The sequence below is a fragment of the Lactuca serriola genome, chromosome 3 (assembly GCF_051521515.1).
Source record: "Lactuca serriola cultivar US96UC23 chromosome 3, Lser_US96UC23_V15, whole genome shotgun sequence".
Lineage (NCBI taxonomy): Eukaryota > Viridiplantae > Streptophyta > Magnoliopsida > Asterales > Asteraceae > Lactuca > Lactuca serriola.
Genome location: NC_136410.1, coordinates 286,608,364 through 286,680,452, shown reverse-complemented (window position 1 = coordinate 286,680,452; position 72,089 = coordinate 286,608,364). Strand labels below are relative to the sequence as shown.

At 38.1% G+C, this 72,089-nt stretch overlaps 1 protein-coding gene, 1 non-coding gene and 1 pseudogene across 2 annotated transcripts; 2 read left to right on the top strand and 1 right to left on the bottom strand.

The window, feature by feature from the left end:
* Positions 1-29,883: 29,883 nt before the first annotated feature.
* LOC145096281 (uncharacterized) lies at positions 29,884-53,710 on the top strand (annotated as a pseudogene).
* On the bottom strand, positions 52,601-52,707 carry LOC145096354 (small nucleolar RNA R71). Its single transcript, XR_013703763.1, has one exon. It is a non-coding gene; the product is annotated as a small nucleolar RNA R71 (small nucleolar RNA).
* Positions 53,711-53,824: 114 nt separating the features above from the next.
* LOC145096280 (uncharacterized) lies at positions 53,825-54,463 on the top strand. The gene has a single exon (XM_079034031.1). It carries the CDS (start codon positions 53,825-53,827, stop codon positions 54,461-54,463), a length of 639 nt encoding a protein of 212 aa, XP_078890157.1.
* The last annotated feature ends 17,626 nt before the right edge of the window (positions 54,464-72,089 follow it).

Genomic DNA, 72,089 nt, shown 5'->3' with positions numbered 1-72,089 from the left:
GAAGGATGTTTAAAGGAATGTACTTTGAATTTGAGACTTCATTTCCATGGAATTGCTTTCCATTGGAACACCTTGTAATGTTTGTTGCCAAGTCTTTGTGACTTGTGTGTATATTTATTACAAGAGAATCATTGCATATAAGTTTAGAATCTAACAAGATTATGGTAAATGACAATAATTTGGTGTTCTTACATTTCCAAAAGGGATTGGGATTGTGAAATTAGCATCAATGGAGTCATGTCCAATTGATCTATTTCACAAAAGAAAGGACCATAGGTAAACGTAGTGTGCATGCTTGGAGCATGGCATGACTATTGTTTCAATTCAAGTATTAAGTTGATTAATCAAAACATGAATAATGAGTAATCAATATGGTGCTTAGATAAAAGATGTTTTATTTACACTCAAAGTGTTAGGGCCATATAGGATTAGTATTATTTTGTGTTTCACTTTGCATGTTTTGACTTCCAGAATAACTAGGTCGTTCTTCCTAAATGACTAAGTTATTCAAACCATCCACAGTTAGTCATATGTTGGAAGTAGATATGAATCAAGACTGTCATGAATTTGGCTTGTATGATTTGTCTAATGTGCATTAGACATAGCAAGAGTTGCTACAACCTTCATGAGTGCTCATAAGTTCTGAGTATTGGATTCAGCCCATGCTCATTTGAATCACTTCATGGATTTTATCACGAGTGAATCATGAGACAATAATATCTTATATTCTTCAAAGATATGAGTTGTTAACTATGAGTTGGTTATACATTGATTGCACGTAAACGCATTGGTAACTCGATGTTATAAAATGTGCCTTTGTGTGTGATTCAAGAAGTAGTTAGTACAAGAATATGAGTCGAAGTTTATCCATTCCTTTTACCTTCGGGATAAAAGTGATATATGTGGGCCCCTCGATGATTTATTGATAACAAAACATAAGTGCTCGGCCGGGCCTGGACTGATTTGATTTTTTCAATTAGTCGGTTGTCATAAATCGGAAATCGGGAAACAACAAATGGACAGAGAGAATGATTATAATCCATTTCTCAGTCCATATGATATCTAGAATGGAGGAATATATGATCACTTATCTAATGGACGCGTCATTGAGTCGTTCAGAGTTCCATAGCGGCTTTTGAGAGCTACGATTGCTAGTCGGGTTATGAAGTCATACTTGCAATAATAGTTTTCGACTTGTCCAAGTGGGAGACTGTTGGATTAATGTCTAAGTCCATAACTATAATTGGTAAAACTTGACCCGACCCGGCATGGTCCATTTGGGTTGCATGGCATCATGCACTTGGATAGACTAAAATGAGAGAAATAACACTTAAGGTTTATTAATATATTATAAGTTCTAATATATTAATAGAGATTATTTAATTAGTATTGATCAAGAATTAATCTAGAATTAATTAAGTGATCAAAAGAAGACTAATTAAATATATGGGTTGATTGTGTAAATCATCCATAACTTATATAGTGGACTAATGCTCCATGGATTATCAAGTTGGGCTAAAACCCATAGGTTGCTCCATGGTGTATTTGAACCCATGGATCCAAGGAAATGGAAAGCCATGACAATTAGGGTTTACCCTAATTGTAACAACTATATAAGCATCTTATTGATGTGAGAAATCGGCCACTAGGTGTGTGTAGAGGGAAAACTGATTCATGAAGTGTTCTACTTTCTCTCATGGCTATTCCAAGTGCACTTGATGTTGTTGTTGGATTAGTGTCTAAGTCCATAACTATTTTGGTATGTACTTGACCCGATGCTGCATGGTCCTTTTGGGTTGCCATCACCAACGCAACTTGATAGGATGAATTATGGAGAGAAAGGATTAAATATGATTTATTAATATATTATGAGAATAATATATTAAGGGAGAAATCATATTGTTTAATTAATATTAGTCAAGAATTAATAAGAATTAAGTTTGTGACTAAAAGAGATTAATTAAACTTAAGGGACTGGAATTGTAATTATAAGATAATTGCAATTGGGCTATGGATTACCTTATAATATAAGTTTGGACGAATTCTATGGGGAAACCCATTAGAAATCGTCCAAGGCTAATTAAAAAGGGGTTCATGGGTTGCTTAGGGCCTAAGCATCCAAATTAGGGTTTCCTTGTTAGATAACCCTAATAGCCTCACTATTTAAAGAACCCTTATCCCCCAAAAACGTGGTGAACTTGTTCTCTAGGGTTTCCACACATTTTGGGCAGCCTCCTTCTCTTCTCTTCTTCATCCTCTTGCTCTTGGTGTTTGTAAACCATTAGAGCAGTGACATTTGTGACTCTAAGCTTTCTAAAGTCAATACAAGAAGGATTTGAGATTGTTATTGCTAAATAACAATCAAGGTAATATCTTAAACCCTAATTCATATGTTATATTGATTATCATATATTAGATCTAGGGTTTATAGTCTTGGATGAATTGCATGTACAATAGAGAAACCTAGATCCAAGCATTAGGGTTTATATGAGCACATAGGATGCTCTTATGGCTAAAACCCATCTGTGGTATCAGAGCCTTGATTGGTTTCTATTGTATTGATGCCTTATGTGTTTTTTCAAGTTGCAAAAACATTTTTTGAGCTCCCTGCCTGATGAACTCGGCGAGTACCATAGTGTACTCTGCGAGTAGGCCTCAACTCGGCAAGTACAGTGTGGTACTCGGCGAGTTCGAGCGTCAGATGGAGCTATTTTCAGGATTTCTTGATGTTTTACTCATGGATACTTGCCTTATCTGTTTTAGATCATTAAAATCCGATTTTATACATATTTATGAGTATATCCTTGATTAAACAAAAGATAATTACCAATGGATTAGATAAAAACTTCCTTATATGATAAAGTTTGATTATTTGTATTAATTGGATAACATACTTTGCAAGAAATTGAAATTAGGTCAAATATAGATAATGATGAAATTAATTGTTTAATTTATATTATTTGTTATCTGATCCTTGTGTTATGAAAAGTTTCAATTTTTCCGCTTTAGGTTTTATAGTTTAAATTTGAACTCAAAAGTTTTGTTTTCAAATTTCAATAGTTGAAACCCTAATGTTTTGAAATGTTTCAAAACATGCCCTCAAGTTTTGGAATTTAAAAGTGGATTAAAAGTTTAATTTAGGAATGTTAAATTCTAAAACCCTAGTATTGTTCTGAAAAGTTCAAATCACACCCTTATGATTTTATTAATTAATTAAGGTGTATAATTAAAAGAGATTTAGTAAATCCATAAAGTTTTGGTGTACAATTTAATTAAATTTTAAGTATAATTATTAAATTAGACCATCTAATATTTTAAAAGTGTAAAATACACCCTATACTATATATAACATTAAAAGTCTAACATTATATATGTGTATAAGTAAAAGTCAGTCTTACCGTTAGTAGGCCTTATTCATGAAGCTGGTCTTTAAGGGGTGTATATGGAAATTGCCTATAAAATGGAGATTGAATGGGTATCCACTCTTACCCACCGCACTCTTGACTAGTGGAGGGTCGTTAGCCGAACGGGTAGGATAGGACAGAAACCTTCCATTATAAGTATAATGAAGTACAAAAGTAACTAAATGCTTTTTCAAAATTCCCAATGTTAGTTACTTTAGGCAAAAGTGAATTGATGCAATTCCAAGAAATTACACTTTGTACCCTTGCGAAGATGTTAGTGGAGCATGTGTGGTTAACCAGCACACTAAATGGTTCTAAGCAAAAGTAGCAAAGGGTGACTCAATGTTTGTCATAGTTTGGTGGAGCGTGTGTGGTTTACCGGCACATCGAATAGGTGACTGTAACATGTGAGGGCACCATGTAGATTTGCATGGTTATTCACACCCGCTTTGTGATCCTCGGCATCCCAGTCACAAACTAGAGGGGCATATCGAGATTTAAACATGCCATTGAAAAGGTTCAATGAATATCAAAGGATTTAGGAGTTTTCAATACATTTAAGACTTAATCTGTTTTTCGTTTTTTTTTCATGGTGGAAAATTAGTGAATCGTCATTCACTTACCTTCAAATGTTCTACAATTCGGGTTACGGCATCCCTCTCCCGAGTTGCGGAATATTGTGTTGGGTCCTAGCCTTAATATCTCATTTGGGTGATTTATTAAGGTCTCAATCGATCAACTAACTTGAATTTAATTTTCTCCCGTTTTGTAGGTGTCAAAGTTCGACAACTTTGGTCTTCCCAAATCCCGTGGAACAAGCATTCCACATGAAGATGATATTCCATGATTCGATCGAGGAACAAGAAATCATGCTTCACTTCCTCCTCCTCCTCCCGTTGTTCACCCTAACCCACAAGATCGAAGAATTGAAAGCTTCAATGTCACTAAAGCCCTATTGGAAATGAAACATGAAGATGGTAAACCCGTGTGTGCCCACGTTCTAGGAATGAAATCACACATCGATAGGTTGATAATGTTGGGTATGTCATTCCTGGATAAGTTGGCTGTGAACTGGGTTCTGCAGTCACTTCCTAAATCATATAATGAGTTCAAAAGAAAGTATTATATGATGGATCATGACGAAAACCTCATTGACCTAACTTACATGCTCATTGTTGCTGAATCAGAAATGATTTGGCAAAGCAACGGAGCGTATTTGTTGGGAAAGTCAACCAACCATGCTTCTGAGGACGTTCTAGGAGAACCGACCTGCGTTTGCTGCCAAGAGAAAGGGCGTTGGATACAAGTCTGCCATAAGAGCCTGAAGAGTCCAAAAGATGGGAGAGTAAAAGAGTATGGCTGTACTTCAGGATCAGTGAAAAGAGAGGAAGCTTGAGGAAAAAGCAAGATGAGTCGAATCACGAAGAAATGGATCTCGATCGCATGGATTTGAAGATTAGATTTTGAGCTTAGAAAGTTATGATAGAGTTGTTAGGAATATTTAATTACATATTTTTTCAGTTGATTTTGCATTGTAAGGACAAATATTTTCCGCTGCTTATATGAATAAAATAAATTTTGATTTGACTCAATTATTTATTTATTTATTTCCTTGCAATAAAATCGTTATGAAAAATTGATTTTTGCATATTTCTACCACAAATGGATGTGATTCTTAATTATGTTATTTATGGAAATGTCAAGAATTTACCAAATAGGGAGAGTTTCTCATCGCCCAAGTTTCATTTGGACAGAAATTTGGAATCATGCAACTTGGTTGCACGATGAATGAGAAATTTCATATTTGGAAATTAGACTAATTCATTGACAAAGTGTCAAGTGAAGGACTAGGAAATCGAGTACACAAAGTTGTGTGTTGATCAAAGTCCACTGCAAGTGTAACAAAGATATTCGTCGTGATTTACTAAAGATTTAGTAAATATGATTATACTTATAAGATTAAGTGTAATTGTGAATTGATTGAAAGGTTTTAAATCAATAGCAGAACGAATAAGAAGAATCAAGTAGGCAGAAAGATAAAAGTTTCTCTATTCTAAGAAGAAGGGAGAGTACCTTTTATGATAGGTCTTAATGATTAAGAACCATATCTCAATTGATCCTCTAAGGAAATCTGAGTACAATTGTATGTCTAAGAAGAGGAATTAAGAATTTAAGAAATGGTTAAATCAAGAAGTCAATCATACTTCGTTCCAAAACAAGTCTTAGAGTTAAGATTGTGACATTGAGCAAACAGTCTTAAGAAGGTTTATAACATTCATCGAGTGTAGAATTTGGAAAAGGATTTTCTTATTTTTGTACATTTGAAATTGGAAAGTTGTGATGTCTTGGATATGACAAAGACCAACTAGGACCAATTTTATGAAATGTTCTGTCTTGATAAAAACTACACTAACTCTTGAATATTCGTTTGTCAAGCAATGTTCATTGAAAAAAGAATCTTATATGTCAAGGAGTCAGTGGGAGTCTTAATGGTCTTGAAAAGTTTCAATAACTAATCAAGAATAAACCTTATCAATCATCACTAGCACACGAGTTGAGGTTTACAACCTATCGTGTTGGCACTATCTTGTTTCTATGCCGTTCCAATTGAGTTAATTATGTATGTGAGTTCTATGAGTTGTCATTTGAACGCATAAAAGGCAAGCACCTTGATCAATGAAAATTACATTGATAGGAAAGGGTGAGCTGCTTGACTACTTGGAAGACATGGTGGCCAGCCGTGTCACGATAAGGCAAGAAATCAAGATTGAGAAAGTTCGGTCCATATGAGTTTGAATTTGTCGTAAACTTTGGTTTTGAAAAATTCACATGAATAGGAACACATACACCATTAAAATCTAAGTGTCATAAGATTCCCTCCTTCATGAAAATGACTGTGAGGAAATACTTTCACTAAAAGAGATTTTAAGAAGATAGTGATTGTGATAATTGGTTTCTCGAATTCGATTATGGTTCCGGTATCCCTTTCCATGATTCGAATTGTGAGATTTGGCAATTAGTCTTAATTGTTTAGACACACATATGAGCTATCTAAAGGAAAGGTGTATAAGCTTAGATAAAGGATTATCAAAGCATTAGGTATTAGAAACATGAACTGAAGAAATTCAATAAGTATTGTTTTCTGGAAGTTAAGCTCGTTTCTAAATACATGTCAAAGCTAGTGGGAGCATAAGTGTTATGTTTATAATAATCATCATGATAGTGGGAGCATAAATGTTATGATTGTATGATTATTAAGGCAAGTATTGCAAGTTAGCAATATTAATTATAGAAAACAAGAGTCATACTTTGCAAAGTAGTAAGGATGTAAAGTTGTTTTGCTATAATTAAGGGAGAGAATATTATGCTTCATTTCAAATCTAAAAGCTTAGGTTGTGGAATGTTAATAAATTTAGTCAAGGATACATAGTGTGTTCTTAAATTTCGATTATGATTACGGCATTCCTCTTCATATTTCGAATTATGAGAACGTAGCACGTAAAATATTATGGCAGAAGATTGATAAAGTTTCAAATCTTTATGTAAGACATTATGCATCGTGTCCCATACGCTTCGGGTATAGGATCGATTGCAAATGCTATAATATTTGACCATTCTAAAATTTTTCAAATGTCCAGCACATTTAGAGGGAAAAGGACAAGAATCGGTTTTAACTAAGATAATTAAACAACTATCAAAGGACAATCCAAAGTTCGCTGAGGATTGGTCGCTTGTGAGTAGTTGGAAGTATAGTATTGGATGGACCATATCGACATTATTATAAATAGATAAGATTCTATTAACAATGAGTTGTCATATGGTAAGTATGGAAAGGTTTCCATATTAGGAGTTGGATATTGAGAATCAATGTCTAGATTAGAAACTTTTATGCAAAAGGATGTTCAAAGGAATGTACTTTGATTGAAAGACATCACATCTATGGAATTGTCTTGTAACAATCCCCGATAGAGGACTTTGTAATTTCGTTGGCAATAGTCATTGTGACTTTTGTGCTATGACATTACAAAAGGATCATTGCATAAAATGTTAGAATCTAGCATATTCTATAAGTGGCAAGAATTTGATATTCTTTCACTTGTGGAAAGGATTAGAAGTTGTGAAATGAGTATGATTGGAAATGTGTTCATTTGATCTATTTCACAAAGCAAGAACCGTATGTAAACATTGTGTGCATGCTAAGAGCATGGGATAAGTGTGGCAAGTAATTCAAGTAAGAAGTTGATTACCCGAAACGACAAATAATGAGTAATCGATATGGTGATAAATAAAAGGTGTTTTATTTATACTCAAAGGTTGAGGCCATATGGGATTAGTATTATTCTTGTGTTTCACTTTGCATGTTTTGACTTCCTGAATAATTTAATTGGTTAAGAACAGTCAAATTATTCGGACGGGCCACAGTCGTTCATATGTTGGAAGTAGGTATGAATGAAGACTGTCGTGAATTGGTGTTTGGATTGTCTAAAGAGCATTAGACATAAGCAAATGTTTGCTGCAACGTTCATGAGTGCTTATGAATATGATTTGAGCATTGGATTAAACCCACGCTCACTTGGATCACTTCATGGATTTCATCACGAGTGATTAGTGAGACGATAACATCTTATATTCTTGAAACCGAGATGTGTGAGTTGTATCTTGCGAGCCGGTTGCACATTGATAATATGTAAATGCACCAGTAACTTGGTGTTAAAAAACATATTGTTTTGTGTGATTTTGTGAGTGAGTGCAAGCGAGCATTGAGTCAAAGTTTATACGTTCCTTTTATCCAAAGTAGGATAAAAGCGATATCTGTGGGCCCCTTGATGATTTAGTGATGGCACCTAAGCGCTTGGCCAAGCCGGGACTAAATTGATTTGTTCAATTGTAGTCTGTTGTCAGTCGTCATAAATCTGAATTCGGGAAACAACACATAGATAGAAAGAATGATTTAGATCCATGTCTCAGTCTATACGATATCTAGAATGGAGGAATATATGATCCCTTATCTGAAGGATACACGTATCTGATAAGATCAGAGTTGACAGCAGCTTTAGAAAGCTACAATTGCAGATCAGGATCTGAAGTCATACGCGCAATGGTTATTAGACTTATCCAAGTGGGAGACTGTTGGATTAGTGTCTAAGTCCATAACTATTTTGGTATGTACTTGACCCGATGGTGCATGGTCCTTTTGGGTTGCCTTCACCAAAGCAACTTGATAGGATGAATTATGGAGAGAAATGATTAAATATGATTTATTAATATATTATGAGAATAATATATTAAAGGAGAAATCATATTGTTTAATTAATATTAGTCAATAATTAATAAGAATTAAGTTTGTGACTAAAAGAGATTAATTAAACTTAAGGAACTAGAATTGTAATTATAAGATAATTGCAATTGGGCTATGGATTACCTTGTAATATAAGTTTGGACGAATTCTATGGGGAAACCCATTAGAAATCGTCCAAGGCTAATTAAAAAGGGGTTCATGGGTTGCATAGGGCCTAAGCATCCAAATTAGGGTTTCCTTGAGATTGTTATTGCTAAAGTCAATACAAGAAGGACTTGAGATTGTTATTGACATTTGTGACTCTAAGCTTTCTAAAGTCAATACAAGAAGGACTTGAGATTGTTATTGCTACATAACAATCAAGGTAATATCTTAAACCCTAATTCATATGTTATATTGATTATCATATATTAGATCTAGGGTTTATAGTCTTGGATGAATTGCATGTACAATAGAGAAACCTAGATCCAAGCATTAGGGTTTGTATGAGCACATAGGATGTTCTTATGGCTAAAACCCATCAGTTGTGTGAACCATTTGAGGTGTCACATTTAGGGCACTAGGCTCTCGAGCTACATGGAATCAAGCACCAACATGGAGGTATGTAATTCTACTAGATTTTATATTATATGTACTTTATATTATGCTAGTTAGAACAATACCTTGGAAATTGATATTTGCATGTATAATAAAGAGAACATAGATCCAAGTTATTTAGGGTTGCATGTACTAGTCGTTCCCTAATTTTTACAATCTTCTTGGTTGTCTCTCTTATGATTTTTGGGCCTCTGAGTGTTGTCGGGTATGTGTCCCTTAGCTAGTTGTGTGTCACCTACTTCAGTCCAACACAGTGGTGATCTGCACTTCCAGCCGTAGAGGGCTTCAAATGGACCAACTTTAATGCTGGAGTGATAGCTATTGTTGTACGCAAATTCATTTAGTGGTAAATGTGTATCCCATGCTTTACCAAAATCGATTACACAAGCTCTTAGCATATCTTCCAGGGTTTGTATGGTCCTCTCACTTTGACCGTCAGTTTGTGGATGGTATGCAGTACTCATGTCGAGCCTCGTTCCTAGAGATTTTTGTAACGATTGCCAGAATTGCGAGGTGAACCTACTATCTCTGTCGGAGATAATGGATATTGGTACACCGTGCAGTCGTATAATCTCTCGGATGTAAGTTCGAGTTAGCTTCTCCATCTTATCGGTTTCCTTAATGGGTAGGAAGTGTGCGGATTTTTTTAACCTATCGACAATTACCCAGATGGTGCCTAGACCCCCTGTTGTCTTGGGTAATTTGGTCATGAAATCCATGGTAATCCGTTCCCACTTCCACTCGGGTATTTCGGGTTGTTATAGTAATCCTGATGGTTTCTGGTATTCTGCCTTGACTTTGGCGCAAGTCAAAAACTTGCCCACATAGGTCGTGATCTCTGCTTTCATGTTCGGCCACCAATATAGTTTCTTGAGGTCCAGATACATCTTGTCCGAACCTAGATGTATGGAGTATCGAGTCTTATGCGCCTCGTTCATGAACACTTCTCTGAATCCACCATACTTCGGTGTCCAGATCCGATCCATGAAATAACGAACTCCGTCACCCTTGACTTCAAGATTTTTGTCCATTCCTCTTAGGGCTTCACCTGCCACATTCTCTGTTTTCAAGGCTTCCCTCTGAGCTTCCTTGATTTGTGTGGACAGATGTGAATGGATTGTCATGGTTAAGGATTTCACTCGGCGACATGAGTATTCTTTTCGACTAAGAGCATCAGCTACTACATTCGCTTTTCACGGGTGATAGCGAATCTCGCATTCGTAGTCGCTAAGCAGTTCAACCCATCGTCTCTGCCTCATGTTGAGTTCTTTTTGTTTGAGAATGTGCTAGAGGCTCTTATGATCGGTGAAGATCATGCATTTCGTGCCATACAGATAGTGTCTCTAGATCTTTAGCGCGAAAATGACTGCTCCTAGTTCAAGATCGTGTGTAGTGTAGTTGACTTCATGCGTCTTGAGTTGTCTTGAGGTGTAAGCGATGACCTTAACTCGTTGCATTAGTACGCATCCAAGACCTTGATTAGATGCATCACAGTAGACCACGAAGTCTTCTGTTCCTTTTGGCAAGGACAAAATAGGTGCGGTGCATAGAGCTTGCTTCAGTGTTTGGAATGCAACGTCTTGTTTTTCGTTCCAATCGAAAGTTACGCCCTTCTGGGTCAGGGTGGTAAGTGGTTTCGCAATCTTCGAGAAGTTCTATATGAACCTTCAGTAGTAGCCAGCAAGCCCCAAGAATTGTCGAATTTCTGTTGGGGTTCTTGGAGCTGACCAGTTCTTGATTGCTTTGATTTTGGAAGGGTCTATGTGTATTCCGTCTTTGCTAACCATGTGACCTAGGAAATCTACCTTCCGAATCCAAAATTCGCACTTGGAGAATTTTGCGTATAGCTTCTCTTTTCTTAGCGTTTCCAAGACTTGCCGGAGGTGTTGACCATGATCCTCTTTAGTCTTTGAATAAATGAGTATATCGTCGATGAATACGATCATAAACTTGTCTAAGAATGAACGACATACTCGGTTCATTAAGTCCATTAACACCGCCAGTGCGTTTGTTAATCCAAAGGGCATCACTACCAAGTCGTAGTGACCATAACAAGTTCGAAAAGCTGTTTTGGGGACATCTCCTTCCAAGACTCGTAGTCGGTGGTACCCGGATCTTAAGTCGATCTTTGAGAAATAACTCGCTCCTTTGAATTGGTTGAACAATTCGTCAATGCGTGGTAAGGGATATCGGTTCTTGATAGTGAGCTTGTTGAGTTCATGGTAATCGATGCACATGCGGAAAGATCCATCCTTCTTCTTTACGAATAAGACTGGTGCTCCCCAAGGTGAGAAGCTCGGCCTGATGAACCCTTTGTTGAGTAGTTCGTTTAGTTGGCTGGATAACTCCTGCATCTCTGTCGGTGCTAGACGGTATGGCGACTTGGCTACTGGTGTAGCTCAGGGAATTAAGTCGATTCTGAACTCGACTTGACGTTCTGGTGGAACTCCGGGAAGATCTTCAAGAAAGACATCGGGAAAATTGCGGACTCCTGGAATGTCTTTGATGCCTTTCGTTTCTTTTTCCTTATCTACCACGTGGGCTAAGAAGGCATGGTACTCTTTACGTAGGTATTTATGGGCTTTGACGCAAGATATGATTTGTAAATTGGTACTGGGTTTGTCACCATAAATAACAAGAGTTTCGCCGTTTGGCTGATTTAGGCGAACGACCCTTTCGTGACAAAGTATATCGGCATGGTGTAGGCTTAACCAATCCATACCGTTGATAACATCAAAACTCTTTATAGTGATCGGTATTAGATCGATTTGAAATGAGTGTTCGTCTAGAGTTAGTGTGCAGCCTATGTACATATTGTTTGTGCTTTCTGTTCTACCGTTTGCCATTTCTACTGTAAATATATTATTGAGTGTTTTAGGGTTCTGTTTTAGTACGTGCTTGAATTTATGACTCACGAAACTCCTCTCCGCACCACAACCAAAGAGTAAGCATGCATAAACATTATTGAGGAGAAACGTACTCGTAACCACCGTGGGATAAGCTATCGCTTTGTTCTGCCCTATTGCTAGCACTTGTCCCGTGCCGCCAGCATCCCTTGCCTTAGGACAGTCCCTCTTGTAGTGTCCAGCCTCACCGCAACCATAACACGTCTGGCCCACACCGACCCCAGGGACTTGGGTGATCGGTCGTGCCGGTGTCCTACAGAAACGGGCGGTGTGCCCCTTCTGGTTGCAGTTGTTGCAGCGCATCTCCCGACAATTTCCATTGTGGTGGAAATTGCACATGCTGCACTTCGGGAAGTTCCCAGCATATCACTTTACTGGTGTGGGGGCAACAGGAGCAGCAGTGGGGGCAGTAGCGGCATGGACTGCCATAATCTGTTGTTTCTTGGAAGGTTCTTGTGAAGGTTGACTCTTCCTTTTGCCCCAGAACCTCTTCTTGTTGTTGTTGTTGGTATTGTCGTTGTTGTTGTTGCTTCCTATGGGTTGTTCCGGTGCGGTGGTTGCGAAGTTTTGGCAGACCCCATGGTCCACGAGAGCTTGTGCCAACTGTTTGGCACTATCGAAGGTGATTGGTTTGGAAGCTAGAACACTTCCTCTAATTTGGGGTGACAGTCCCCAAATGTATCTTTCGATTTTCTTGCTCTCTAGAGCAACCATCCCTGGGCAAAGGATTGCCAAATCACTATACCTATTGGTATAGGTTGTGATGTCCGAGCCTACCATAGTAAGGCCCCAAAGTTCCTGTTCGAGCTTTTGTAATTTGCCCTGTGGACAGTATCTTGCAATAATATTTGTTTTAGATTCTCCCAGCCCATAGAGTTAGCCACTACTAGTGTTAGTGAATTAACATGGCCATTCCACCATGTTAGAGCTCTCTCAGAGAAAGTACAGGCAACGAACTTCACTTTGCTCCCTTCTGGACAAGAACAAATCTCAAAAACTGCTTCAGTTTTCTCTATCCACTGTGGTAGAGCCATTATCCCTCCAGTCCCATTAAAGGTAATGGGTTTGCTATTCATGAAATCCTTGTATATACAATCCCCCGAACGACCTTGACGTTGGCCATTCGTAGAACTATTTACTACCCCACCAGAACCATTGTTACTCCTTTGGGCCATTGTCGCTGTTACTGCAGCCGTTACAACAGCTATTAATGCGGCATTTTCCGTCATGGGAGGGGGTGGTGGTGGAGGTGGTGCATTGTTGACACGGCATGTAGATCTACGGGGCGGCATTGTGCTGATAAAGAAATAAAATAAATGATCATAAGTTTTGTTGGTTGAGAGTTGAATGACAATGAGTTAACTATCTTTAATAGTTCGAGAATTTGTTTTGACCAACACAGGGCTTTGAGTTTGATTTACCAATGGAGTTTGAAAAAAAAATAAACAAACTCATGAACTCGACTGACATGCACAGATTTAATACATGAAAGAGATATGCCCTATATATATTAAATATATGGTTGTGTTACATCCGAAGTTAGAAAATTTTTGACCTTTCTATAGGTCTCCGATTACAAGAAGTTAAAGAAAGTAAGACATTTAGCCGATGGTCCTATTCTATAACAAAATTTTGGGATTCAGCAAGCACTACTTGCGACATAGGTTGCGCTTGGAGCTTGACTCCGCGTCTAATTGCTTTGCCTCCATAAGACACCTATCGAAGGCGGCTTGATGTTCCCTTATCTCAGAGAGGGTTGCAATCACTTGTGCTTGGAACGCATCGGCGCAGAGTTGGGTCTCATCCTGCAACCTATCCAGTCGGCGGAGGTCGGAAGTGTGAACCTGTACTTCCACGTTGACTTCCCGAATCCGGCTAGCTTGAACCCCGGATTGATAGGATTGGTTGGCTAGTTTGCCCACCATGACTGGGAGTGCTCGATCGGCCGAACCTCCGCCGCGGACATTGTAGAAATCCTGACACATGCCATAGGGAGGACGTATACCTTGTTGCTGGCTCCAATGGTGGAGGTGACTTCCCCAAACGGGAGTCGGTCCCTGAAAGTTTCTCACAAAGACAGGAGGTTGTGCGGGTGGTGGGTTGATTACCTCTGGTTCTGAGTCTGTCCCAGAGCCATCCCCTTCATCCAACTCGTTGGGTTCTTCATCCTCTTCGGGATCTTCTTCGACCCATCCCCCGTTACCTTGGTTGAGATAGTAGGGGTCTCTGTGTGGAATGAATCCAGCCATTTGACTATACGAGAATAGGGTTATAGGAATTGAACAAAACTTGAAGCATGTAAAACTAAGCTTGTCGATTAAACTACTGCACGTATGAAATACTCCTATAGCATTTAAATTTGTATGTTTGATACTAATGTTTATTTTGGTAAGTTTTGACTTGTTCCTCACTACGACCATCCCTCGACACACATTAGTCCAGTCTCGGATAAATATAGTTGATCAAGCTATATTTGTCCAAAATCCGATTACATATGTCGAGTCCTAATCATAGTGTCCAACTTGTCTTAATACTTCTTGTATAGTTCTAACCATAAAAATATATTATTGCATGCATGTGTTTGTACTTTTACGACCCAAAACAATCTAATTTAAATGAAACAAAGTTCTAGGTGTAAAAATGTTTTGTTAGAGACTTTGAGTCCCTTTGCATTTATAGTTTGTATATCTTATGTGGTTTGATATACTTAGTTCACTATAAACAAAGCTGTGATACCAATCTGTCACACCCCCAAACCAGAACCATGGAATCGTTCGATGGCGGATGACATCATGTAGTATCGAAACAGTTGAATACATAGTAACGATTGAAAACGTCACATCATTTTTAGGTATTACATGTTCCAAAATATCAATTCCAATATGTTGTCAAAATGAAAATAAACTAACGCCGCAGCGTCCATTCTTCAAAAGCAGTAGTTTACCTGTATTACTGAATCCTTGAGAAATACAAGTAGTTTTTGAAAGAGTAGGTCAGCATTTAAGCTGGTGAGTTCATAAGAATTTAGTGACAATGTTTGAATAAAGTGAAATGAAATTTGTTTGTAGATGTTCGAAAAACTCCTAGAAAATCCAATATTTCCTACTAGTATAAAAGTAGTCTTCCTCAAAGACTCGACTGTTTTGAAGGTTTGCCTTTAGAAATCCAATGTCCATTCATAAGTGTGTGGTAGTTTAAATGTTCCAAAACTGAAATGCAATCGTGTTTTTCATGCCTAGAGTAGTAGATTTGTGTAAGTATAAAATCACTAAAGCATTTGATAACCCTGTAATCAATAAGTTCTTAATACTCCATGTGAGTTTTATAACCATACTAATGACCTAGACTGCCTGTAACAACGTTCTTCAGGCGTTGAAATGTTATGACGTTTGTCACCCCAAGCTTGTCGGCCTAGCTGTAGCTAACAGCTCAAGTGCGGGATTGTTAATCCCGTATAGATCTATACACAAGTATCACGCTCCCCTTACAAGGGATTATGGTATATAATACAGGACTTAAAATGCATACTCGAAAGTACGTGAAATGTCTCCCAAAACTTAGTATAAAACAGATTTACATATGAAAATGTCCATTTGTTCGTGTATATGAAAGTATTTCCTTGATATAGTATTCGTTAGTATATAAATGTTTATGATTTTCTCGTAAACTATACCTATTATAGTTTCTCAAAATGTGTGTTTCGTTTGTATAGTAAACCCTAGTGTAATGCTCACTTGTTATGAAAAGTATAACATTTAAAGTGACATAAATGATCACATATAGCTAAAGTATAAATAAAGTGTTTGATTTCATGTATACATATATAAACATGTTTTATTTCCAAAAGACAAGGTGTTATCGAGAACATATATTGCATACGAAAGTTCCTATGTAGTAGTTAGAAATCACATATGATTCACTTGATAAAAAGAGTATATAGTGAAACTTTATTTTACACATGATATTAACCATGTGTTTACCTGTATTCCCCCCCCCCCCCCCTTAAAAGTGTATAAAAATCATTGATAAAACATTTGAAAGTCTAGTTTATAGGGGTATAAACTCACTTGATTGATTGGAGAAAGCGAGATGAAAATCCAGCAGAACTTCGACTTGTGAAAGTCGATATTCTTGGGATTCTCGGGAATTTCGGGAGTCTCGGGAACATAGAATCCTTCCATCGGAACTTGAGTGTGAAAACCGGGGCTTCGGGAGCTTAACCGCAGAGTTTCAGCACGAGAGATGGAAGAATGGAGCACCTAAATCCGGCACCCCAAGAGTTCTATTTATAGGGGGATTTTTGAGTGCCACGTCGTAGCAAAGGGTGTGCCACGTTGTGGGGAGCAATTCTATCCTCTTCCATTGATTGGACGCCCTCAGTCACTTGTCGGGTCGCGGCAAAACTGTGCCATGTCGTGGCGAGCCTGACAGCCTTGGATTTTGGACCCCGAACTTGTAAAATCCATAACATTCGTGTACGAGCTCTGTTTTCGACATTCTTTATATGCACACGTAGCTAAAAATATGATCTACAACTCTCATTTAGACTTCATCGGCTAATTTTGAATTTATTTTTAATTATTTATTTTTAACGGGCCGGGACACGAAAAACCCGTTAAAAATCCATAACTTATTCATCTGATGTCCGTTTTTGTCAGACTTTTCGCCGTTGTGCTACTAATGTTGAGACTTCGATTCTCATTTAGGTTGTTTTGGTGAAAAGTCTCTCGAGATCTATTTCGAGTTTTTAGCTGTCTACTATTATACCCGAATCTTGGAAAAATCATAACTTCCTCATACGAAGTCAAATTTGGACGTTCTTTTTATGTACGCTCACGGTTTAATGTTATCTACAACTTTCATTTAGATACTTAAGGCTAAAAACTATTGTATTGAAACTTTACATTTTTCATTTAATCGGTGTTGTCGGTTTTGTCGGAAATCTTAGAATGGTCATAACTTCTTCGTTATAACTCGGATTTTAGTGTTCTTATTATTTCTATAAACCTTGAAACATTATCTAGCATAATAGACATCCCTATAGAGACTTTTGCACATTTTATTTTCGAAGTTAATTTCATTATTTCAAAAGTAGATACAATACTTGACTTTTTAGGTCATTACATAGAGTCGAAATATCGGGTTGTCACAGAAGACTTCAAAACAAACCTTAGCCATAACCCTTCCCCTGTCAATCCTATTAAGATCCCCGCGTGCTGAAAGTAGGGAGTTGGTTATTGGGGAGTAAACTCAAACGGTCAAAAGGTTAGGAGTTTACGACCGTAAACTCAAGAGTTTACGACCATAAACTCAAGAGTTTACGACCGTAAACTCAAGGGGTGTTGGTTATTGGGGAGTAAACTCATTTTAGGAGTGTTCCTTGAACCCCAAACACACTAGCCTTTCCCTACAACGCTTAGATGCACTCCTTAGCACTTATAACACTTATACAAAGTGTTTGTCATGTCCTAGAGTGTCTTGACTTGTTATTACTTGTTTAAATACTAAATGTTTATATACATATTTCCTCATATGTAATTAGGATCTTTGTGCGTGTCTAAGTCTTCACTTGACACCAAGCACTTATTCGACACTTCCTTCTAATCCACTCGCAACAGGTGAGTTTATACCCCTTAATCAACCTTTTAAATGTTTTTAAATACTTTATGGGGGGTATACAAGTATAATCATGCTACTTATTATATCAATCACATGTGATTAATAAGCAGCATTCAAATGATTGGCTACTCATTAGCCGTTTTACCAAACAGTTTCCTTCAAATGTTTTTCATAAACACTTTATATGTTAAAACTCCTTATTAAACTGTACATTTTACTCTGTATGTTTCATTTCAAACTCATTTACAATTGTGTTTCAAACAAATGTTTCTTTATACTTAAACTGTTTTATCAAACCCATGCTTTCAACCTGTTTTATAGATTGACATCAAGTCAATCTTTTCTTAGATAATAATTATGTTCAAAGGTTTTACAAAACTTATTTTATGCTTTTATGTTATAAATTGCATGCCTATATATGTATAGTTATATAAGAAATGTTTAAAAGACTTAGGAAGGCTATTCACCCTATTTCCTTTTCGCGCTTGAGATGTGGTCTGGTGGGATATCGGGTATCCGTCCGAAGGTCCTTTAAATATTAGTTATATATCATGTGTACATAGATAGTCATAAAGGTTCTTCCAGTTCAGTTCAATACGCTTTGGTAGCAAGGGTACATTCCCATGTTCATACGTACCAGGTAAATTACTAGTAAGCTACCATATGGGTAGTTTAGGAAGATACTAGAACTATTACTAGAACGAGATATCATACAATGAGTCAGTACTTATTACTATGAGAACATATACATTATATTACTATGAGAACATATACAACTATACTAGAAGAAGAACATATACAACTATACTAGAAGAAGAACATATACAACTATACTAGAAAGAAAACATATACAATTATACTAGAAAGAGAACATTTACAACTATACTAGAAAGAGAACATATACAACGATACTAGAATGATTAACATTACATTACTATACATGCTAGATAGAGAGAGAACACACATTACAGCTAGCACACGTAGAACATTACAGTACATTACTATACTATTACATAGATATGTTTACATGATTACGCTTACATGAGTACGGTTACATATACGATAATGGGACAGACATCACTAGGTGCTATAACATAGAACAAGTTCAGGATATAACTATACCGATAAATCACAATGCATTGTGATAGTTATATCGGGTATACATGATCATAGTAATGTGGATGTTCACGACTTGCATATACGCAGGGGTCGTGTAAATGTCCCAAAATCCCTTTGACAGGGGAGTGTCTAGCCTGGGATCTAGCCATCACATTATACCTTATCCCTCAAATAAGGCAATAGGAGTACAAAAGTAGTCCTTTATTACAAATACTACAGTACTTAGAAGAATTACCATAGACTTAAGGTAATTAGTACGGTTGTAGTTCGACACTACACCATAGTACTATTTCATTTTCCCATGACATTCACTTCGTGAGCATTCACACGACGCATGGTAATGTAGAAACTATATTTTTGGTTAATGATAGTCAGAATTGGGAAAATACACACTCTTACAAGAGCCACACACACAGACACTAGATGCCTTGGTAGAAGGATACGATTAGTAGGAAACATAGGGCTTCCTAGGATCATTCAAAACATTTTCATACTTACAGTTCATATACATTTTCATACTTACAGTTCATATACACTTTCAACACTTACAGTTCATATACATTTTCAATACTTACAACTCATATACATACAAATACTTACATACAAATTAAGACACTAAAATACTTATGATCTCAATAGCTTTAAAGCTGATACTCTATTTCAAAATAACTTGTATCCTCAGGTCAACCATAGATAGGTACCGATGCAAGGTTCAGCGAAGATGGTGCTCGTTCAAGACGCATCTTTCATTTTGATTTATGCTTTAGTGTTTATCAAAATTTGACAGAACTCACTTGTATTAAAATTATATTATTAATGCAATGGATGATGTTGTTGCTTGTTTACTACTTTTCATTATTGTGATACTATACATGACGTCCTCCGCCCCAGAACGTTTCCGCCATTCATGGTTTTGGGGTGTGACATTCGGGCAGCACCCACAACATCATCCAGCCCCACATCGTCACCGCCTTGAACCTCCCTCAAGAAGAAATTCCTTCCTTTCCAGTTATGGTGGGCAGCGGTGAGTTCCTCCACTGTCAAGGATTTTGCCCAGACGTTCCGATCCATCTCCAGAAAACGAGGTTTTCCATACCTTTTTTCGTTTTACCAGCTGAAGGTGCTGATGTCATATTAGGGGTAGCATGGCTGAGTACATTGGGGCCTCTAATCGCCGACTTTAGCATTCCACAAATCACTTTTAATGTTGGGCCTGCATCTATAACTCCTAAAGGGGAGCCCATTTCAAGTCCCGTCTCACCCACCAGTGTCCAATCCCTAATCCACAAAAACAATATCGCTTCTCTTCATGATCTATACTGTCACTTTGAACCTAATTCCACAGAAACTTCATCCCCCACTTCCCCCCACCCTAACCCCACCATCGCCAACCTACTCTAAACCTACAAGGGTATTTTTAACATTCCATCTTCACTCCCATCCCCATCGTCCCCAAGACCACCGTATTCCCACCCTTCCCAACTCACCTCCATTCAACATTAAACCATACTGTTACACCTACTATCAAAAGCAGATCATGACAACACTTATCACCAAAATGCTTAAAGACGGAATCATCCAAACTACCAACAGCCGATATTCATCCCCTGTTCTCTTAGTCTAAAAAAAGATGGTACCTGGAGGTTTTGTGTGGATTACAGAGGCCTAAACGCAGTTACAATCAAATACCGGTTTCCCATACCCATAGTAGACGAGCTGCTTGACGAGTTCCATGGAGCAACAATTTTCTTGAAGATCGATTTACGCGCGGGTTATCACAAAATCAAAGTAGCATCCGAAGACACTCACAAAACTGCTTTCCGAACCATAGACGGTCACTACGATTTCCTCGTCATGTCGTTTGGGTTGTCAAACGCACCTTCCACATTGCAATCTACCATGAACGAGCTATTCCGGGATGTTCTACGCCAATATGTCCTTGTCTTTTTTGACGACATTCTGATCTACAACCCCTCCATCGACTTACACTATCATCATCTCACAGAAGTCTTCACCAAACTATCCCATAATCAATTTCATGCCAAACATTCCAAATGCACCTTTGTTGTGGAAAAAATCAGTTACTTGGGATACATTATATCCTCAAATGGGGTTCAAGCCGAACCAGACAAAGTGTAGGCAATCCAACAGTGGCCAACCCCAACAAATTTTACTAACTTACGTGGGTTTTTGGGTCTTACAGGATATTACCGACGCTTCATTCCAAATTACGCCACAATAGCAGCCGGCATCACTGACCTCCTCCGTAAACCCACATTTTCCTGGACAGCCGGCGCCACTATCTCGTTCCCCAAGCTCAAAGAAGCCATGGCTTCACTAGTCACTCTAACACTTTCGGATTTCACCGACTCCTTCGAAGTCACCACAGATGCTTCCAACATAGCAATCGGCACAGTTCTATCACAAAAAGATCATCCGATAGCCTTCTTTAGCAAACGATTGTGTTCCCGTATGCAAGTTGCCTCCGCTTACATCCGTGAACTCTTCGCAATTATAGAGGCCGTGAAGAAATGGCGACAATACTTGATTGCTCGCCGATTTCAAATTTTTACTGACCAAAGAAGCTTGAAACATTTGTTGTCTCTGGTCGTACAAATGCTAGAACAGTACAAGTGGGCCACAAAGCTGTTAGGATACGATTTTGAGATCATCTATAAACCCGACAAAGAAAATATAGTTGCAGATGCACTTAGCCGAATCGATCAACCACACATACTCGCTCTCTCAGCTACAGACCCTAGTTGGATTAGTGATCTTCGTTCCTTCTACAACACCACAGATGGCAAGAACCTAGTACAGAAAATTCTGAACAAATCAACAGGTTCTGATACCTTTCATGTTCATAATGGTCTCCTGTACCATCACTAGCTACTCTTCATACCAGACCAAGTTGACATCAAAACATAACTTCTCCATGAGTATCACTCCGCTCCTCTCGGCAGGCATTCTGTTATTTTACCCACCATGAAAAGCATAGCAGCTACCTTCCTGTGGCCAAAGTTGAAAACAGATGTCACAACCTTCATTCAAAACTGTACCACTTGCCAACAAATAAAAGCCCCAACCCATAAACCTTATGGATTATTACAGCCACTCCCAATGCCATCATTCACCTGGCAAGATATATCGATGGATTTCATTACACACCTACCTGTCTCAGCAGGGAAAACCACTATCTGGGTCGTGGTCGACCGCTTTTCCAAATTCACACACTTCAACCTTCATTCGAAACTGTACCACTTGCCAACAAATAAAGCCCCAACCCATAAACCTTATGGATTATTACAGCCACTCCCAATGCCATCATTTGCCTGGAAAGATATATCGATGGATTTCATTACACACCTACCTGTCTCAGCAGGGAAAACCGCTATCTGGGTCGTGGTCGACCGCTTTTCCAAATTCACACACTTCATAGCCCTCCCGACCACCTTTGGTGCTGTCACCTTAGCCACACTATTTCTCACAAACATTTACCGGCTCCATGGTCTTCCCAAGAGTATTGTTTCATATCGTGACCCCATATTCCTCAACTCATTCTGGAAGGAAATCTTCAAACAAATGGGTACTCACCTCCGTTATTCCACCGCCCATCACCCGCAAACTGACAGCCAAACAGAAGTAGTTAATCGTTGTCTACAAAACTACCTTCGTGCATTCGCTAGTGATAAACCAAGAACCTGGACCAAATTCTTATATCTTGCTGAGTTTTGGTATAACTCATCGCACACAGCGCCATCAACATGTCACCTTTTCAGGCCTTCTATGGGATGCCAATTCTGGACCTCAACCGATATCAACCTGGTGCATCTCCTACAACATCTATTGATGCTACCCTCCGAGAACACCAACGACTACGTACAATCCTCAAAACCAACTTGCGTCGTGTGACAACCCGAAATTTCCATTTTGAACAAACCGTATCAAGCCAATAGAAGTAGAACAGTTACAGTGAAAACTCAGATTTCGAGTATAAGTTTGGCAGTTTTCAAGATTTTACACTTAAGGAGATATTAGGAGAGTGGATGCACTAGGGTTTTGTGCAACACTGTTATTCCAATACTCTAGGACATTAGAGTTTGTTCCAGGAATAAAAATATTTTCTGCCCAAAAATATCTCAGGACTATAAATAGAATTCTAAACCAAATTGGTTCATTTGTTGAATTCCATTTAGAGAAAAGTCCAAATTCTCTCTCATGGACCTTCAGGTTTTTGTCCCAAATTGTGAGTAACTCTTTCTAGTAGTGTTAGAAAGCCTTAAATGTGTTCATAACATAGATTACATAGCTAAATCATCCGATTTAGGAGTTTACTCCCCAAGGTGTTCTTGGGCGGTAAACTCCCGAAACCAAGCCTAGATTGTCCCCCATGGTGTACTACTACCTTGAACTTGTATAGGAGTTTATTAGGGACATGAAATCAACCTAGAATCACCCAAGTTTGAGAGTTCACGGCCCAAGAATATCTTAGGCCGTAAACTCCCTTGAACATGCCAAAATGATTTGAAACACCTCCTAAAGCTTAGACTTAAATTAGGACAAGTACCCTAAAGTGTTTAAAGCCTATAAAACATAAGGAATCACTAGTATTGAGGAGTTTATGGCCAAGACAAGTTCTTGGGCCATAAACACCTATAAAGGGGTCAAATGACACCCTAACTCCTTCCTTAAGCCAAGAGACCAATTTGGGCATGTACCTAAATGAGTTTTGGACTAGCTAACACACTTAGAACACCAAGAGTAAGGGAGTTTACGGCCCAAAAGGTTCTAGGGCCGTAAACTCCATAAAATGGTGCCAAATGGTGCCATAAACTCTTCTAAAGCCAAGTACAAAAGCCTAGTTTAGTCCCTAGTTAATTTAGAGACTTGAAAACACCATAACCACCCTCCCAAGGGAGTTTACGGCCGTAAACTCCAAGGGAATATGGCGCCTGGGCCGTAAACTCCTTAAAGGAGTTAATATGACACCCAAACACTTGTTTAAACCTTGGAACAATTTACCACTTGAGTTGTAACAACTTTAAACCTCAATTAATGACCAAATGTAGAGTTTACGGCCAGGAGTTTACTCCCCTAGGCCGTAAACTCCAAAGAATATGGTCATTAGACCTTAAACTCCCATTTGAGGTATTACACTCCTTTATTGCAACCTATTAGCCTCCTAGCACTTGACCAAAAGTGTTTTCCTCGCGTTTAAATGTTTATACTTGTATAATTAGTGTTTTAATCACTAATTATTTATATACATATGTCTTCATATGTAATTAGGATCATTGTGTGTGTCTAAAGTGTTCACTTGACACCAAGCACTTGTCTGATCCTTCCTTACGATAACAGTCCGTTCAATTCCAGTCACTTACTGCAGGTGAGTTCATACCCCTTAAATAATGTTTTAAACTATTTTTAGATGTTTTATGGGGGGGGGGGATACAAGTAGAATCATGCTAGTTATTATATCAATCACATGTGATTAATAAGTAGAATTTTTCTAGTTATTATATGAATCACATGTGATTAATATGCAACATTCAAATGATTTACTACACATTAGCCATTTTATCAAACAGTTTCCTTCAAATGATTTTTATAAACATTTTATATGTTTTAAACTCATTATTACTCTGTACATTTTACTCTGTATATCCCATTTCAAACTTATTTACAACTATGTTTGAAACAAATGTTTCCTTATACTTAAATTGTTTTATCAAATTTATGCCTTCAAACTATTTTATAGATCGACATCAAGTCGATCTTTTATGAAGATAATAATTATGTTCAAATGTTTTACAAAACTTATTTATGCTTTTATATTATAAATTGCATGCCTCTATATGTATAGCTATATAAGAAATGTTTAAAAGACTTAGGAAGGCTATCCACCCTATTTCCTTTTCGTGCTTGAGATGTGGTCTAGTGGGATATCAGGTATTCGTCCGAAAGTCGTTTAAATATTAGTTATATATCATGTGTACATATATAGTCATAAAAGGCCCTTCCAGTTCATCCCATGCCATTGAGTAGCAAGGGTATACATCCATGTTCATACGTACCAGTTAGATTACTAGTAAACTACCATATGGGTAGTTTAGGAAGATACTAAAACTATTACTAGAACGCGATATCATACTATGATTCAGTTCATTCATGAGTCAATACTTACTACTAGAAGAACATATACAACTATACTAGAATGATTACATTACTATACTTGCTAGGTAGAGAGCACGTACATTACAGCTAGAACAGTTCGTTACATTACACTTACATTAATAAGCTAATAAAATTATGATCCACTGTATGGGAGCATGCCTTAATTGTCATGACCCGAGTTGTAGCCAAAGTCTCTTGAAGGGAGAGCGTGAGTTTGCGTATAGATCTATACTGGATTGACTATCCTACACCTTTCTGCTAGCTACAGCAGGACCGGCAGGTCTACGGGTGCCAAACGTCATACCTTATTTTCGACTATACGTTGTCGTTCTTACCAGTCTATAGTATGGTGCAATTTATCACATGATGCCTTAATATAAATCCGGTTTAAGGTAGTTAGTACAGCAGTAGTTCTTATAGCGCTACGTTTTAGTACTGCATTAATTTTCCCTGTAAAATATATTTAGTGATCTTATCACCTAAGCTATAAATGTAAAAACTATATTTTGTTAATAATAGTTACACTTGGGAAAATTACACACTTTTACATGACACGAACATTGAGAACAGTTAGGTCTTGGTAGAAGACACCCTTATATAATAGTAGGAATCATAGGGATTCTAGAGTTTTTCAAACGTTTACAGTTGTTTTACAAAAATTTTCATACTTACAGTTCATTTACAAACATTTTCATACTCACAGTTCATTTACAAACATTCTCATACTTACAGTTCATTTACAAACAACTTCTTACTTACAAATTAAGACACTAAATACTTATGATCTCACCAGCTTTAAAGCTGATACTCGCTTTCAAAATTACTTGTATCCTCAGGTCATCATAGACAGGTACCGATGCAAGGAGAAAGGAAGATGGAGCTTGTTCAAGACTCATCTTTCATTTTGATATATGCTTTAGTGTTTATCAAAATTTGACAGAACACATTTGTATAATAATTATATTATTAATGCAATGGATGATGCTGTTGTTTGTTTACTACTTTACATTGTTGTGATATTATACATGACGTCCTCCGCCCCAGAACGTTTCCGCCGTTCTTGGTTTTGGGGTGTGACACGTCGTGCCCAACAACGCATGGCTGCATTGGCCAACTCGCATTGTCTTGACAAAGAATTCGAAGTGGGAAACTCAGTTTACCTCCGCCTGAGAGATTATCGCCAAAAATCTGTTCATTCAAGTGAGACAAAAAAGCTAAACAAACGATTCTTTGGTCCCTTTCAAATCATTGAGCGAATAGGCAAGGTGGCCTACCGCCTTAAGCTACCACCAGAATCCCACATCCATCCCGTCTTTCATGTATCACTTCTCCACCAAGCTCACGGTGATCCCAAACCGATTCCGTTACCATCCAACGAAGCATTAAACACAGCTGAAATCATCCCAAAAGCAATTCTCAAAACACATGTGCAAGCACAAATATCATAGGTTCTGGTGGAATAGGATAATTTGGAAGATTTTGCAAACACCTGGGAACCATTTCACGACTTTCGCATCCGTTTTCCTGAGTCCTGTGTCAATAACAACGTTGTGTCATCGCTCAAGGACGAGCTCGTTGCACAGGGGTAATTGATACAAGCCCAACATTTAGCAGCCCAACAAAAGAGGTTACCAGGCCTAAAAGAATGATACGTAAGCCTGCTAAATTTCGAGAGTAATCAGGGAACGGAAGGAGTCACAACTGAGAATTAGTCTTTTATTGAATTAGTCTTTTCCTAGCTTCATGGCTTGAGATTAGCTCACATGTTAAGCACACATGTAATAACTCACAAAAAATATATATATGTAATATATATAATCTGATTATATCAATCTAAAAGAAAGGGGATTAGTTCACAATTAATGGGTTAATTATATACAAATTATGAGGGTTAATGATCAAAACCGTCACCTTGATTAGGCTAGTTAAATACGAGCAAATGAAAGGGTTTCGCCGGTTATAGACTTAGGCATTATATATAGCATGAAAAATCAAGTGGAAACCCCACTAGAATTGTGAAAAACGACGAAGAATCAAGGGAGAAATCGGGTGTGGAGGTTGTTGAAGATTTTCAGAGTTTTCTAGGAATTAAGGTATGTATATTCGATTTAAGCGTGATTAAGTTGCTTGATTAGGTTTGTCTGATTCGATTATGTCTTTTGGTTCCATACCACGTTTTGTTTCAGGCCACTAGTGATGCAACTGATAAAAAAATTGAAATGTTAATTCTTGAAAATAAAAAATAAATATTGCTTACCTGTATGATTACTGAAAATTGCTTATGGGTATATTTTCGTATGATGTGGGGACGATTATAAGTGATTTTTACATATTTATTTGTCATTATATTGAGTTAAGTCAAAGCTTCAGTTTCCTTTAAAAATGGCAGCTGAGAAATAAGTTACGGGTAAAGAAGAGAATATGTCGGACTATTCGTTATTGAATGGTTGGACATAATACTTTATTTAAAAAAATAATATAATGCAAGTACAAAGGGTAACTAGTCAAAGTCTTGTGGCAAGTTCACCGTATGATTTACCTTTTTGAAACTACATTTTACATATTCGACCTCTTTGGTTTTTATGACTTGCCGGTTTCTTTTTATAAGATACGAATTTAACAACTTCTTTGGTTTTAGTCCATACAATTTTTACATTTTGCTATGGATCTTTTCATTATGAAACATACAGCCGTTTTTTTTAAACACCTTATAAATATTAGAGATACCATTGTAGGCTGAAATACATTATTTAATTGATTATTTCATTGATTTTCTTTTATTAATGCTAAAGGTGAAACTTTGTCATTTAATTATATTGGTATAATTAAAAAGGATAAATATATTTTTCAAAAGGTTACTATGAATGTCACGATTAACGTCATTAAGTATTAACCACTATGTTGGCCGAATGAAACACGAGGATATCGGAACCAAAATGACCGCATAGAGTGTTATGTAGAAGGGAGCCTTAGAAATATGCTGGTTAAATGTAGGGAGCGTGCAGCGTGACAAGCTTTGGTTAAGACCTAAAGCCAACAAGGTGAGTTTCGTGTGAATTTTGTGGTTGCTTGCATGAAAAGTTAATTCTAAATTATTTGCAATTATATGTTACTGTTGTTATTGCTATGAATATTTGTGTGAAATTTTGCGAATTATTTCATATAAAAGGGTGAAAATGGTGGGTGACATATAGGGAACAGGTGTATTTACACGGTCTTATTATTAGTCGTCGTACAGAGTGTTAGTACGCGGCGGAGAGCTTACGCTCTGTTTATCTAGCCGTAAGCATATTTGTTGTGCCCGGCGGAGGGACTCGTTCCCTGGAAGTGACAGTAGTTCCCTAATGTGTCACCAAGGGTGGAAAGAAATGAAAAGATTTATATTGATAAATTGTTGCATTATTTTATTTTATTGACGTCAATATGCATGAAACCCACGAACTCACTAGGCCCTAGGCTTACCCATTAGAATTTTTAAATGCACGCAACCCAGGAAATAACATAGCAAGTGGCAGCGGGAATGGAAAGGATAAAGTTCAGACTTGAAGAAGGCGACAAGTTTTGAGGAAGACGTAGCGCACCAAGTGTTTAATTAAATTTCTATTTGCTTCCGCTATTATTATTATTAATAATAATTACGTTAGTATTTAAATCTTGAATTTTGGAAGTTTTGGGACTATGTTAAGTTATTTTGGTATTTGAAATTTGGGGCGTTACAAGTTGGTATCAGAGCGTGGTTTAAGCAGATTAGTCGTTGTTTAAACGCCTAAGCTTAAACGGGAGGAGCGGTACATCGCCTAATCTGGAATGCGTCTCGTTTGTAGGTACGATGGATCATGGAAAGGCAATCGTCGATGGTGGGGTGTTAGTTGAGGGTACTAGTGGGTTACTTCCCCACGAGAAGTTGAAGGCCGAGTTAGAGCTCTCTGACTCGGAAGGCAATCTGGAACCAACGACCCCACTCAGCCTCTCTGAACGAGATGAAGAAGACGAGGATGTGGAATCCGAGGTGGAGCCCGAAGAAGATCCTGAGGAGGAGCCCGAAGAAGATCCTGAGGAGGAGCCCGAAGAAGACCCCGAGGATGAATCCGAGGGAAATCACGTAGAGTACCATGCGGAGCAAAGATACGAAACATTCCATATGCCTTATGTGGAGTACACGCCAACTAGTCCTGGTACCTACTGGGAGCGACTTTATAAAGATGAAATGCCACAGGCACAGCTCGAGATTCACAGTTTGAAAAGAAAGATTGAAGAGATAGATGAACATAGGTCAAGGCTCGTACAGGAGAACCAAATAAGGGTTGATGCTGCTATGAAAAGTAAACGCAAGATACGAAGGTTGGAACAGGAGGTGTCAGAGCTAAGGAAACCGACTATCACTAAGTTATGGGAAGGGTTTGTGGCTTGGGCAAAACAAGCCAAGGCCACGACTTACGGATTCCTAGATAAGGTGGTTAGAAGAGAACCACCTCAAGCCGAGGTGTTGGTCATTCAAAGTGGTCCCGGAGATCGAAAAGCTAAAAAGATAAGGAAGTACTTGAAGGAGGGAAAGAGAATATTGAAATATGATGACATCATTTTTAAAAATTAGAAAGTAGGAGTGCAATGATTTGTCTTTTTTTTTATTATTATTTCTCTTGGTTGTTGGCTTGAGTGACTTGATGTGAACAAGACATATGCCTATTTTTGAAGTTTTAATAATTTGGAATAAAATTTATGTTTGTTATACTTATTGTGTTATAAACATAAATATGTAGTTGATATGTCTTCACGAAGGTCTGGGAGGTTCACTAGGGTCACTCCGGAGGAAGAGCGCATCCCAATTGGAGCTTATGTTAGAGCACCAGGAGATGTTCCAGAAACCCCACTGAACCCGAACGCTAGTCGTGGACGGGGCCAAGGAAGAGGTAGGGGTAGAGGAAGAGGCCGAGGTGCTGTTACAGCACCGATACCTGTACAATCGGCCCATGGTAGCTCTGGATCCCACCGCGGTCGAGGTCGAGGTCGTGGAAGGGGTCGTGCGGCAAACACGATCACTAGAGAGGAGTTGGCTGATGAGATTGCTCGAGCAATTCGAGACACCTTACCAGATGTAATTGCTCAGGCACGAGAAGCAATAATGGGTGAGTATGAAGGTAACTTGGGTGGAGGTGAAGAGGACTACGATTACAGTACACCAAATATGAGTCGTGAACCAAGTATTGCACAACCCACAAGGCATCATGGCAACCACGATCGGCGGGGTTGTAGTTACAAGACGTTCATGAACTGCAAGCCACCCATTTTTAACGGAGAGATTGATCCCGTTTTGTCATCAACATGGATCATGGAGATTGAGGGAACATTCGATACTAGCAAGTGTGCGGATGAGGACAAGGTGATTTATGCTGCGACAATGCTAAAAGGGGAGGCAATACATTGGTGGGGCATGGTGAAGGAGGTTAGGGGGCGTGAGGCAGCCAAGAATATGTCATGGGATGAGTTCCTAAGAATTTTTAAAGAAAAGTTTTGCCCTCGTACAGCGGTTAAACAGTTGGAGGAAGAATTTTTAAGGTTGGAGCAGGGGAATATGACTGTGAGGGAGTACACCACAAAGTTCACGGAGAAGGCTAGGTTTGCCGAATTTTACGTATCTACGGAAGAAAGAAGGGTGGAACGCTATATTTGGGGATTGAGAACAGTTATCCGTGAATTTGTGCAAATTCAGAAACCGGGTACTTTCCAGTCTGCTGTTGATGCTGCAGAAGGTCGCGAACGTGAGAAGAATCGTCAAGGTGAAGACAGGGCTTTGGGGAAAAGAAAATGGGAGGGTACAAATAATGATTCGAAGAAAGGCAAGACTTCAGGGCAAGAACGTAAGGTTGATCAAAGCTCTGGAGTAAAGCAATGTCCGAAATGTAACCGTTATCATAAGGGGGAGTGTAACATGAATCAGAAAGTTTGCTACAAGTGTGGCAAGCCAGGGCACATAGCCACAGAATGTAAGACAGGAAGGGTATGTTACGGGTGTGGTTCCCCTAACCACATTAAGTCGGAATGTCCCCAGGGTAAAGGTAACAACAATCAAGGCAGGATAACAGACAATCGGTCGATGGATAAAAAGGCTGACACTGGTAGACCAAAAGCTAGAGCTTTTCGCATGACGGCTCAGGAGGCTCAGGAGACCCCGGATGTGGTGACAGGTACTTTCCTAGTAAACTCAATTCATGCTAGGGTGTTATTTGATTCTGGTGCAAATAGATCTTTTGTGTCTTCTACTTTTTGCAAAAACCTGGGTAGAAATGCAAAGACTCTATCAACATGCCTTAGAAATTGAAACTGCTGACGATCATTGGGTAGTAGTAAGAGAGGAATATGATGATTGCTCTATCGAAATCGAAGGTAGTGTGCTACCATTAAAACTATTACCTATAGCCCTAGGTGATTTTGATATTGTTATAGGGATGGATTGGTCGTCGAAAAACCAAGCGATTATAGATTGTGAAAATAGGATTGTTCAAGTTTGGGTGCCAGAAAAAGGAATGGTAAAAATTTACGGTGATCGGCGAATTAAGGACTCTATTTTGATATCAGTGACTAAGGCAACTCGTTATCTAAAGAAAGGGTGTCAATGTTATTGGGCATATGTTCTCGATTCCAAGAAGGACAAGCCTAGAATAACACATATACCAGTTGTACGCGAGTTCCAAGATGTGTTCCCCGATGACCTAACTAGCTTGCCACCGGATAGGCAAGTGGAGTTTCGAATCGATCTTACCCCAGGAGTAGCACCGATAGCTCGTGCGCCCTATCGGTTAGCACCAACCGAAATGAAGGAGTTGATGACTCAGTTGCAAGATTTGCTCGACAAGGGTTTTATTCGGCCCAGTACCTCACCGTGGGGTGCACCAGTACTATTCGTCAAGAAGAAGGATGGGACAATGCGAATGTGCATTGACTACAGGGAGTTAAACAAGGTGACTATAAAAAACCGGTATCCATTACCGAGAATTGATGACCTATTCGATCAACTCCAGGGGGCAAGTTACTTCTCAAAGATCGATTTACGGTCGGGGTATCACCAGCTGAAAGTCAGAGAAGATGTGTCGAAAACAGCCTTTCGAACTAGGTATGGTCATTACGAGTTTTTAGTAATGCCATTTGGTTTGACCAATGCACCAGCTGCATTCATGGATCTGATGAACCAGGTGTGCAAGCCATACCTAGACAAGTTTGTAATCGTCTTTATCGATGACATATTAATATACTCTAAAAGTAAGGCAGACCATGAGCAACATCTGCGGCTAACACTTAGTTTATTGAGGAAAGAAAAATTATTTGCCAAATTTTCGAAGTGCGAGTTTTGGCTTCGGGAAGTCCAGTTTTTGGGACATGTTGTAAACGAACAAGGTATCAAGGTGGACCCAGCAAAGATTGAGGCGATTGAAAAGTGGGAACCACCAAGGACCCCTTTAGAAGTTCGAAGTTTTCTTGGGTTGGCAGGATACTATAGACGGTTTATACAAGACTTCTCGCGCATAGCTGCACCGCTAACTACCCTGACAAGGAAAAATGTGAAGTTCGAATGGAAGCCAGAGCAAGATAATGCCTTTAACGTCTTAAAGGAAAAGCTTAGCAGTGCACCAGTATTATCTTTACCAGAAGGCAATGATGGCTTTGTTGTTTATAGTGATGCATCCAAGTTAGGTTTGGGGTGTGTTTTGATGCAAAACGGTAAGGTGATTGCTTATGCCTCACCACAATTAAAGGTTCACGAGCGTAAATACCCAACACATGATATGGAGTTGGCTGCAGTAGTGTTCGCTTTAAAGATTTGGAGACACTATTTGTATGGGACAAGGTGTCAGATCTTCACTGATCACAAGAGTTTGAAATACTTGTTCGATCAGAAAGATCTGAACATGAGACAGCAACGGTGGATGGAACTATTAAAAGATTACGACTGTGAGATATTATATCATCCGGGGAAGGCAAATGTGGTAGCTGATGCACTAAGTCGTAAGGAAAGAAGAGAACCACCTAAGATTCGAATGATGAAGATTAGCATAACCACCAGCTTACTAGATGATTTGAGAAAGAATCAAGAGGAGGCCTCGAAGGAAGAGAAATGGAAAAGTGAAAGGGTGGCGGGAGTAATACAATCATTGGAAAAGGATAGTCGTGGCTTGAAGTGTTTCCAAGGAAGGGTTTGGGTACCACGAGTGGGTGAAGTGCGTAACTTACTTCTCAAGGAAGCGCACATGTCAAAGTATTCAATCCATCCGGGAACAAACAAGATGTATCAAGACTTACGAAAATCTTATTGGTGGCCTGGTATGAAAAAGGATATAGCCTATTTTGTTGAAAGGTGTTTGACGTGCTTGAAGGTGAAGGCTGAACACCAAAGGCCATACGGTCAGTTACAGTCAATGGAGATTCCAGTGTGGAAATGGGATCACATCACAATGGACTTTGTGACTAAGTTACCAAGGACACCAAAAGGTTATGACGCGATTTGGGTAGTTGTGGATAGATTAACCAAATCGGCGCACTTCCTTCCGATTAAGGAGACGTACCCGTTAGAAAGGCTAGCTAAATTATACGTTGACGAGATAGTGAAACTGCATGGAGTTCCATTATCTATTATTTCGGATCGGGATAGTCGTTTTACGTCGACATTTTGGGGTAGCTTCCAACGAGAAATGGGTACTCGAGTAAAATTGAGCACGGCATACCACCCGCAAACAGATGGGCAAAGTGAACGGACAATACAGACCTTGGAAGACATGTTAAGGTCTTGTGTTATTGATTTTGGAGGGTCATGGGAAACTCATTTGCCGTTAATAGAGTTTTCCTACAACAATAGCTATCATGCAAGTATAAAAGTCGCACCATATGAGGCTCTATATGGCAGGAAATGTAGAACTCCATTATGTTGGAATGAGGTGGGGGAGAAACAGTTGGCTGGACCTGAACTTGTTCAGCAAACTACCGACAAAATCCAGGTGATTAGGGATAACATTAAGGTTGCTCAGGATCGGCAGAAAAGTTATGCAGATAAGCGGAGAAAGCCAATAATGTTTCAGGTCGGTGATAAAGTTATGTTAAAGGTGTCCCCATGGAAGGGCGTTGTTCGTTTCGGTAGGCGGGGGAAGTTAAGTCCTCGCTACGTTGGACCCTTTATAATTAAGGAACGAGTTGGACAGGTAGCCTATCGATTGGAGCTACCAAGGGAAATGCAGGGCATTCATAGCACATTCCATGTCTCTAATCTAAAGAAGTGTCTAGCGGATACCGCCATGGAAGTGCCACTTCAAGAAATTAAGGTTGATGAGAAGCTAAGATATACAGAAGAACCCGTTGCGATTATAGATCGAAAGGTCAGAAAGTTAAGGAATGTGGAGATACCACTGGTGAAAGTTCAGTGGAAGTATCATAAAGGTTCGGATGCAACATGGGAGACCGAGTGAGATATGAAGGCTAAATACCCTCATTTATTTGATTAATTTAAATTCCGAGGACGGAATTTTTCTAAGGGGGGAAGTTTGTAATAACTCACAAAAAATATATATATGTAATATATATAATCTGATTATATCAATCTAAAAGAAAGGGGATTAGTTCACAATTAATGGGTTAATTATATACAAATTATGAGGGTTAATGATCAAAACCGTCACCTTGATTAGGCTAGTTAAATATGAGCAAATGAAAGGGTTTCGCCGGTTATAGACTTAGGCATTATATATAGCATGAAAAATCAAGTGGAAACCCCACTAGAATTGTGAAAAACGACGAAGAATCAAGGGAGAAATCGGGTGTGGAGGTTGTTGAAGATTTTTAGAGTTTTCTAGGAATTAAGGTATGTATATTCGATTTAAGCGTGATTAAGTTGCTTGATTAGGTTTGTCTGATTCGATTATGTCTTTTGGTTCCATACCACGTTTTGTTTCAGGCCACTAGTGATGCAACTGATAAAAAAATTGAAATGTTAATTCTTGAAAATAAAAAATAAATATTGCTTACCTGTATGATTACTGAAAATTGCTTATGGGTATATTTTCGTATGATGTGGGGACGATTATAAGTGATTTTTACATATTTATTTGTCATTATATTGAGTTAAGTCAAAGCTTCAGTTTCCTTTAAAAATGGCAGCTGAGAAATAAGTTACGGGTAAAGAAGAGAATATGTCGGACTATTCGTTATTGAATGGTTGGACATAATACTTTATTTAAAAAAATAATATAATGCAAGTACAAAGGGTAACTAGTCAAAGTCTTGTGGCAAGTTCACCGTATGATTTACCTTTTTGAAACTACATTTTACATATTCGACCTCTTTGGTTTTTATGACTTGCCGGTTTCTTTTTATAAGATACGAATTTAACAACTTCTTTGGTTTTAGTCCATACAATTTTTACATTTTGCTATGGATCTTTTCATTATGAAACATACAGCCGTTTTTTTTAAACACCTTATAAATATTAGAGATACCATTGTAGGCTGAAATACATTATTTAATTGATTATTTCATTGATTTTCTTTTATTAATGCTAAAGGTGAAACTTTGTCATTTAATTATATTGGTATAATTAAAAAGGATAAATATATTTTTCAAAAGGTTACTATGAATGTCACGATTAACGTCATTAAGTATTAACCACTATGTTGGCCGAATGAAACACGAGGATATCGGAACCAAAATGACCGCATAGAGTGTTATGTAGAAGGGAGCCTTAGAAATATGCTGGTTAAATGTAGGGAGCGTGCAGCGTGACAAGCTTTGGTTAAGACCTAAAGCCAACAAGGTGAGTTTCGTGTGAATTTTGTGGTTGCTTGCATGAAAAGTTAATTCTAAATTATTTGCAATTATATGTTACTGTTGTTATTGCTATGAATATTTGTGTGAAATTTTGCGAATTATTTCATATAAAAGGGTGAAAATGGTGGGTGACATATAGGGAACAGGTGTATTTACACGGTCTTATTATTAGTCGTCGTACAGGGTGTTAGTACGCGGCGGAGAGCTTACGCTCTGTTTATCTAGCCGTAAGCATATTTGTTGTGCCCGGCGGAGGGACTCGTTCCCTGGAAGTGACAGTAGTTCCCTAATGTGTCACCAAGGGTGGAAAGAAATGAAAAGATTTATATTGATAAATTGTTGCATTATTTTATTTTATTGACGTCAATATGCATGAAACCCACGAACTCACTAGGCCCTAGGTTTACCCATTAGAATTTTTAAATGCACGCAACCCAGGAAATAACATAGCAAGTGGCAGCGGGAATGGAAAGGATAAAGTTCAGACTTGAAGAAGGCGACAAGTTTTGAGGAAGACGTAGCGCACCAAGTGTTTAATTAAATTTCTATTTGCTTCCGCTATTATTATTATTAATAATAATTACGTTAGTATTTAAATCTTGAATTTTGGAAGTTTTGGGACTATGTTAAGTTATTTTGGTATTTGAAATTTGGGGCGTTACAACACATAAGGTCCATGACCACACATAGTTCCTTAATTTCAGTTATTTCCATGTTTATTTAAGTATTTGTAAGTTGCTGTTGAGTTCAGAGAAAACAATACAGAGAAAATTGCTTCATTTTGTGTCTATTATGCTGGGAGACTTGCCATCTCAAACAAGCATATAACATATGGTCTACGTCAAATAAATAAAAGGAAGTAAGAATGTATGTTGTACACATATTTTGAATATCAATATTTTTAAGCCAGTGTTCACACGCTTCGTATCACCTCCTCTATACAAAACTCATGTGGCGAAAGTATGAAAACCAAAAATATAGGGACGAAACGTGATAATATGTTATCTAAGCATCCGGAGGAGGGGGAAGAGAGATAAAGAGAGAAAGGTTAATTATTCATTTTTTCTTTTTTAAATGGTTTTAAATAAAAAAATATGTAAAATAAATTAAAAATAATATAAAATAGATGAGGGACTATTTGTTAAAATTTTCAAACCACATATAACATCTATAAATTTTAAATTAAGGACTACATCTTAGATTTTTAGAAACTAAAACATTTATGGGGTTTTGTTTTATTTATGAATGATTGTAAAAGGTATGTACGTAGCTTATCAAATCACTAGAGGTTTACACCAATTGTTCGTCGGTAGAAGAGTGCCCTTATCCTTTACGTGGTTTGCTTTTGGATATTTTTTTATACACACCATTCTAATTTATCCTATTACGCACCACTCTAATATTCACTTTCTCTTCAACACGTCTTTTAACCGATGCAATTATTACCTTGATAATAGTCGAAACAGTAATGTACATTTATTTAATATTACATTCATGATCTTTTATTTATATATTATTTCCTATTTTCCTCCCTTTAACTTTACAAACATTTATAACATATTGTTTTTTATTAATTTTATTTTTAAATATATTTATTTTATGTTATTTTTAATATAAATAATATATCTTATATATAAACAACATCGACATGTATGATCTTTTATTAATTATATTGTTTTCTACTTTTTTAACTTTTTTTAACATTATCGACATGTATGATCTTTTATTAATTATATTGTTTTCTACTTTTTTAACATTAACTATAATTATTTTGATCTTTTTTAATTATACCCTATTACACCATTCTATTTTATCAACTTTTAATATTATTATTATTATTTATTTATTTATTTTTGGAGTCTATTGTCTTTTAGGTTTGTTGGGATAAGCCTTTCCAACGTCTCAATCCGTCCCTCTCTAAGTAAGGTTCATTTTTCGATTAGAAAAAGGATAAAGACTTAAAAGGCTAATATATTTTTTAGTTTTTATATATTTTATTATTAAGTTTTTTTTCGTTAATATTTACGTTTTTAATTTGTTAAACTGTACACATTCTGTACTTATGATCGACTACTCCAGGTTAGCCGGTAAAAATGACTTAATAGGGTAATATATTACTCACTTTGTATACATTTAGTCCTTAATATTTTTGTATACATTTAGTTCTTAATATTTTTTTGTTACAAAATAAGTCATTTTTGTTTTTTTTACTCATTCAATACTTATAAATAATTTTTTTTTGGTTTTCTCAGTACATTTTATGTGGGACAATTATTAATGAGGTGTTTGGGTTTTTGACACTTATGTCCATCATGACCTCGACCACTTGGTTGTTTATATCATGTGTTCTCAACGTTATAATTTCTTCGTACAATCTCATATTTTAATTATCTTTATATTAATGCGTTTGCATTTTAGTCTACTATAATTAGATTACTCCCGTTAAAAATAATATATTTTTACTTACGATATTTATATTTATACGATTTTTTTATTAATGCATGTATGAATGTTTGTTTTTTTATAAAATTGTAAGTAAAAATATATATTACATTTTAACGAAAGTTGTAGAGACTAAAAAAACGAACACGTGGATATAAAGATCGTTAAAATCTGAAATTGTATGAAGAAGTTACAATGTTCAGAACACAAGACCTAAGTCAAACTACAAGACCTACACAACCAAGCAGTCGAGATATCGTTGGACATAAACATCAACAACCTAAAGAAATTATTCATAAGTACTGAATGATTACAAAAACAAAATATATATATATATATATATATATATTAAGGATTAAATGTGCACAAAAATATGAAAAGCTAAATGTGTACAAAATGAGAAATATATTACCTTATTAAGTCATTTTTCTCGACTAACCTGGGGTAACCGGTCATAAGGACTGGATGTGTACAGTTTATCAAATTGAATGGGTAATGTGGACGGAAAAAAAAAACTTTGTATCAACATGTGTAAAAGTCAAAAAATATATTACCCTTTTAAGTCATTATCTCATTAGAAAATTTAAATATTGTTTCTGTATAGTTCTAAGGTCCCATTTGATAGTTTCTGTCTGGGAAAGTGTTGTCCGGTAAAGTGCTGTCTGAGAAAGTTTTCTGACTGGGAAAGAAATCATGTTGTTTGATTGTACATCTGATTGACTCTGCTGAATGATGAAAAAAAGTAAAAATTAAATAAAAAATAAATTTAAAAAAAGCTATATAAAAAAATTAATAATCCAATAAGGAAAGAAAGTGGCGGGCTTTGATGAAAAAAAGTAAAAATTAAATATTGTTTCTGTATAGTTCTAAGGTCCCATTTGATAGTTTCTGTCTGGGAAAGTGTTGTCCGGTAAAGTGCTGTCTGAGAAAGTTTTCTGACTGGGAAAGAAATCATGTTGTTTGATTGTACATCTGATTGACTGTGCTGAATGATGAAAAAAAGTAAAAACTAAATAAAAAATAAATTAAAAAAAAGTTATATAAAAAAATTAATAATCCAATAAGGAAAGAAAGTGGCGGGGTTTGATGTATAATTGTCTTTCCAGCCCATTCAGCCAGAAATATATGATTTTGGGGCTTTCTGGGAAAGACATATCTTACCGGAAAAGACTCATTCATTCAGAAAGATCTGTTTGAACCTGGAAAGATACGTATCAAACGGAACCTAAGTTCTCTGTATGTATAGTCCTTCGGTTTTTTGGCACTTTGTGGAATACATGTATGTTTTAGTTTTCCTATTTATAAATTTTAGAAATAATATGTGAATGTTTTTCTATGGATTTTGATGAATATTAATACCTTATAAAATTATTTTGTGGCTTTTGTAACACTTAAAATGAGACTTGCTTGTACTTGTATAGTTTTTTTATAAACAAATTTCAAATGATTTTCACGATTTACAAAGTAAGAAAAATAATTGGATGTTACACCTTCGGTAGTACTTGTGACCGTTCAATGCATTAGATAGTTCCAACATAAAAGGAAAATACTTGGATACCATTTCATAGTGGTTACATATTTATATAAAAACTAATGTGGTAAAAAACGATTGGAAGTTAACTAGTCAGTGGACTTAGGTTTAAAAATAAATCAGCTAGGTGGAGACTAATCGAGGGATTTAACGGAAACAATAAATTACTCTTTCGTTGAATTTAAAAAATTAAATATGACTAATATCCATAGGTGGACTTACAATGGGGGCAGTGGGGCGCCTAAACATCCAAAAAAGGTTTTTTTTTAAATAATTTATTTTGCCCTTTCAAAATAATATATTTTGACTTTTAATTTTTTTGCCCCCGTAAAAGATATTAGATTATGTTTTGCCCCCTCTTCGAAATTGTTTTGGGTCCATTCGTGCTATTATCATAACAAAGTTCGTAAATATCACTAATATCATAACAAAATATATTAATATGATTAATAAAACATTAATAATTCCTCAAATAGTTTATATTGAAATAGAAATTCTTAAAAGTGTTAAAATTACATCGTTTGCTACTGTTGCGCTATTTTTGTAGACAATGATTAATCGTTAGGCGCCTTCTATTCGGTCGGATAATGTCTAGGATTAACTGTAGATTAATCCTAGATTAATCCGTACCTAACCGAGTATTTACAACACTTATAAAAACCAAAAAATAAAATCACACATCGTTTAGAAAAATAGTCAATACAAAAAGTATAGAGTCAAGACATGTTTTTTCACGAAGTTGTAGGAATGCATATAAGATATGGAAACATTTAAGGTTCTTTCAATTACGTAGATAACTTCCTAGATAAGAAGCATCTTGTTGGAACATCCACCACATCGGTCCCCAACTTATAACCAAGAATATCGGTGTTACACCATGATATCAATATTATAATTTAATAAAGAGAAATAGATGTCGAGACTTGAATATACTTAAATAGAAATTGATTTTAGTCGACCAAAGACTATTTTCTAAAGACAAAATTACAAAAATAGTCTATGTGGTTTGCCAAAAGTTACAAAGTCAATCCCTGCTAAATTTTTTTTGACAAACATGGTCCGTATGATTTCCAAAATTTTTATGAATGACCATTTTTGATGACGTCGTCACTTCATTCATTAGTGTAAAGATATCTTATTCTTTTTCAAATAGCAGAGACTGAGTTTCTAACTATAGATAAATCATAAGGACCATTTATGTAATTTTTTTCTGTCTTTTATGTTTATGAGGTTGTGGATTTTATACCAATTTATTTTTTAAAATATAATTTTAAACTTTGAAAAATGTTATTATAACCTCTTTATTTTCTAAATTTTCTTATTTAACATTATATTATATATAATTTGATTTTTATTAATAACTTTCGTTCGTTCACCTATAAAATTGTTGGTTTAAAGTCGAAATTATCTACGTTTTGATGTAGTTTTTTATGTTTTCGTGCTTAATTTTATGTACGTTTCGTACGTATAACTCGTGTCACATATTATACGTCTTACATTATTTAAAATTTTGTTACTTAACTTAAAAATAAATCTTACTTACTTATTTTTATGCACGTGTCGATATAAATTTTTAGTTTTTTTCTTTATTTTGTTTCGATTTTTTGTGTACATTTTGGTGCTTATTTTATCTATATTCCTATGCATGGGTTCGTTTACATATAATAGATAAAAAAAACGTAATTGTAACAACGTAAATTTTCAACACAATTTTTCATTTTTAAATCATATTTTCAATCGTCAAAATAATATCAAACAAACTGTATCTAATGTCATCATAACAAAACAATATCAGAATCTCAAAAGATTTCAAATACATAAATCCTCTCAGTGTGTACGGATCATGTCGGCGTCTTCTACGGTCCTCGCTAGTATCTGAAACACACAACACAACACAACTGTAAGCATAAATGTTTAGTGAGTTCCCCAAAATACCACATACAACACATACGCCTTTCCAGGCCATAACTCTGTGGGACCCTCCGGTCCAAGTGTCTCAGGGGACTTCCATCCCGAATCCCGGTAGACCTTCCGGTCCTACCCGTATTGACCTTCCGGTCCATAACCTCCTGACCTTCCGGTCCATGTCCTCTTGACCTTCCGGTCCATGTCATCTTGACCTTCAGGTCCTTATCATACATAACATACATAACACATACATATCACATATCAGCATAGAGTACATACATCTCATAGCATATAAGACCTTCCGGTCACACATAGGTAACCTTCTAGGTACAATACAGTGAGAAGACTGACCTCGGCTATCTCGGACAATCTCACACACGTATACATTAATCCAGCCTCCGCCTAACCACATAAACAATTATCTCAAATCAATAACGGCTCTCCAGGCTAGACTAGTCTCTTCCATGTCTTCTAAGAAGGCTAAAAGACCATTTTACCCTTCGAATGGTCCACAAGTCCAATTGTTGACCTAACCCTAAAAGTCAACAAAAGTCAACGGTCAAACTTTAACCAGACTCGTCGAGTGCACTCGTGTGACTCAACGAGTCCATACATGTCCTCTTCGCCCTTGGTCCTCACTCGACTCGCTGAGTCAACCCTAAACTCAATGGGTTATCACAGGTCGCGAATCGCGGCGCAACCCGACTCGACTCGTCGAGTCCCTTATGGACTCGGCGTGTTCCTCCCATGAAAACACTCAAACGATCTTCTAAGGTCAAATCTGCTTCACCAACCAGTAGATCTAACCTTCTAACACTCGAAAGTCACGTAAAGGTTCAAACTTTACGTTCATGCAATGCTTATAAGAACAAAAATGGAGAAATAACATTTAAAATGGGGTTCTACTCTCAAGGCTCACATGAAACCTCATAAAGCTGGAAGCCTGAGACCTTTTGGACCTCTCAAGGTCCAGATCTATTATCTATACCCAAAGGGACCTCATATGCTTCATAATCCAACTCAAAATTGTGCAAAGGAAACCCTAGATTCAAGGAATCTATCAAATATACGAAATGGGAATGAATTTGTACCTCAAAACGTGAATCTCAGTGTGAACAAAATAGATCCAAGCTCCACAATCGATCTAGCTTGAATTTTCCCACTCCTTCTTGAAAGATCACACCAAAGGATGAAGAATTAGCCTGCAAATTGCTCTCTCAGCTCTCTTTACTTTCTTGGGTTTTCACAGGGGAGTAATGGCCGCAAATGATGGCCATAAGGGCCTTTAAAGAGGGCTCAGGCCTTGAGATTTTGGGTTTCACTTTACAGCGCGGACTCGCCGAGTCCACTCATCGACTCGTCGAGTCCAGTCATTAATCCAGACAAGAATTTGCGATCCTCCTCGGCGAGTCTGAGCGTCTACTCGCTGAGTCCCTCCATAAAACTCAAGATAAATAATTAAAATAAGATACCTGGGAATCCGGATGTTATAATTCTCACCCACTAGAATCAGACTTCGCCCTCAAAGTCTCATTGTACAAACAGCTCTGGTTGTAGCTTCCGCATTTGCACCTCCGGCTCCCAAGTCAGCTCGGACCCTTTTCGATGCTGCCATTGAACCAGAACCAGTGACACTTCCTTGTTTCTCAAAACCTTCATCTTCCGATCAACCACCGCGACTGGCCTCTCAGCATAATTCAGGCTCGCATCCACCTGAATATCCTCCAATAGTACCACCATCAACTCGTCGACTATACACTTTCTCAACTGGGACACGTGGAAGGTATCATGTATCTGACTCAACTCTGCAGGTAGCTCCAACCGATATGCTACCCTTCCTACTCTCGCGGTCACCATGAACGGCTCAATATACCATGGCCCTAGCTTGCCCCTCTTCGTAAATCGAATCACTCCTTTCCAAGGAGACACTTTCAGGAGTACGAAGTCTCCGACCTGAAACTCGAGCTCGGATCGTCACATATCCGCGTAACTCTTCTGGCGACTCTGAGTTGTCAACAACCTCTACCTTACCTGCTGTATCTGCTATGTCGTCTGAACCACTATCTCAGTGCTGCCCATCACTCGTTGCCCTACCTTTCCCCAACAGATGGGAGTCCGACACCTCCTCCCATATAACAACTCAAAGGGAGGCGTACTAATGCTCGAATGGTGACTGTTGTTATAGGAAAACTCAGCCAACAGCAAATACGTGTCCCAACTCCCTCCGAAGTCCAACACACATGCATGAAGCATGTCCTCGAGCGTCTGAATCTTCCGCTCACTATGTCCGTCCGTCTGTGGGTGGTAAGCAGTACTGAAATCCAGCCTCATGCCCAACTCCTCGTGGAACTTCTTCCAGAACCTGGAAGTGAAACGTACATCCAAATCTGACACAATCGAGATCGACACTCCATGCCGCGATACCACCTCCCTCACATACAACTCTGAAAGCCTCTCTGCTGAAGAGCTCTCACTAATAGCAAGAAAGTGAGCACTCTTCGTCAGTCGGTCGACGATCACCCAAATTGCATCGACACCCCTCGCAATCCTCGCCAATTTGGTGATGCAATCCATAGAAATATGTTCCCACTTCCATTGGGGAACCTAAGGTGGCTACAACTTGCCGTGTGGACACTGGTGCTCGGCGTTAACCCTGCGACATGTCAAGCACCTCTTAACAAACCATGCTACATCCCTCTTCATATAGGGCCACCAATAATCTTTCTTCAGATCCAAATACATCTTAGTGGCCCCGGGGTGGATCGAGAATCTCGATCTATGCGCCTCCTCCATCAAAGTGGTGCGCGCCCCGCCTGCATACGATACCCAAATCCGACCCTGAAAGGTCATAAGCTCGTGACTATTGGTAACGAACTCAGGTACCTGCCCAATCACCCGCTCTCTCTTACGGTTCTCCGGTCTCACGGCCTCTGCCTGGGCCTCCCGAATGGTGTCCACCATCAAATTCATCACTGTTAGTCGCATACAAATGTCTCAAATCAGGGCACTCTTCACCCTACGGCTCAGGGCATCAGCTACAACATTAGCTTTGCCCGGGAGGTACATGATCTCACAATCGTAATCCTTTACCACGTCCAACCATCTCCTTTGGCGCATATTTAGGTTGGGTTGATCCATCAATACTTCAAGCTCTTGTGGTCTGTGTAGATGGTACACCAAACCCCATACAAATAGTGACGCCAAATCTTGAGGGCGAACACCACCGCCCCCAACTCCAGATCATGGGTGGGATACCTCGTCTCATGAGGCTTCAGCTGCCTCGATGCATACACTATCACATGCCCCCTCTGCATAAGTACTGCACCCAACCTCGATATCGATGCATCACAATACACCACAAAATCCTCCATCCCTTCCGGGAGGGCTAACACCAGGGCTTCGCATAATCTCTGGCGAAGTGTCTCAAATGAGGTCTGCTGCTCCGGACCCCATGAAAAAGCAACACCCTTCCGGGTCAACCTGGTGAGAGGCACGACGATCTTGGAGAAATCCCTGATAAATCTCCGATAATAGCCGGCCAATCCTATAAAATTCCTGATCTCGGTGGCTGATCTTGGCACCTCCTATCTCATAACCGCCTTAATCTTGGACGGATCGACCAATATCCCATTTTGGTTAACGAGGTGTCCCAAGAACTGGACCTCTCGTAACCAAAAATCACACTTGGAGAATTTGGCGAAAAGCCTCTCCGACCTTAATACCCCGAGAATCTCTCTCAGATGCTCCTCGTGCTGCTCTCTAGATCTCGAATACACCAAAATGTCGTCAATGAACACGATCATTGACCAATCCAACATCAGCCTGCACACCCTGTTCACGAGATCCATGAACACTACTGGTGCATTATTGAGCCCAAAAGGAATCACCACGAACTCTTAAAGCCCATAACGAGTTCTGAATGTCGTCTTCTGGATATCTTCCTCCCGTGTGATAACCCAAAATTTTCATTCAGTCAAACCCTAAAAGTCAATCACTCCATATTATAAGTCAAGTTCACTTTTACTTATTTTTAGGAAATTAAAGTTCGTTTGATTATTTTAATAATTAATCTTTAAACGAACGGGTGAACGGATGGGCCGTCTCGCGTCTTGAAGTTTCTAAACCACGAATACCACGTAGCTTAAAAGTTCACGGCCAAACTTTTATGTTTGGGCCGTAATCACTCTCAAAAACCGTAAACTCATGACTTAAGCATGAGTTTACTCCCCAAAGTAGATCACTTTTCATTTTACCCAAAAGAGTAAACTCCAAAAACTCTCTCAAGTATCATCCAAGTTTTTGCTCAATATCTTCAATCTAGTAAGTGTTTCTAGCCCTTTCAAGTTAGTATAACACTTAATCTAGTGATTGTAGATCTTTTCACCCATCCCGTTATGTGTTTTGAGTAAATTTCCAAAACACCAAGAACACACACTAGTGTTCTTGGACTTTAAGTTCATTTCAAGCTTCCACAAAGTAAGTACTTCTATCCTAGAGTCATTTAAAGCTTTCTATACATATTTATACCAAGGAAAAGTCCCAAGATCACCAAGAACAAGGTGTTCACGGTTTTGGGAGGCTCCCAAAACCGTAAACACTAAGTTTAGTGCCAAAGGGTGCCTAGGTGCTTCACAATGCATTAAGGACTTGTCTAGCAGTCCTACCTCTTCAGTTCATCCGTACCACTCACAACAGGTGAGTTCATACCCCTTAATCAATGTTTTAAATGTTTTTAAATGCTTTATGGGGGGATACAAGTAGAATCATGCTAGTTATTATATCAATCACATGTGATTAATAAGCAACATTCAAATGATTTACTACTCATTAGCCGTTTTACCAAACAGTTTCCTTCAAATGATTTTCATAAACACTTTATATGTTTAAAACTCCTTATTAAACTGTACATTTTACTCTATATGTTCCATTTCAAACTCATTTACAATTGTGTTTCAAACAAATGTTTCTTTATACTTAAACTGTTTTATCAAACCCATGCTTTCAACCCGTTTTATAGATTGACATCAAGTTGAACTTTTCTTAGATAATAATTATGTTCAAAGGTTTTACAAAACTTATTTTATGCTTTTATATTATCAATTTCATGCCTATATATGTATAGTTATATAATAAATGTTTAAAAGACTTAGGAAGGCTATCCACCCTATTTCCTTTTCGCGCTTGAGATGTGGTCTGGTGGGATATCGGGTACCCGTCCGAAGGTCGTTTAAGTATTATTTATATATCATGTGTACATATATAGTCATAAAGGTTCTCCCAGTTCATTCAATACCCTTGGGTAGCAAGGGTATACTTCCATGTTCATACGTACAAGTTACATTACTAGTAAGCTACCATTTGGGTAGTTTAGGAAGATACTAGAACTATTACTAGAACACGATATCATATAATGAGTCAGTACTTGCTAGATAGAGAGAGAACACAAGTTACAACTAGTACACACAGTACATTACTATACTATTACATAGATATGTTTACATGATTACATTTACATGAGTACGTTTACATGATTACATTTACATGAGTACATTTACATGATTACATTTACATGAGTACGTTCGCATAGATAATATATGATGAGTTATTATTACATTTCATATGTATAGGTTTTGTTATATAATCCTCATTCTTATCTTTACCTCGTGATACAATCACATAATCGACGAGATAGATTGGATTTAATATCCTAGTACCAAAGGATACGTTGCGGGATTAACCATTCCTAGAATCTCTGTTAGCTACAGAGGTAAAAGCACATCCATGGATGTCAACGGTTGATACCATTACAGGTATACTTTAAGGGACTAACTATTCCGATACCCAGATGTTAGCAACAGAGGTAAACGTACATCTACAGATGTCTTCAGTTAACACTGTTAGTTACCCTAGTACCAAAGGGTAATACTTAGGTTATTTATATTATTACCTTTATCTTGTGACCCGTTCACATAATCGATGAGGTGAATTATATTTGAGTATCCTAGTACCAAAGGATACAATATCTTATAATAATAATAATAGTAGCACAGTCGGGTCTTGGGAGAAGGCTACATTTAAAACAGTTGGGTCTTGGTAGAAGACTACATTCAGAACAGTTAAGTCTTGGTAGAAGACTACGTTTAGAACAGTTTGGTCTTGGTAGAAGACTCCCTCTTATAATAGTAGGAATCATAGGGATTTCTAGGGTTTTTCAAACGTTTACAGTTGTTTTACAAACATTTTCATACTTACATGAACTTTCTTTCAAAACATTTTCAAGTCTTTCATTACATGTCATACAAATACTTACATACAAATTAAGACACATTAATACTTATGATCTCACCAGCTTTAAAGCTGATACTCTCTTTCAAAATAACTTGTATCCTCAGGTCAACGATAGATAGGTACCAATGCAAGGTGTAGAGAAGATGGAGCTCGTTCAAGACTCATCTTTCATTTTTATTATACTTTAGTGTCTATTATAATTTTACAGAACACACTTGTATTAAAATTATATTATTAATGCAATGGATGATGTTGTTGCTTGTTTACTACTTTTCATTGTTGTGATACTGTACATGACGTCCTCCGCCCCAGAACGTTTCTCCCGTTCATGGTTTTGGGGTGTGGCAGATTGGTATCAGAGCATTGTTTATAGTGAATTAAGTATATCAACCCATAAAAGATATACTAACTATAAATACATAGGGATTAAAAATACTCTGACCAGGAGTTTATATTTTAAATAGTAAAATATTTAATTTAGTATACGTGCCTGCATTCATGCTAAAATCAGTGTCACTAGGACAGTACAAAAGAATTACAATTGTTGGGCAACACAGGTGGACTTAGAGACGTATAGTCAAAACTGGGAAGATCTAGCCTGATCAACTATATTATCCGAGAGTTGACTAGCATGTGCCTAAGTGTAGTTGTGTTGTTGCAACAAGTCTAAAATCTTACCAACAATACCACAATGAGAACAGTAGAACATAACTTTAAACTTAAAATACTATAGGAGTATTTGGTGTTACTATAAATACTTTATACTTGAGAACTAAAATGGGATCTTCATTACTAAGTTGATAGTTGCTAAGTGGATACACTAAGGCTATATGTAATTAGGATGTTATAGACTTAGAATCTATGAAAATTTTACTTTACCCCTGTTCTGTGTGAATTTGGAGTTAAGGTCACTTATTCTAAGGCCTATCCTGTTTCGATTACATATAACTGGTATGCACTTCACAAATAGCGATGTAAATAATGAAGATTTTCTGAATAATTATCTAGATAGTTCGTCTAATAATTATTTTCTTACCCCAATTCTCGTGTAGATAACGTGGCTGGACTCGATCCCCACGGCAACCAGTATCTTCCGAACGAAGTCATTGTTGGTTGGTTTGGAGAAGAACCAAAGAATGATCATCCTATCCCTTTGAATGATCACCATGATGAAGACCTTTCGGACAGTGCTAACTCCGAACCCGGGGTTTACAACATACCCCAGGCAGCTCTCGTTCCAATTCCTAACCCTCGTCCGACTTTTCATGGTCCGACGCCTTAGTGGGTGGAATGCTTGGAAACATGGAGCCAAGGACATGATCAGCCCATGTCATTTAATGACGACCGAAGCTTTTATGACCTGAGCAATGGGAGCTCAGCAGACAGAATCTTGCCAATCTTGGTCCGCAGAGTGGCCCGAAATGAGATTCAAGGCAAGACAACCCTACATTAGATCACAGAAGTTGTTGCCGATGCGAGAATGCATACCCTCCGCACCATTTGTCTAGAAGATGCTCGTGAGAGATCTGAGAGAAACCATGAAACCCTGCTGCAAGGACTGGCAGTATCACGAGCCGAAGTCATAGAGCTCTGAGTACGCCAGAGGGTGTACGAAAGACACCTACTTGATGTAGAACGTCAACTGGCTGAACTGAGAGTTCACCAAGGGAATGACCGTCGCCAATAGTAGATGCCTTACTTTATTTCCTTGTTAAAATCATTGTTTTCTGTCTATGCCCAATGTGGCATTTTCTATGAAACTATCTGGTACTGTAAGTACTTTTGGTTAGGTCTTTATGCTGTCAAGGACTATCTTCTCTGGATATGATGTAAGACCTTTTACAAGGTCATTCTCTCGAACTTTTACGTCATGAATATCAAAGATATTGATAGTCGGCTAACTTTTGTGTCATTCTTTATTCAAGTACTCTTATCATACTTTCATTGGAGTCTATCTGAAACATGCTTTAGTCAAGTCATTTGACTATAGTAATTTAGCTCTGGAGACATTTCCAAGTCTCTTTTAGTGGTTGGATCATGTTATTCACCAACCAACGATACCTCGGCTTGAACAACAAACGTCATGAGACCATTCTACAAACTCACTTCCACTCAGTACTAGGACTACATCATAGGGATGTAGGTCAAACCTTCGCGAACATATGATATGTGCATAATTGGTTAATTATTTAATACACATTTTTATTCATTTTTAACTAATTATGTGAAAATTATGGACAAAAGGTACTTAATATTGTTTAAATTTTGTTTTCAGTCCAAAAGACATGCTTGGGAGTGAAAAGGAACAAGGGAAAGCAATTGAAGACCAAAGAATGAAGATTGAGGAAAAAAAGCCCATCTACTCGGCGAGTACACGAGTATACTCGGCGAGTCCAGCAGAATATTCCAGAAGATAGCCACGACTCCTGATTTAAGACGGATAACATCGAGTCTACTCAGCGAGTTGGGTCTGCTACTCGCCGAGTACCCCCTGTTTTGAGATATCTATAAAAATCAAGCCTTTATCCGATGGGACTACTTTTCTGGTGATTTTTGAAGATCCTTCTGTGATTGAGAACCCTGGAAGACGCTGAGGAATTCTAATCTTCAACCTTTTGAAGAATTGAAGCAACTAGGTTAATCATTCCACTTAGATTAAGGATTTGAGTATGTTTAATCTAGTTAAACTTGTTTTTATGTGTTATTTTACTGCAACTATGAGCTAATTTCGTTTTTGTTTCTGTTTGGGGAATACCAAGGAACTCCTATGGTTTAATTCCTAGTTTTTGATTAATTGTTTATTGGTGATCTATTAAATTAAGTTTGTTAAAGACCCTTATGCATTAATCACGATTATTTTCTGTTAATTGGAAGACAATTAAGCTGCATGAACATCTCTTAGTTGTTAACCTCATATGTCTATGTGAACACTAACTCATATGCTTAGGAATAATGATTATGAAACTAAGATTAATGAGACAATAATTAGATTAATGTGTGAGCTTGTTTGAGAAACCATCAAATAAGAGGTTAATTGAATTACTAAATTGATTAACCACTGCAAATCTTATTTAATCCAAATTATTAATCTAGGGAATTAATTAGTTTAAACACTTGATCACCGCTTAAATTAGTTAATTGTCTAAGGGCTAGGAGTAATGAACATGAACCTAACCACTATAATTGGTAGCCAATAACAATCAATCTATCATAAATACAAATAACCATAGTAGTGAATTGGTTGAACCTAAATAGAAACATCTTTATCAAATTTGGTGAATTTGTTGTTTGCTTTAGTTATTTAGTTAATTAAGTGTTGCTTAAGTTTCTAGTCTTGTAAAACTAGAAGAAAAACCTTTTACTTTCATTATTTGTTTTAGTTAAAATTAGTTATTAGTTTAATTTTCCGTTCCCTGAGTTCGATACCTTATTTACTAAACTATACCACTAAAAGACAGGTTCACTGCCTTTGTGTGCTAAATATATTAATAAAAGTAGGGATAAAACAAGTGCATTTTACACACATCAAGTTTTTGGCGCCGTTGCCGGGGAACGGTTCTAAATAATTAATCTAATTCCTAATTTTTTCGATCCTTTGTGTGAGTTTACTTGCATAAAGTTATTTTATTGCAGTTTAGTAGTTAGTAATTAGGTTTTAGTATGTGTTTTAGTTTTAATATTAAGTTTATAATTTTTTCAAAAACACACTGGTACTTGCCGAGTGCAGTCGCACCTACTCGGCGAGTACAAGCGTATTCAACAGTTAATTTTCGATTTTTTTAGTACATTTTTTTTGTTCTTTTTACACTTTTATTTTGTTTATTTCAGGACTTCCATGACCAGAGGATCAAACACCCCGCTGGTACCCCCGTTTGAAGATCCCGAAACCGCATTGAAAAGAAACAAAGGAAAGGACGTGGAGAGTTCGAGTACACCAAAGAAGTCACCCTTGTCCAATTTGAAGACTGTTTTTGGGAAAAAGAAGAGCAACAAATCAGGAGCATCCAGCGCTTCCTTAGTAATCGACGAACCGGCGAAGGAAGATATCGAGTACAAGACCGAGGAAGAAGAGGACCCGACATACGAGCACGAAACCAAGTCCGAGGAAGAGTTAGCTATCACAATGGCTAACATTGATGAAATCCCCATGGGAGAATGGAAGAAGAGGATGCGAGACGACACTGGCCCGGGACTTGTGCAACCCGCAATTCCCGTGACTGCTACCTTCGAGCTAAAGGGTCATATCCTAGCTTTACTTAAAGAAATACCTTTCTATGGAAAAGAACATGAAGATTCCTACAAACATTTTGATGAAGTCAATGATGTAGCTGATTACTTCAATGTTCCAAATGTGCCCCGCGAGACTCAGCTACTTCGTATGCTTCCGGTGACATTCAAAGGTGCTGCAAAAGACTGGCTCAAGTTACTTCCCCCCGGATCTGTCACCACTTGGGCCAAGATGAAAGAAGAATTCATTGATCACTTTTGCCCACCTTCCAAGATTGCCAAGTTGAAGAAGGCCATTGCTAACTTTGAACAACATGCTGGAGTGTCGCTATATGAAGCATGGGAGAGGTACAAGAGCTTACTAAGAACCTGCCCACACCATGACCTAAACAGCCAGCAAGAAGTATCCATCTTCTATGATGGAGTCAATGTCACAACCTGGCAGTTACTAGACTCGCAAGGCCCGCTCACAAAGAAGCCACCCCCAGTGATAAAAGAATCGATTGAAGAATTCTCTAAACACTCTAGAGAATACCACAACCCTAGGCATGATGTCACTAAGGGAGCCGCTTATGCAGCTACTGAAGACTTATCCGCGGTCATGGCTATGATAAAAACCATGGATAGGAGGATGGATAAGATGGATCAAACAATCCATGCTATTCGGGTGGGTTGTGAAAACTGCAATGGTCCTCACCTCACTAGAGACTGTGATTTAGATGAGAATGGCAACAAGAAGCCGCAAGTATGTTACTCAAGTGGAGACCGATTTGATGAAGATTGGTGCAAGCAAAAGAAAGAGTGGCTCCCTTATGAAGAGTACAAGAAAGCCAAGGAGGAAAGGTTTAGGCAAAAACGGAGAGGGTTCTACCAAAAGGAGGAGCCGGTGCAAGTGAGGAAGCCAAGCTTGGAAGAAATGCTCACCAAATTTGTAGCTGCCTCAGAAAAAAGACATAGTGATCATGATGCTACAATTCAAGAAACAAGGACCATGCTTAGGAACCAGCAAGCATCTATCCACAATATAGAGACGCAGCTTGGTCAACTAGCTCAACAAATCAACCAAAGGTCACCGGGCGAACTTCCTAGCAAAACGGAAAATAACCCACGAGGCGCGCACATAAACATAGTCACAACAAGAAGTGGGAAGATAATCACTCCCCTGGCACCTATTCAGACCGAGACATCCAAGAAATCACAGAAGGAGGAGGCAGAAAAGCAAGCAGAGAACCAAGACATACAATCTGACAGCCCAACTCGCCGAGTAGCACGTATGGACTCGGCGAGTACATCACAAAATCCCACCAAGCAGATTCCTGAAAAACTTTACCAGCCTCCAATGCCATACCCAGCCCGAGCTAAGAAGGAGAAGCAGGAAGAGGAGTATTAGAAGTTTATAGATCATATCAAGACTCTTCAAATCAACATACCCTTCATTGAAGCCGTCATGCAAATGCCCAAGTATGCAAAGTTCCTTAAGGAACATCTCACTAATAGAAGGAAGATGGAAGAAGTGAAGAATGTAGTACTCAATGAAAACTACTTAGCTGCTATGCTAAATAAGCTACCAAAGAAGAAAGGTGATCCGGGGAGTTTGACTCTACCTTGCCAATTTGGCAACTTGACCACCATTCATGCCTTAGCTGATTCGGGAGCAAGTGTGAATCTAATGCCATATTCGTTCTTTAAGAAGCTGGATCTCCCGGAACCAAGGCCAATTCGCATGGCAATACACTTGGCAAACAAAACAATCACCTTCCCAAGAGGCATATGCGAAGACATACTAGTCAAGGTGGACAGATTCATCTTTCCCGCTGATTTTATCATTCTAGACATGGAGGCGGATCCACAAGTGCCAATCATCCTTGGAAGACCTTTCCTCAACACGACAAGTGCTATAGTAGACATGAGGGACTCAAAACTCACCTTGAGGGTAGGAGAAGATTCTGTCACATTTGGGGTGGACCAAGCTATGAAGTATTCAAGGAACAGTGACGACACAACATTCTCAATCGATATGTTAGACGAATTATTGGAGGAATGCATAACTAAAGATTCCATCAAGTTCACAACTCAGGATGAAGAATTTGATCCAGAAAAAGACTTGATGGGAATTGAAAGACTGCTGGAAGAAGCCGACTAGGAAGAATTGGTGAAGAACACTGACAGTCCTACTCGCCGAGTAGAACCGATCTACTCGCTGAGTACCTCTGAAGGAAAGGCAGAAGTCCTGAATACAGCCACAAACTCGCCGAGTACCCTACCTGCACTCGGCAAGTCCAACAGTCAGAACCAAAAATCGGAGCTTAAAACTTTACCAGATCATTTGGAGTATGATTTTCTCGAAGAAGGCAACCAAAAGCCAGTAATTATAACCTCTGACCTGACCAACTATGAAAAAGAAGAGCTCGTGCAAGTGTTGAAGAAGCAGAAACAAGCCATAGCATGGAGCATCACCGACATCAAGGGAATAAGTCCATCCTATTGCTCCCACAAGATCAATCTGGAAGAAGGAGCAAAGCCAGTTGTACAACACCAAAGAAGACTAAACCCGAATATGCAAGAAGTAGTCAAGAAGGAAGTGGTCAAACTCTTAGATGCGGGAATCATATATTCCATTTCCGACAGTCCATGGGTGAGTCCGGTCCAAGTGGTTCCCAAGAAAGGAGGGATGACGGTCATAACCAACGAAAAGAATGAGCTAATTCCGACACGAACGGTAACCGGTTGGAGAGTGTGCATCAATTATCGAAAGCTAAATGATGCCACTCGTAAAGACCATTTTCCCTTACCTTTTATTGATAAAATGTTAGAAAGATTATCGGGCCATAGCTACTACTGCTTTCTAGATGGATTTTCGGGGTATTTTCAAATACACATAGACCCAATGGACCAAGAAAAGACCACATTCACTTGCCCATGTGAGACTTTTGCTTATAGACGCATTCCTTTTGGGTTATGCAATGCACCCGCGACTTTTCAAAGGTGTATGACAGCTATATTCCATGATATGGTGGAAAAATTCATGGAAGTTTTTATGGACGATTTTTCCGTTTGTGGATCATCTTTCCATGATTGTCTCACTAATCTTGATTTAATGCTTGCTAGGTGTGAAAAAACCGACTTGGTACTCAATTGGGAGAAATGCCATTTTATGGTCAAGGAGGGTATAGTGTTGGGCCACAAGATTTCCAAAATAGGGATTGAAGGGGATAGGGCAAAGATAGACACTATTGCCAAATTACCCCCACCAACTAATGTGAAGGGCATTAGGAGTTTTCTAGGACACGCGGGTTTTTACCGGCATTTCATAAAAGATTTTTCCAAAATAACTAGACCTCTAACACAATTACTACTAAAAGATGCACCATTTAATTTCACTAAAGAGTGTTTAGAGGCATTTGAATTTTTAAAAGAAAAACTAACTAATGCCCCGATCATTATTGCACCAAATTGGAACTTACCTTTCGAGATTATGTGTGATTCTAGTGACTATGCATTAGGAGCTGTCCTTGGTCAAAGGGTTGATAAGCACTTTCAACCCATATATTATGCTAGCAAGACTCTAAACCCAGCCCAAGAAAATTACACCACCACTGAAAAAGAATTATTAGCTGTGGTGTATGCCTTTGACAAATTCCGCCCTTATTTAGTTTTATCTAAAACTACTGTTTTTATTGACCACTCGGCTATCAAGTATTTGTTTTCCAAACAGGATGCCAAGCCAAGACTGATACGATGGGTGCTACTTCTTCAAGAATTTGACATAGAGATACGAGACAAGAAGGGAATGGAGAATGTAACAGCTGACCACTTGTCAAGGCTTGAGAACCCGCAATTCGAAGAAGATAAAGTTGGAGACGACTTCCCGGACGAGTACATTATGGTGACAATGGGAGAAGAGCCATGGTTCGCGGGCATAACTAATTATTTAGCTACAAAATACATCCTAAAAGACTTTAGCAGTCAACAAAAGAAGAAATTATTTGTTGAATTAAAATATTACTTTTGGGATGAGCCATACCTCTTCCGAAGCTGTGCGGATGGAATCATACGAAGATGCGTATTCGGGAAGGAAAGCCGGAAAATACTAGAGCTTTGTCATAGCGGGCCCACGGGTGGACATCATGGAGCACACTACACGGGGAAGAAGATCTTTGACATTGGGTTTTATTGGCCCACAATTTTTAAAGATGCAACCCAATTTGTCAAAGAATGTGATGGTTGTCAAAGGGTGGGAAACATTTCATCTCGAAATGAAATGCCACAACATAGTATCCAAGTATGCGAGGTGTTCGATGTGTGGGGAATTGACTTCATGGGACCATTTCCCATGTCTAAAGGAAACAAATACATACTAGTGGTGGTGGATTACGTATCCAAATGGGCGGAAGCACAAGCATTACCAACGAATGATGGACGGGTGGTAGTACGGTTTTTAAAGAAACTATTTTCACGATTTGGAGTCCCGAAAGCCCTTATAAGTGACCGAGGCACACATTTTGCCAATGATCAATTGGAAAAGGTGTTAAAGAAATATGGGGTTACCCATAAGTTTTCCACATCATACCATCCACAAACTAGTGGACAAACTGAAGTGACAAATCGAGCCTTAAAGCGAATTTTACAGAAATCGGTGGGGAGCAATCGCAAGGAATGGTCGGATAAGCTAGATGATGCACTTTGGGCCTTTCGTACAACTTTCAAAACACCTATTGGTACCACACCATATAGATTAGTTTATGCAAAACAATGCCATTTACCGGTGGAGCTAGAACATAAGGCGTTTTGGGCTTTAAAGAGTTGTACCTTCAACATGGATGAACTAAAGAGAAACCGGTTAATGCAAATGAATGCTCTTGAGGCACTGAGGAATGATGCATACTCTAGTTCATGGCTTTATAAAGAGAAGACCAAGATGTGGCATGACAAAAGTATTAAAGATAAAGACATTCATGAAGGCCAAAAAGTGTTGCTCTTCAACTCAAGACTAAAGCTTTTCTCGGGAAAACTCAAGTCAAGGTGGGATGGTCCTTTTCTAGTGAAGAAGGTGTTTCCACATGGTGCTACAGAGCTATTATCAAGAGATGGCATGCCTTTCAAGGTCAATGGTCATAGGGTTAAAAAATATGAAGAAGGAGTCCCCCGAAATGAAGGAATGGAAGAGTTGCTGTTGTTGGAAGGGATTGCAACCACGTAGAAGGGGAGGAGTCCAACTAATGACTCCCTAAAAAGAAGCGCTTCTCGAGAGGCAACCCGAGTTTCAAGTTTGCATTTTCTTTCCTTTTCTTTATTTTCATTATTTTTTTTCTTTCTACATCTATTTTTGAGAACACAACTGCTTGAGGACAAGCAATGCCTAAAGTGTGGGGTGGATGGTTTAAAAAATGAGAAAATACATAAATTCTTTAAAATTGTCACAAATGTTTTTCAATCTGTAAGGTTTACTCGCCGAGTAGGACCGTATACTCGGCGAGGACCTGCCCGAGTAACCCGAAAAAACGCGTAACTGCATATGTACTCGGCGAGTAGGTCCTTTCTACTCGGCGAGTAGCCTATTTACACGGGTGAAATATAGGTCTGTAAAAAAGAGGGTTTTTACCCATTTCACTTCATACTTTCCGTGCACAACAAATCCTCGAGCAACCCAGGCGATTTTCGCGATTTCGTCCAATCTCTCCGATTTTCTACTCGATTCTCGTCATTCAACCAAAAAGGTAACATCTTTACACTATAAATTCGTTAAAGGTTCGATCTTTATCGTAGATTTGCCCCAATTTTGCTTGATTTCGGATTTGGGGGTTTCCTCAAATTCTAGGGTTTCGAATTAGCCATGAATTAGGTAATATTAGGATGATTTTCTTTATGATTTATGGTTAGATAGGTCATTACAACAAACCCCTGTGGAAAATTTGGACTTTTGGACACTATACACACGTCCGAGATTATACAGTCCCGATGTTCATCCTACTCGCTGAGTAGGTCGTGTACTCGACGAGTAGATGACTATTCAGACCCAATTTCTTTGTTTTTAATTACTGGGTATTGTTTGTTGGTGTGTCTTTTGGTGTTTGTATGCAGGAACCATGGCCAGAAGGGGGCAGTGTTTGCGTGGGGGAAGCCAAAGTGATATTCCATGGCTTTCTTTTCAACACATAACTTCTAAGTCATCCCAAACAAGGGCTAGAAACAGATTGGAGGCCCTCAAGCAGAAGGAAATTCATCTACCAAACGCGGTTGATTGGGGTTGGCTGGGCAATGTAGGGTTGGAGGAGAAGCTTACACCTTATTTGGTGAAAGAATGCAGTTTGGGGTACACCACCATCACGTGTGATGGGTGGTTACAATTGTTCAAAATTCAAGAGTCCGTGTATATTGAGTTGTGCTGGGAATTTTTCGCTACCATCTCATTCCGAGGTGGTAGTGAGTACTACAATCCTACAATAATGTCTTTTTCTTTGGGCGGGGAGCTGCGACAATGCAGCATTGTTGAGTTCTCTTGGAGGTTGGGGATCTATGATCAGAGCATGATGATGACGGAAGATTTTGAGGCATTCTTGGAAAACTGCCATAAAGAACTTCCCGAAGCAGTGGTGGCCTCGACATGGTGGTTGGTCACATGTCACATAAATAGAAAACTTTGAATCTTAATTTAGGCAAATTAAAAAAAAAAATTAGGCTAAAAGTAAAATTAGGATTCCATGTTAGAATTGTGTTGATAATTGCATGAAAACCCAAATGTTTAGTTGAGCCTATATACGTTCTAGTGCATTTGTGGCTTCCTTATTCCAGTGAAATCATGGGACAAAAACACAACCCCGCTCGGCCCGAGGGATGCAATATGTTTAGCAGCCTAAACTTGAAATGTATCCAGGAAAATTGTTATCATTAGCCAATAAAGTTTGAGATTGAGCGCCCCTGCTTAAGCATGTAGGGATTTGAGTGAAAAAAGAGAGGTACATGTAAAAAAAAGAGAGAATTACAAGAAAAAGTATAAGAATTTTGGAGCAAATAAAGTGAAGATCAAAAGATCAAAATTCCAAGAAATTCAAAAAGTTGAAGATACCAAAAATCAAACAATAAAGGTGGTGAATTCAAAGAGATCAAAGATCAAATTATCAAAGGAAGTGAAGAATTCCAAAAGATCTCCATAGTGGTATCGAAACGTTGTAATTCTAGATTATGTATGCTTGGGTTGCTCAAATAAAAACACCGTGAGGGTAAGAGGTTTTCTGCGGATGGATTCAGAGGGTTGCATAAAATGAGCATAGTTCGGGATGAGTGGGCAAGTGTGTATGAGGATTGTGAGTATTTGGAGTGTGGGAGGTCCTTAGGAAAAAATTTAGACACAAATGCATGCGTTGTGGTCATGGCATAATGGCTGGGTTAGATTGGAGTTGTCATATGTGATTTTAATATGTTTAAAATTTAGTTTTGCTTGGGGGCAAGCAAAAGTCAAGTGTGGGGTATTTTGATATGTGCATAATTGGTTAATTATTTAATACACATTTTTATTCATTTTTAACTAATTATGTGAAAAATATGGACAAAAGGTACTTAATATTGTTTAAATTTTGTTTTCAGTCCAAAAGACATGCTTGGGAGTGAAAGGGAACAAGGGAAAGCAATTGAAGACCAAAGAATGAAGATTGAGGAACAAAAGCCCATCTACTCGGCGACTACACGAGTATACTCGGCGAGTCCAGCAGAATATTCCAGAAGATAGCCACGACTCCTGATTTAAGACGGTTAACAACGAGTCTACTCGGCGAGTTGGGTCTGCTACTCGCCGAGTAACCCCTGTTTTGATATATCTATAAAAATCAAGCCTTGATCTGATGGGACTACTTTTCTGGCGATTTTTGAAGATCCTTCTGTGATTGAGAACCCTGGAAGACGCTGAGGAATTCTAATCTTCAACCTTTTGAAGAATTGAAGCAACTAGGTTAATCATTCCACTTAGCTTTAGGATTTGAGTATGTTTAATCTAGTTAAACTTGTTTTTATGTGTTATTTTACTGCAACTATGAGCTAATTTCGTCTTTGTTTCTATTTTGGGAATACCAAGGAACTCCTATGGTTTAATTCTTAGTTTTTGACTAATTGTTTATTGGTGATCTATTAAATTAAGTTTGTTAAAGAACCTTATGCATTACTCACGATTATTTTCTGTTAATTGGAAGACAATTAAGCTGCATGAACATCTCTTAGTTGTTAACCTCATATGTCTATGTGAACACTGACTTATATGCTTAGGAATAATGATTATGAAACTAAGATTAATGAGACAATAATTAGATTAATGTGTGAGCTTGTTTGAGAAACCATCAAATAAGAGGTTAATTGAATTACTAAATTGATTAACCACTGCAAATCTTATTTAATCCAAATTATTAATCTAGGGAATTAATTAGTTTAAACACTTGATCACCGCTTAAATTAGTTAATTGTCTAAGGGCTAGGAGTAATGAATATGAACGTAACCATTATAATTGGTAGACAATAACAATCAATCTATCATAAATACAAATAACCATAGGAGTGAATTGGTTGAACCTAAATAGAAACATCTTTATCAAATTTGGTGAATTAGTTGTTTGCTTTAGTTATTTAGTTAATTAAGTGTTGCTTAAGTTTCTAGTCTAGTAAAACTAGAAGAAAAACCTTTTACTTTCATTATTTGTTTTAGTTAAAATTAGTTATTAGTTTAATTTTCGGTTCCCTAAGTTCGATACCTTATTTACTAAACTATACCACTAAAAGACAGGTTCACTGCCTTTGTGTGCTAAATATATTAATAAAAGTAGGGATAAAACAAGTGCATTTTACACACATCAACATACTTCTAATCCGTAGTAGGACTGCATCATAGGGATGTAGGTCAAACTCACGAGAAGATACTTCTACTCTTTACTTGAACAATCTAAGTACATCTAGAGTCAACCAGAATCACTCACAAAATCCCTATCTTTCGTGTTACGGAATCATGTCGTCATCCGGAAATAATCCGCCGAGCAACGAAACCCTTATCCTTCATATCGACACCGCTACATTACAAGCTGCAGTAGTAGCTGCTATGACAACTTTCCTTACACACATCAACTCAGGAAACAAAAGCAAGATTGACAAAGGAGTCGAGAGTTCCGATGGTAGTACCAAACCGGGAAACCAACAAATGGCAACACTCATAGACCAGCAAAGCCGTCATATCAGAACACCGAAGTACTCATGCATGGAGTACCTCATAGTTCTTTTCTTTTCCAAAGAAATCCCCGAAGTACCACTCGTACAGTATGTCAAGTTCAAATCCAAAGATCCATATGGTTGATTTATCGCTGAAGAATGTATACATAGGGGTGATATATAATCAAGGTTCTACAGGTTTAGAATTAATGATTCCACTTTAAATTCTTTTTCCTCGATGAGATATGAGCTTAAAGAAGAATCAATTATTCAACTACCTTTTCAATCTTAATTATATACGACTCGTATACACAATATTGTGATCGTTGAACCAAGTATGAATTCTAATATGAACTTCAGGACGGAGACTGCCCAAGACTACGAGTAATCGCATCGTCATGTGAACAAACTTAGAACCCAGTATGACTCCTGTAATCAGATCACCCTACAGTCTAAGCACCTACGGAGATACAAGAACAGCTCGGACAACTTATCGAACTACACAGAAATAGAATTGGAAGACTAGGCTTCTCACCCTAGAGAGCTCCGGTCTTATTCTTCCAGAGGTCGCCAGATTGCATCATATGTACCTCGGCTATCGAGGACTTCGTCCAAATTTTCCATTAGAAATCGTTGTCTCTGCCTCGCATAGATGAATCGGTTGAGTAAACGTAAGGAAATAATTACTTTCAGAAATGGACCTGAGATCCGAATATCACCAGTTCGAGTGTTAGGGAAGGATGTCCTGAAGACTACCTTCCGAACTCGATGCGGACACTTCGAGTCCGTAGTAATACCCTTCGGATAAGACCAATACGCCCATAGTATTCATAAGCTAAAATGAGTAGGGTACGTCTTTCTTACTTGGATCAGTTCGTCATTCTCCATGTAACGACTTACTTATCTACCCTCGTAGTAAGAAGGAACCCGCGGAAACATTACCCTCGGAGATACTTTTCGCAAAGTTCTCTGAACACGAGTTTTTGAATTGAAGAGTAAAAATTTCCTAAGACACACTATTAGTGATGTGGAAATTCTTAAATACTCTGCCAATTTATCAAAATCGTTGAGAATTTGTCGACACCAGAGACACCGACAGGAATTCGCCAAATTCTAGGTCTTACAGTGTGACAACCCGAAGTCGTCCGGTCGTCATAACCCGTTCCGTCGTTAAAAATTCGTCGTCTTAAATTATTTCCGTTTTGTTTCTAAATTAAGTCACTTTGAGTTTGTTTATGACTTAATAGTTGTCGAAACGTATTAGAAACTTGTGGAAATACCCCAACTTATTATTTAGAAAAATAATAATTTATTCCGTCAAGTTATAAAACAATTAAATCGGGTATGACCAAAAAGCCCTGTTTATCGTCAGTATCGGGTAGAATTCCTCCGGGCCACAAACTCAACCCCTATATAAAGGATTGAGTGACATCATTTTGAGGCTTTTACTCTCTCTCTAAAAACTTTCTCTCACTACTCTCTCTCTAGAACTCGAAATTGGTCCAAAAGCCTCCTTTCAAGCCTTAATTTGGTAAGCAATCTACCCTAACTTGTTTAACATGCAAATTCATGTTTGAAACTTCCAAAAACACCCAAGAACAAGTGTTTACGGTCTAGGGACCCTCCTAAAACCGTGAACACCCCTTGAGAGGGTTTTGAAGCCCCAAAACTCCTCCAAATCACTTCTAATGCTTAGATAAGACCTTTAGACTTGCATGCATGAGCTTAGGACCCCAAAATCGCACCAAATGAGGCGTGGACATGAGTTTATAGTCCAAGAACATGCTTGGACCGTAAACCCTCATTCATAGACCTTAAAAACCTTTTAGGGTGTTAGTTTGCCCGTAAACACCTCCAATGAACCTCCATGAATGCATAGAACCTTATAACCCTTCAAGAAATGCACCAAAACATACATAAATAGGACAAACTAGAGTTTACAGTCCAAGAACATTGTTAGACCGTAAACTCAACTTCTTAGACTATAAACTCATCTCCTTAGACCATAAACTCTTCAAATGGGTGTTAAAGTGCCTTTAACACCTTGTATGGCTTGGAATTGAACCTAGAACCTTGTATGCTTAACCTTCAACCACAAAAACGCATGATTCATGGAAAAACATGATTTTAAGGTAGTAAACTCATGTGTTTAAGGTAGTAAACTCCCCAAGAGCATGTTCATAAACCATTAACTCCTTTTCCAAGGCCATTTCAAGTCCCAATCACTTCCTAAGCCATAGAATCAACCCTAGAACTTTCCTTTGTGCATTTTAAGAACATTTAGCATCTAAGAACACACCACCCATGAGTTTACGGCCGTAAACTCATGGGAATATGGTCATAGGACCGTAAACTCCCCTAAGGGATTACTTTTGAAGAGTAAACTCTTTATCTATGCCCTACACACCCTTAGATGCTACCCGGACCACTCCTAACACCTAATTAGAGTGTTTTCACGTCTTGGAGTGTAAAAGCTTATCTAATTAGTGACTTAAAGACTAATTAGATACATTTGTGTATCATTTCATATTACATAGGAACCTCACACGTTTTCAAGCCTCGATCCGACGTTTAGCATCCTAGTCGACACCTTTCCTCGTCTGGTGAGTTCATACCCCTACCCTTTTTCAATGGTTTTTCAATGTTTTCAGGGGGGGGGGGGGGAATACAAGCAAAAGTACAAGAATATCTTGTACTTAAATTCATTATTTCATTTAAATGGTTTCAATTCTTAATTATATAGTGTTATACTTTATACATTTTAACCAACAATTTAACTTATAGAATTGTTCTTCAAACCTATTTCAATTCTTAATTATATAGTGTTATACTTTATACTTCACAATTGATTGTTCACACTTTTACTGATAGAAGTCATAGAACATTTGTATTGTCCTTAATAAAACACCCCTTAGGATCGAGTGTGAAGGACTGGTATCATTAGAACTTAGTCAGTCATAGATACTACTCTCCCTAGACGCGAGAGTAAAGAGTAATCTTAAAGATTGGAGACACGTCCTTTGTAACATGTCCCTTGGCACGAGAGTGGAGAACTATGCATGTAACCAGAATCTCCAGAAGGGAGAACGTGACTTGAGTGTATAGATCTATATGGGACTGACTATCCCGCACCTGGCTGCTAGCTACAGCCGAACCGCAAGGTTCAAGGGTGACAAAAGTCATAAAAAGATACTGACCACGGCTCGAGTCATATGTAGTCTGAAGTATGGTTAAGGACTCGCAATCAAGATTATGAACACTTTGCACGTATTTATTAGTTTTATATGTGTGTTAAAACTAATGCACATTTAAAGGTAATCAGACTTTCAGGAGACTCCACACACACACTTTAAGTATGGTAGATACTTGTACATTACTTTCAAATTCGATAACACTTCACGTACATTTAGGAAAATATAGCATTTTCTTGAGGTAACAGTAGTAGTACGGAACCAGAAACGTGCAACAATTTAAATAACTAAACTTTACAATTCACAAGAACAATCATGTTTTCAGTGTACATCTTTTACATTACATTTTGGATTTGGTAACCAACTTTTAAGAAAATATGGGATTTTCTTGGTGTGAAACTTTTTCTGAAAACAGAAAGGAACTTGTACAATTTCAGAAAACAAAACCGCTTATGAACTCACCAGCTTTATGCTGTTTTTAAACTGCTTGTATTCTCAAGTCCATTTTAGACAGGTACCCAACGATTCTTTTTGGAGAAGACGGAGCGTATAGAAGACTCATCTCTACTTTTGTCAATATATATATATATATATATATATATACCTATGTATCATCACTTGGAACACTTTACTTTTGAACAGATGTAAATTCTAATATGTAATATAATGGTTGTTTACTTGCTTACTGTGTACATTGGATTTGATACTCAACGTGGAGTCCGCCCTGGAAATTTTTCCGCCTTCGGTTTTCGGGGTGTGACAGATTGGTATCAGAGCCCTTGTTTATAGTGAACTAGTATGCCAAACTTTACATGGTCTAAGACTATAAGCATTTAGGGGCCTTAGTGCTTTGAACTAAAAGTATACTATAAAATATAAGTATTTTTAAAAAGCATACTAGTATACCTAACCTTCGAAATCCGTAACTATAAGTAGAACAAAACATAAGTAAATGGGTGCTGTACGCTGCGGTTAAACCTGGGCAATTATGTAGTCGTGTCTAGGATCAATATAGTCTGGCCAACTATATTCATTCGAGACACGACCAACATGTGCTTGGGAGTGACTGTGGTATGCGGCATGCCTAAAACTTACCCAATACCCAAAAAACGAGCCATCACTGCAATGAATCATGAAATACTATGGGAGTATTTCTCAAGCCAAACCTGTTATAGAAATTCTCATTTCAGCGTTGTTCCTCGATCAATCCCTTAGCGATAGCTAATCTGCTTTCTTAACTCTTTCCTGCTTTATTGCTTAATAGAATACCATATATCTGTCTTAATGAGATATCTCATGTTCCATATCTCTTGATTCAGTTTAGACGACTTATGATCCTCTCTTTCCTGATCTTATTAGATCAAGATGCCTCCAAGAAAGAGACCCAGCTCAAAGACCAACAACCCTCCAGCACCACCTTCTCCTCAAATTGATCTTGTAACGCTTCAGGCAGCTATTACTGCCGCAGTGACAGCCGCCATGTCACAAAGAAACCCCGGTAGTTCAGGAGGTGGTCCCCAGCCCCAAAACCCAGAAGATAACCAGGGACACCGAAAAGGGAGTTCCTATAAAGACTTCATGAATGCAAAACCCACGTCCTTTGATGGCACTGGAGGTGTCATTTCCCTCACCCGATGGTTCGAGAAGATCGAATCCATCTTTGAAATGTGCGCCTGCTCAGAATCTGACAAGGTAAAGTTTGCCGCCTGCACCTTCATCGATAAAGCCCTGACTTGGTGGAACGGCCGAGTCAAATCCCTAGCTTTACCTGTAGCCAACGCCATGGGTTGGGAAGCAATGAAGGAATTTCTGCTAGCTGAGTACTGCCCTCGGGGAGAAATGCAGAAATTAGAGCACGAACTCTGGAACCTGAAGATGAAGGGTTCTGATATTGTCGCTTACACCTCCTGGTTCGATGACTTGGCGCTACTCTGCCCGGGAATGGTTACCTCAGAGAGTAAGAAGGTAAGGAGATTCATCTGGGGGTTGACCCAGCCAACAAAAGGAAACATCTTAGCTGCGAGGCCGGATACATAAGACAGTGCCAAATGCTTAGCACGAATCTTAATCGACCATAGTGATAACCTTGAGGAAACAGCTACCACTCCTGAGCCGACAGAGAAGAGTGGCGAGAAAAGAAAAATTGGGAAGAAGAAAAGTCAGACATCGCAGGAGTCTTCAAAGAGGCAACAACTTGTGGCAGTTCACACTGCTACTACCCCTGCAACTGTTTTTGTTGTTGGATCCTCAGCTCAAAAACCTACCAGTAGGTATGCGGGAACCCTCCCTGGTTGTGACAAGTGTAAATATCATCACCTCACTTCCAGCCCATGTATAGAGGTGTTTTGCAACAGTTGTGGCATAAGGGGTCTCATGGCGAAAAACTGTAAGACACCAACTCAATCAACCAGTCAAGTTTCCGGAGCGGGCATTGGTCAAGCCTGCTATGGTTGCGGAGAAGTTGGGCATCGTAAGCGAAACTGCCCCAAGGCAGCAACGACTGGCAACACCGGAAGAGTTCTAGCGATAGGACGAGAGGAGACAGCTACTGATCCCACCATCGCCCCAGGTATATTCCTCCTCAACAACTCTTACGCCTGCAATCCTTTTCGATTCTTGTGACAAAAGAAAAATATGTTATCTATTCATCTAGACATCTTAATCTTAGCCCTCCACTAGTAATTGAAACATTCACCATCGAAACGGATAACAGTGGGGAAAGAAAACTTTATTGATACATCCATAGGTTGTACGTTTACTCTGAACGACCATCCTTTATCCATTGATCTTATGTTCATTTCCATAAATAGTTTTGACGTTATCTGTGGCTTGGACTGGTTGAGTCCCAATCGTGCTGGTACCCTTGCATTGAAAAATCCATCTGTCTCAATCTTTTCTTTGATCAGACCCTCATGATCTACGACAATAAATTCAGTTCCAACCTACGTATCAGTTTGTGCATCAAAACTCAAGAGTTTTCCCCGAAAGGAGTGTCATACATTCCTAGCCTATGTAATCTGCAAGAAAAAGAAAGTTAAAAACTTCGAAAACGTCCCCGAAGTCTGTGACTTTCCTGATGTATTCCCTATATAGCTTTCGAGAATTCTTTCCGAACATCAAGTTGAATTTCACATCGACCTAATCTCTGGAATTACCTCGTAACCAAAAACCTCAGTGAGAATGATGTGTCCAAGACAGCAACCAGGACTTGACATGATCATTACGAGTTAGTAGTGGTACTCTTCGGTCAAATCATTTTCCTTAGTCATGTAGGTAAGCAAAGCAGTCATACCCGTGGACCTTTCCAAAAACTATGGCGATAGAGATTTATTCGGCACCGTAGATACCCATAGAAGACCCATCATTTCTTGGGTCCCGCCAGCTAATATCGCAGACCCACTTAGAAATTTCTTTTAGAATCATCAAACCCTTAGCTACTCTACCATATGAAGATGTACCCTCTTGTTGGAAGTCTTACTCTGGAGAGACATAGTACGCCTTGAGAAGTGCGTAAAAACTTAACTCATGGTACATTAGACCCTTCGAGATCCTCGTTAGGAATCGATTTCGTAGCCCTCTCCGAGCTATCTTCAGAACTCAACAACAACCATCTGGTATTCCATATCTTTGTTCATAAGGAGTGCCAACTCGACGAAACAATCCCTTTGATGAGATCGAAATCAACAGAAACCCGAACCTCAATGGAAGAATCAATTGAGATCATGGATTGAGAGGTTGATCGTACGACACAAAGCCGCATCCCGATAGTCAGGGTTCGCTGGGATGTCAAGCGGAGACCCGATTTCACTAGGAAGTGTGATGATCCAATAGTACAGAAGTATCTGTATTCTCCTTCCAAATCCGCGAGTCGCATCTAAAGTTTGAATTTCGGGACGAAATTCCCTCTAACGGGGGGATAATGTGACAACCCGAAGTCGTCCCGTCGTCGTAACCCGTTCCGTCATTAAAAATTCGTCGTCTTAAATTATTTCCGTTTCGTTTCTAAATTAAGTCATTTTGAGTTTGTTTATGACATAATAATTGTCAAAACGTATTAGAAACTTGTGGAAATTCCCCAAGTTATTATTTAGAAAAATAATAATTTATTCCGTCAAGTTATAAAACAATTAAATCGGGTACGACCAAAAAGCCCCGCTTATCGTCAGTATCGGGTAGAATTCCTTTGGGCCACAAACTCAACCCCTATATAAAGGATTGAGTGACATCATTTTGAGGCTTTTACTCTCTCTCTAAAAACTTTCTCTCACTACTCTCTCTCTAGAACTCGAAATTTGTCCAAAAGCCTCCTTTCAAGCCTCAATTTGTTATCTAACTTGTTTGACATGCAAATTCATGTTTGAAACTTCCAAAAACACCCAAGAACAAGTGTTTATGGTCTAGGGACCCTCCCAAAACCGTGAACACCCCTTGAGAGGGTTTTGACGCCCCAAAACTCCTCCAAATCACTTCTAGTGCTTAGATAAGACCTTTAGACTTGCATGCATGAGCTTAGGACCCCAAAATCGCACCAAATGAGGCGTGGACATGAGTTTACGGTCCAAGAACATGGTTGGACTGTAAACCCTCATTCATAGACCTTAAACACCTTTTAGGGTGTTAGTTTGCCCCTAAACACCTCCAATGAACCTCCATGAATGCATAGAACCTTATAGCCCTTGAAGAAATGCACCAAAACATACATAAATAGGACAAACTAGAGTTTACGGTCCAAGAACATTCTTAGACCGTAAACTCAACTTCTTAGACCATAAACTCATCTCCATAGACCATAAACTCTTCAAATGGGTGTTAAAGTGCCTTTAACACCTTGTATGGCTTGGAATTGAACCTAGAACCTTGTATGCTTAACCTTCAACCACAAAAACGCATGATTCATGGACAAACATGATTTTAAGGTAGTAAATGTTGGATATAGTGTCTAAGTCCATAACTATATTTGGTATGTACTTGACCCGACCCGGCATGGTCCATTTGGGTTGCACTTCACCCGAACAATTTATGGATAATACTTGAGAATAGTACAAGTTATGATTTATTAATATATTATAAGTTCTAATATATTAATATAAGATCATATTATTTAATTAGTAGTGATCTATCATTAATCTAGGATTAATTTAGTGATCAAAGATATTACTAATTAAATATGGGCTTCTATATTTATATAGTGTGGGCTTATGCTTATTTGGAATGTGCTAGGCTTGGATGGAGAAGTCCATGGATACTCCATGGAGCTTTAACCCATGGATCTCATGGAAATGAAGAGACATGGGTATTAGGGTTTACATGGATGTAACCCTAATCCACCACACTATATAAAAGAGGCTTTGGCTCTTGAAATCACACTAGTTGACACATGTTGAGGTGAGGGCCGATTTCAAGAGAAGTGTTACTATTCTCTCAAAGTTCCAAGTTTGTGGTGATTTGTGACTTTCATTTGAGGCATCCACACTATTGGTGCTAGGCTCTAAAACTCCAAGCAATCAACTACAACTACAAGGTAAGTGTTTCTACTAGCTTTATTTGATTTAAGTTCCCCATGCCATGCTAGTTAGGATATAAGCCTTGGAAAAATAATTATTTGCATGTATCTTAGACAAACATAGATCCAAGGTTTATTAGGGTTGCATGTACACTTAGGAAGTGTTAGAATGCTCAAAACCTATCAGTGGTATCAGAGCCTAGGCTTGTTTGTTTGATACTTGTTGCAATATGCTTGAAAAAGTCGAAATGTTGCTGTCTGACTGATGGACTCGCCGAGTCCATGGGGGGACTCGCCGATCCACTTGTATCTTCAACCTACTCGCCGAGTAGGTTCATCACTCGGGGAGTAGGGTCGACAGAGTGCAGTTTTTCGACTTTAGTTGCTGGAAATGGATTAGAAACATTACCCTAAACTGTTTTGGTACTTGAAAACTTGTTTTAGAAGGTGTAATGTCTTTTCTAACTCATTTACAACAACTAGTTATCAAAATTACAAAGAATAAGTGTGATTTTGATATATGAAAGTGTTCATGTTCATGATCTTGTTCTTATGATGTTTAGATGATCATAGGAATTATTCGTAACCTATGTGGTAGATTAATTCCTGATCATAATGTTATTTAATGGAGTCCATAACTTGTCCTCAAGTTATGGAAAACCAAAAGTCTCTTGGATTGAAAACCATTAAAAGAACACAAGAGTTAGAAAAGTGAAGAGTCTTCATTTTATTACTCTATTAAACTCATAAGTTACAAGATATGAAAAGTTTTGAAAGTTTACAAAACTTGCCCTCAAGTTTTGGAACAAGTAAAGTCAAGTTAAAACTTTAGTTCCAACCCTTAGAATTTTAAAAGTTAAAATTCAACCCTTATACTTATATTATTATGATTTAATAATTATATATATATATATATATATATATATATATATATATATATATATATATATATATATATATATATATATATATGTATAAGAACAAAGTCGTCTTACCGCTAGTACGCCTCATTCACGAAGCCGGTCTATAAGGTGGGTATAAGGTTGTTGCCTATAAAATGGTGACTTAATGGGTGTCCACTCTCACCCACCGCTTGCTTGACCGGTGGAGGGTCGTTAGCCGAACGGGTAAGACAAGGACTTACAAATTCTCATTCAAAGTATGATGAATATTATAAAGTAAGTAAATGCTTTATTAAATTCTCAATCTTAGTTACTCTAGGAAAAATGTGAATAAGGTGCTATTCCATGAAATTACACTTTACACTTTGATTAAGTCGTTGGTGGAGCGTGTGTGGTTAACCGGCACACTAACTTGGACTTAACAAGGTAGGTAAAGGGTGACTTAGGGTTTATTATAGTATCGATGGAGCGTGTGTGGTTTACCGGCACATCGATTGAGTGATAAATTTTAAGGGTACCAAGTGATTTGCATGGTTACTTCACACCTCGTTTTGTGATCCTCGGTATCCCAGTCACAAAACTTGGAGGGCACACTCGAGATTGAAACATGCCTTTGAAAAGTTCATTGAATCTCAAAGAATCTAGGATTTTCTAAGAACCATTCAAAAACCTAATACTAAAATATTGCGGTTTTCGTGGTGGAAATTGGTGAATCGTCATTCACCTACCTTTCAAATATGATATACCTTAGATTACGGCATACCTCTTCTAAGTTATATTATATTGTGATTGGATCCTAGCCTTAATATTACATTTGGTTGTTTTATTAAGGACTCTCTTATATCTAAACTAATCTTGTTCTCTTTTCTTCAGATGTCTTTCAACAATGCTTCTGACTCTAATCCTAATGGCTCCTTTACCCTTATGAACTTGTGTAGGAAAGTCACCTTTGATGGATCCAACTTCAATGAGTGGATCAGAAACATCAGG

Bases quoted from the DNA above. Each gene is read 5' to 3' on its own strand.
- LOC145096280 (XM_079034031.1), top strand. From the start codon at position 53,825: ATGGAAGAAGTGAAGAATGTAGTACTCAATGAAAACTACTTAGCTGCT.